Raw genomic sequence first — 70,792 nt, 5'->3', positions numbered from 1 at the left:
AGTATCTGATTTGCTGATACCCAAACAAAAAGTGAGAACTCTGTTATTCTCCGACATGGCCCTCAGGCCAAAAAGTTTGCCCGCCTCTGTTCTATACTGTAATCATCAGCAGGCCGGACTTTGACTCCTGCAACCTGAGTCCAAGTCCCAGTGAGTACACTGGATTTCCCCCCGCCCGATCTGCTTTCTCTCAAACAGAAGTTACGGGTTTCATGCGGGGATCGTGGTCCAAGAGTGGGTTATGGAGGAGCCAGCCTAGATTTCCGGACTGGTCTCATCTGGTCTGAAGACCTATGAATCTAGTAAATAACAGAGGTGAAGAAGCAACACATCAGACTTTGATTTTTTGCCTTCTCCCCCACCAGGCAGTCACACAGACGAAGGTATCTAGGGTTGGTGAAGGGGTAAAAATGATCATAAGGGAAAATGCAGCCGCGAGACATTTTTTTGACCAAAAACGTTTGTTCGGGGGGATGAAATGTGCAGTTTTGTCCCACTGAAATGTTTCATGAATTTGGGTTGATGTTGCCTAGTTGTTCGCTTTGGGGAGGGGACCCCCGCCCCCGGGGAGCTCCTCCCCAATGATTTATTTCAGCACTTTTGAAACGAAGTGTTTCGCTTTTTTCCTTTTACAACATTCCTTTGATCTTATTTCACTTTTTATGTTATTTCTTTTGCAAAACCTCAAACTGGTGGAAATGGAACAACCAAACGTCGCAAGTTTGTCAAGGCAAAACATTTTCTTTGAGTCAAAAATGAACTTCCCTCCCAGCACCAAAAATGTTCATTTTTGGTCTTGATGTGAAACCATTTTTTTTTTAATTGCCAGTGACCTGAAGAAATCTCTGTTGATCATGCTCTTCTCACAAGTGTGGATTGCCACGGGCACGCAGGGGCGAAAGAAAATGCAGGCCTGTTATTTACCAGGCTGCACGTGGCAATAGACTATATTGGTAAGGGATGCAAGGAGAGTATGGGTCACGATGCAAACTGCAGACACACACACACAACTAAAATGAATCAATTTAAAGTTTTATTGGGGATAATTACAAGGGGTAAGGGAGCAGCGTTTGATTAGCTAATAGAGTTAATGAAACTTAAAACACAATGACTAAAATATCTACTAACAATATTTATAAACAAAGATGCAGCATTTAGTAATAACTGATACTTACAAATACAAACCAACGCGTAACGCCCGGCAAACGTAGACACTCTGTTTGAAACACGGGAGCTGAGAGAGGCTTCGAGGTGATCAGGCTCGGTTACGGGTGTACACAGGATACACAGGATTCGTTTTTCTTTCTCCTCTCCCTGCCTGCACATGGCAGGCAGCCCATAAAGTACCAACTATAACATCATAGAAGTGTCATAGGGGACGGGGCCCAAAACCTGTTTGTGTTCGTTTCTGATTGGCACAAGCAAAGTTTACACCAAGTAGGGGAGCAGGTGCCTCAAAGTCTGGCTTCGCCCCCATAAGGTGAGGAAATGCATATTGCTTTAGAATGCGTGCAACACTGGATGACAAAAGAAGAGGCCAGGGCAATATGGGCAAGTTTTACAGGATGCAGACAGGAACTCATCTCAACAACAAGTTCTTCCGGGTGGACACTACTTTTCTGTTCTGGGTTTGTGCAATGGGGGCTGGCCCAAGACTGGACACGACAGACATTGCTACAATAAAAGCAAACGTTAGTGACTAGATGAGATAAACCCCTTCTCCGAAACCAGAGGTGGGCAAACTATGGCCTGCGGGCCACATCGGGCCCATGGGACCATTCTGCCTGGCCCCTGAGCTCCTGGTCCGGGAGGCTTGCCGCCGGCCCCTCCCCTGCCGGTGCAAAGCTCTGGGCAGCGAGCTCTTGCCAGGCAGTGCAGCCGCAGAGCTGTGGCCTGACCCAGTGCTCTGTGCTGCGCGGTGGTGGGGCTGGTTCCAGCCGGGAGGCACGGCTGCCTGTCCTGGCACTCTGGGCAGCGCGGCTGTAGGGCCGTCAGCCATCGGAGCTCCAGGCAGTGCGGTAAGGGGGCAGGGAGTGGGGGGGGGGGAAGGGTTGGATAGAGGGCAGGGGAGTTTGGAGTGGTGGACAGGGGGCAGGGGTGTGGATAGGGGTTGGGGTGGTCAGGTCAGAGGGTGGGGAACAGGGGGGGTTGGATGGGGTGGTGGGGGGCAGTCAGGGACATGGTTTCCGGGGGACAGGGGTCAGGTCAGGGGACAGGGAGAAGGGGGGGTGGATGGGGCAGGGGTCCCGGGGGGGCAGTCAGGAAGGAGAAGGGGGGTTGGATGGGGTGCTGGGGGGCAGTGGTAGGGGGCAATTAGGGGCAGGGGGCTTGGGGGCTGTCAGGGAGAAGAGGTGGTTGAATGGGGCAGGGGTCCCGGGGGGGCAGTCAGGAAGGAGAAGGGGGGTTGGATGGGGTGCTGGGGGGCAGTGGTAGGGGGCAATTAGGGGCAGGGGGCTTGGGGGCTGTCAGGGAGAAGAGGTGGTTGAATGGGGCAGGGGTCCTGGGGGGGCAGTCAGGAAGGAAGAGGGGGGTTGGATGGGGCAGCGGGAGGCAGTCAGGGGCAAGGGTTCTGGGGGTGGTCAGGCGACAGGGGGTGGTGGTGGATAGGGCAGGGGTCCCGGGGGCAGGGCCAGGGCTGGCTTTAGGAAGTGCGGGGCCCAATTCAAACATTTTCGGCGGTGCCCCGGCAGGGATGACTAAAAAAAAAAAAACGTGTAAAAAAAAGCCTTTCATTTCTTAGCAACCGGTTCCCTATAAAAAGTTCTGATATAAGGGATGTGCCACAGTATGTATTTTTTGTACCAAAAGGGTTACCATATGGCCAAAAAGAACCAAAAAGCCTGACATGTCCGGGAAAATACGGATGTATGTTAACCCTACCTAAAGTTTTTTTTTTAAAAAGATGGGCCTGAACTAGAAATGAGCTCTGTTTCACATGTGTGGGTCCCCGCCACTCCCTGGGGGTGTGCTAGGGTGACCAGATGTCCCGATTTTATAGGGACAGTCCCGATTTTAGGGTCTTCTTATATAAGATCCTATTACGCCCCCCACCCCCTGTCCCGATTTTTCACACTTGCTGTCTGGTCACCCTAGGGTGTGCACATGTGTGGGTCCCAGCTGCTCCCTGCCCCCCTCATTTAGCAGGTGTGCAGGGTTACTGCCCTGGGAACTGCAGGGCACTACTGGACATGGGGCTGGCTGGAGACAGGGCAGGGGCTGACTGGAGGTAGGGTCTGGCTGCAGGCAGGGCAAGGGGTGCGGGGCTGGCTGGAGACAGGGGTGTGTGGGGTGGTCTGGCTGGCTTCAGGCAGGGTCGCAGGGGTGTGTGGCAGGGGTTGGCAGGGCTGGAGAAGAGGAGTGCGGGACTGGCTGGCTTCAGGCAGGGGGGTGCGGCAGGGGTTGGCTGGAGACAGGGGAGGGAGTGTGGGGCTGGCTACAGGCAGGGCAGGGGGGGCAGGGCTGATGTGGGCAGGGCAGAGGGTGCAGGGCTGGTACAGGCAGGGGTGTGTGTGGGGCTGGCTGGCTTCGGGCAGGGCCGCAGGGGGGTGCGGCAGGGGTTGGCTGGAGACAGGGCAGGGGGTGCGTCAGGGGCTGGCTGTGGGCAGGGGGTGCGGGGCTGGCTGTGACGTTTGTGTCTGATTGTGTAAGCGAGTCGTTTTTAAGTAACCTGGGGCTACACGAGACAAATCAGACTCCTGAAAGGGGGACAGTCATCTAGAAAGGCTGAGAGCCAGTGATTTAACCTGACCTGCACACCGCAGGCTGCAAAACCTCACCTGCCCACTCCTGAAATAGACCCACAACCTCTAACTGAGTTACTGAAGGCTTCAGCTCCTGATTTAAAGACCTCAAGTTACAGAGAACCCACCATTTACTGTAGCTGAAGCCGGCAAGTGACCCATGGTCCCTGCTGAAGAGGAAGGCGAACTCCCCCCCCTCAGGGTCTCTGCCAATCTGACCCCGGGCGAAATTCCTTCCTGATTCCAAACATGACCATCAGTTGGAGGCATGCCAACAATTTTTCAGATTCACACCAGGCTTTGGACAATGTCAGCTGAAGCACCTCTAGGAATGTCCCACTTCCCACGACCCAGGCCAACCCGCCCTGAGCTCTCTGCATAGGTTGACAACTTGATGAAATAAACCAAACAGCATGAGTGATCAGTTATAATTTGGGGTGAGTTTCTGATCAGTGTGAGCAAGGAGAATCTTGGAAAGATTAAAATATTTCTCACCCAGATTGAGGCTGTAATGCCACTTGATTTACCAAGTCATTAGCTCAGGCTCTCTGCAAACTCAGGCAACGTCGCTGTGTCAATTACACTTGGGGCAGCTCCCCCGCCCACAGCGATGGGTTCAGGCTCTTGGCAGACCCAGGCAGCGCCACTGTGTCAGTTACCCTTGGGTCCCATTTGCAAGATTTCCTTTGCATCAGCAAAACCTAGAAACAGTCCTTTCACTTTTTAAACTGCCACCTGAAATTCCAGGCAAGAGTGATGGAGAAAAATACCCTGAGTGGAGCTGAAAGAGATAAGCTGGGAGAATTTACGATCTAACGGGGCGCAAGCCAATCTTGGGGTGTAGCAAAACATTTTGATCTCCAGTGAAGCACCTGCTCCCAATCTTTTTCAAGCTGAGATTAATTTACTGCATTCTAGTACAAGGTTCATTTTTCTCCTGCCCTGCTGGGCAACAGGTCACGTCTGCCCCATGCCTCAGTTTCCCCAGGTATGAAATAGGGATATTGCTACTGACCTCCTTTGTAACGTGCTTTGAGATCGGGCTGACGAAAAGCGCTAGATAAGATTATTAACATGAGAAGGAAGAATTGTTGTTGGGCCAGCTTGCCCTCCTATATTCCACCCCTGCCCCCCATCCGACCCAGAAAAAGTCCCAACTGGGTGCCAAAAATGAAGAGATTCCTCTACAAAGACAGAATAGGCCAGGAGCAAAATTTTCAAGGAGCCTAGGTGATTTAGTGGCCTAATTCTCGCTTTCAAAAGCCTAAACCCCGTGGGAAGCCCAAGGGCATGGGCATCCATGGCCTAGTGGTCAGAGCCAGCATCCAGGAACAAAGCCGGAGCCAGCATCCAGAGCCAAAGGTCAGGGCTGGAGTCAGATCCCAGGCCGAAGGCTTAAAGATTTTAAAACAAAATAAGATCCCACTGAGATTTGAACTCAGATCACTGGATTCAGAGTCCAGAGTGCTAACCATCACACCATGGAACCAGCTGTAGCCCTGTAAGCTCAACAAATGAGGGACAAGGGTAGGTTTAACTAACAAACCTAGCTACATCCTTTTGGCAAATAGATTTCCCATCGTGAGAGAGTGGGCCAAGACTTAAAGAAACAAAAAAGCTTCTCCCCACCTGAATGGGGAGGAGAAACCAACCTCTCAAAGTGGTTCACAAACAAACAAAAAGTCATCGTGGGGCAGGTGAAACGAAACCCTTTCCTGGAGGCGTTTCTGGAAGACGTTTGAGCCAAAGCCAAGCCAAGCCGTTGAGCTCAATACGCCGAGCTTTAGGTGTTGTACGTACACAAAACAAAAAAGATTTTCCCAGCCGCAAAATTCCAAAATTATTTAATAATAATAATAATAATAATAATACTTAATAATAAATGCACAATCAGCTGTTCCTCTCATTTTCTCTTTCCTTCTCCATCTTTATGTTCTCTGGTTCCCTTCCCCTGGCTAGTTTCTAATGACTGTTAATTAAAATTAAAGGTCCTACCCTTTATAATGCTTCCTTCAGAAATATGGAAAGTCCATTTTTGAATTTTCTTAATGGAAAAAATTTGCGCTTTGGGAATTCCCTCCCTGTTTGCATGGACTTGAAGAGCTGTGCAAATTCAGCAGGAGGAAAATGTAAGAAGTGCTCTGAGGAATCTACCAATTTTCCAGGTTTTTAAACCAAGAAGCACATGTAAGGTCCCACTGATATTCAAACTCAGATCACTGGATTCAGAGTCCAGAGTACTAACTATTGCACCATGGAACCAATGCCATGTCAAGCATTTCATCATGGTCAGTTTCCAAACCATGTGGTCACACCCTGCTTCCAATGTGCTTAGCTGGTATATGTAACCAACACAAGTTGGTTCACCTGGAGCAGGGTTTCTCAAACTTTTTTTGCTGGGATCGCCTTTGAAAATATTTCAGGCTGTGACGACCCCCCCCCCAAAAGTAACAACCCCCCCACATGAGGCAACCATTCTGTGCTGCTCCTGACAGCAGGACTGCTTTTCGATCCAGGTGCCTTGCCAGCAGCTGCCACTCGCACAACCCACCCCCTAGTAGTCTTGCAACCCCCTTTTGGGTCGGGACCCCCGGTTTGAGAAACGCTGATCTCGAGTCACGATCATGTGTGTTTGTGTGTCTCTTTCACTGCCTGATGATATTTTTGTAGCAAATTTCAATACAGTGGGGATTTTTCCTCCTGAACGTTTCGTACATTCCATTTTATCCCTCTAAGTTTATCTTAAACCCACCTCACCCGTCCCCAAAACCCAATGCAGTTATTTTTCCGAATGATTTAGAAATCCACAGAACCTGGAGGGAGAGTTGTGGATCCCAGGAATTGGGGGAGATGTTACCTGTACCCCCAAACATGGCTCACATAGAAGCCGCTCCGTGTGCAGAGCTGGTCGTTAGGGCTGGATGGAAATAAATAAATAAATAAACAATTCCCCTCCCCCCGCCTCTGCCCCCCCCCCAAAAAAGAAAAGAAAAAATGAAAACAAAACATTTTCAGTTCTTCTGTGGAAGCCCCCAAATCATCGCCAAAAAATATTCACCCCCCGCCCCAGTCCCTAAGTCCAGAACACGCAAAATGTTCATTAAAATCTTACACTCAAATTCTTGTTTTGTTGCTGGCGCTTTTTTTAGAATAAGCCCCTCCCTCTCCCTGCCCCCACCAACCAAATAAATAAATTAACAAATACAGTCTGGTTTTGTTAGCAGGAAAACCACTTTTTCGTTTTGGTTGTGGTGTCCAATAACAAAACAAAACAAAAATGCACATGCAAAAACCCACCAATGGACAGACCAAAAAAGCCCCCCTCCAAACCAAAAACCAGCTCCCCTCCCCCTGCTCTAAGCAATTTGGCGCTTGACCCGCCTGGCTGGTTTTTCTGCTCTCCTGCTCATTCCCACTTGAGAGACATAATTTGCCTTCCGCCCCCACCCTCTCTTGCTGTGCCAGTGGATTCCTGGAGGGTGGCGGCTGTTGGAAGGGGGTGGATGGAGGGCCTCAGGATGCAGTTGAGGGAGCCGCTGGGATCTGTGCCCCGCCCAGCACTTTTCATGGCCCTCCACAGCCCCTGCATTGCCAAATCTATTCCAGCTCTGGTACCAGACGCCTCTTTTTCGCTCAGTCGGGGGAAGGATGGGTGTGTCTTGTCTCCGCCGCACACGCATCTGTCCTCTTTCGCTCCCTTCCTTGGCGCATCCTTCAGGTTTCTCTGGCGCCGTTCTCAGCTACTTTGCCAGCCTCACAGTCATCTCCCCCACAGTTGAAATGCAGCTGCTTCTGGGGGTGGGGTATTGGGGTGGTTTATACAGGGACCTGTCACCCAGCGCTGAGATGCAGCCACCTCTGGGGTGGGGCGGCTGGTTATACAGGGACCCCTCACCCGGCGCTGAGATGCAGCCACCTCTGGGGCGGGGCAGCTGGTTATACAGGGGTTCCTCGCCCGGCGCTGAGATGCAGCCACCTCTGGGGCGGGGCAGCTGGTTATACAGGGGTTCCTCGCCCGGCGCTGAGATGCAGCCATCTCTGGGGCGGGGCGGCTGGTTATACAGGGGTCCCTTGCCCAGCACTGTGCAGCACCTGACACCATGGGGGTCCTGATGTCAGTTAGGGTCTGTGCAGCACCTGGCACAAGGAGGGTCCTCCAGCTGCTACCGTAACACAAATAATTTATACAAATATCTGACCCCTTCCCGCCCCCTCACCCATCGCTCAGGGCAGGATAAAGGCTTCACCGGTTGCTCTCTACCCAGGGGCGCTGGTCGCAAGTGCTCTCAGGTGGTAACTCCCCATGGAAATACACTGACCACCAGGGGTCCCTGCTGCTCCATGGGGGGGAAACCTTGTGAATTACCCAAACTGGCCACCAGGGGTCACTGCTGGGAGATTTCAGAGTAGCAGCCGTGTTAGTCTGTATCTGCAAAAACAACAGGAGTACTTGTGGCACCATAGGCTTGATCTACACTAAACCCCCAAATCGAACTAAGGTACGCAACTTCAGCTACGTGAATAACGTAGCTGAAGTTCGAAGTACCTTAGTTCGAACTTACCTCGGTCCACACGCGGCAGGCAGGCTCCCCCGTCGACTCAGCGGTACTCCTCTCGCCGAGCTGGAGTACCGCAGTCGACGGCGAGCACTTCCGGGTTCGACTTATCGCGTCCAGACAAGACGCGATAAGTCAAACCCAGAAGTTCGATTTCCAGCCGCCAAACTAGCGGCTGGGTATAGACGTACCCTTAGAGACTAACAAATTTATTAGAGCATAAGCTTTCGTGGACTACAGCCCACTTCTTCGGATGCATATAGAATGGAACATATATTGAGGAGATATATATACACACATACAGAGAGCATGAACAGGTGGGAGTTGTCTTACCAACTCTGAGAGGCCAATTAAGTAAGAGAAAAAAAAAAACTTTTGAAGTGATAATCAAGATAGCCCAGTACAGATACTTTGATAAGAAGTGTGAGAATACCTACAAGAGGAGATAGATTCAATGTTTGTAATGGCTCAGCTGGGGGATTGGAGAGAAAAATCCTTTCCTATAATTGGCTAAAATCTGCAGGGGATTGGGAGGCAAGGCTAAGGTTTCAGAGGGGCAGGAGGGCAGGGATGGGGGTCCCATGGCCTGGGGAGCAGGGATGGCGTGCAGGCAGATGGGGAGCAGGGATGGGTGTAATGGGGTGAAGGGATAGGAGGTTGGGGAGCAGGGATGGGGCACAGGGGGCTGGGGAGGAGGGATGGGGTACAGGGGAGCAGGGCTGGGGGGCTGGGGAGGAGGGATGGGGTGCAGGGGAGCAGGGCTGGGGCGCAGGGGGCTGGGGAGGAGGGATGGGGTGCAGGGGAGCAGGGATGGGGCGCAGGGGGCTGGGGAGGAGGGATGGGGTGCATGGGGAGCAGGGATGGCATGCAGGCAGATGGGGAGCAGGGATGGGTGTAATGGGGTGAAGGGATAGGAGGTTGGGGAGCAGGGATGGGGTTCAGGGGGTTAGGGACCAGCGATGGAGTTGCAGGGGGGTGGGGGAGCGGATACAGGGGAGCGGGGAGGGAGGTGCAGGGGGGTGGAGGAGGGGATATGGGGGAGCGGGGAGGGAGGCACAGTGGAGTTGGGAGCACGGATACTATTTGATTTGTCTAGCCAGGTGTTTATCCTGTGCTCACCACCGCAAACCTGAGCTGGTTCGAGCTGGGCCTGAAGCCGGGTGACTAACCCGTCATGCGGTGTTTGTTCTCTGCCCTTCTCCCTGGGGGGGTGACGCTCATGCAGCACAATGTCTTCTCTGGGTTTCTTGTTTTAATTATGACTCGCTGCCTGTACCTGTTGCGATGTCTTTATAGCACAGAGGGCAGAGCAAAGAAATGTGGCCTGGACTTGGAGTGGAAAGCCAGGGGGTGGGGGCAGTGGTTTGTGATGGTCAAATTCAAGGCAGGATAAAGACAGGACTAACTGAGGCTAGGTCTTCATTCGCCAAGCTGGGACAGAGTCTCCCAGCCAACTGGAGATGGCAGAAGGCCTTACTAGTTTGGCCACTGCAATATGAGAACATAAGAACGGCCAGACTGGGTCAGCCCAATGGTCCATCTAACCCAGTGTCCGGTCTCTGATTGTGGCTGGTGCCAGATGCTGCAGAGGGAATGAACAGAACAGGGTAATTATCGAGTGATCCACCCCCGTCGCCCCTTCTCAGCTTCTGGCAAACAGTGGCTAGGGACACCATCCCTGCCCATCCTGACTAATAGCCATTGATGGACCTGTCCTCCATGAATTTAGCTAGCTATTTTTTGAATGCTGTTATAGCTTTGGCCTTCACAACATCCTCTGGCAAGGAGTTCCACAGGTTGACTGGGTGTTGTGTGAAGAAATACGTCCTTTTGTTGCTGCCTATTCATTTCAGTGGGTGACCCCTGGTTCGTGTGTTAAGTGAAGGGGTCAATAGCACTCCCTTATTCACTTTCTCCACCGCATTCAGGATTTGATAGACCTCTGACATATCACATCACACAAGAGCCCAGAATCAGCGAGGAATCCGAGAGTGCTCCTGTAAGCTGCCGAACCAAACGTGGGTGGGGCACCTTTCAGCCCATGGAGGCCGCCCCGCCAGCATCCCCTCTGCCTTGCCTGGCTTCAGCATCAGCCACTCTTCATCCAGGAGCCAATCTCCTCCAAGCCATCTTGGTGGTGGCGGCATGGTGGTCGGCGGCGAAGGACAGCCAGAGCTGTGTGTGCTGGCATGCCGGTTGGCATTCGAGCTACTGGTCGGACCCATTTCCCCTACCGGCCACCTGTGGATGTCGGAAACAACCAGTGAGAGGATGGAGGTCACCCCATTACTACCGGTTGAAGGCATCCTCCCAGAAACCCCCACCCCATTTTAGCTCATTCCCCATGCCCCCGACCCCCCACCGCCTCTCTCATGGCCAACAGCGTCGGAGGTCCAGGCGAATGAGACCGGATGCCTGGCCGTGTGGTCCCGCGGCTGCCACCCCAGCGCCCCCTTGTGACCAGGGGATGCTCTGCAGTGACTGGCTCCTCTTGCCTCCCCCACTTTAAGGGCCCATGAGAAACTCACTCGGTTCAAACCAGCCCCATCGGGGTGCCATTTATTTACTTCACTGGGCCCCCAGCTCCAGCTCAGTGACTCCCTCTCTCCCTGGAGTTTGGGGATCAGGGATGTGGGAGCAGCAGGGATAGTGTTTGGGGAGCCAGGATGGGGTGACGGGGATGGGGTTTGGGGAGCAGGGATGGGGGGCAGCGGGGATGGAGTTTGGGGAGCAGGGATGGGGAGCAGAGCGGATGGGGACATCGGGGATGGGGTTTGGGGATCAGGGATGTGGGAGCAGCAGGGACAGTGTTTGGGGAGCCAGGATGGGGTGACGGGGATGGGGTTTGGGGAGCAGGGATGGGGGCAGCGGGGATGGAGTTTGGGGAGCAGGGATGGGGAGCAGAGGGGATGGGGACATCGGGGATGGGGTTTGGGGATCAGGGATGTGGGAGCAGTGGGGATGGGGTTTGGGGATCAGGGATGTGGGAGCAGCAGGGATAGTGTTTGGGGAGCCAGGATGGGGTGACAGGGATGGGGTTTGGGGATCAGGGATGGGGGGCAGCGGGGATGGAATTTGGGGAGCAGGGATGGGGAGCAGAGGGGATGGAGTTTGGGGAGCAGGGATGGGGGAGCAGACGGGATGTGGTTTGGAGAGCAGGGATGGGGCAGCGGGGATGGGGGTTGGGGAGCAGGGATGGGGGGTAGCGGGGATGGGGTTTGGGGAAGAGGGATGTGGCAGGGGATGGGGTTTGGGGAAGAGGGAGCGGGGATGGGGGTTGGGGATCAGGGATGGGGGCAGCGGGGATGGGGTTTGGGAGCAGGGATGGTGGAAGAGGGGATGGGGTTTGGGGAGCAGGGATGGTGGAAGAGGGGATGGGGTTTGGGGAGCAGGGATGGGGCAGCGGGGATGCGGTTTGGGGGACAGGGATGGGGTAGCGGGGATGGAATTTGGGGAACAGGGATGGGGGAGCAGCGGGGACAGGGATGGGGCATAGCGGGGATGGGGTTTGGGGAGCAGGGATGGGGGCAGCGGGGATGGAATTTGGGGAACAGGGATGTGGGAGCAGCGGGGACAGGGATGGGGCATAGCGGGGATGGGGTTTGGGGAGCAGGGATGGGGGCAGCGGGGATGGTGTTTGGGGAGCAGCGATGGTGGAAGAGGGGATGGGGACATCGGGAATGGGGTTTGGGGATCAGGGATGTGGGAGCAGCGGGGATGGGGTTTGGGGATCAGGGATGGGGGAGCATTGGGGATGGTGTTTGAGGATCAGGGATGTGGGAGCAGCAGAGATAGTGTTTGGGGAGCCAGGATGGTGTGACTGGGATGGGGTTTGGGGAGCAGGGATGGGGAGCGGGGATGGGGGTTTGGGGGACAGGGATGGGGCAGCGGGGATGGGGTTTGGGAGCAGGGATGGGGTTTGGAGAGCAGGGATGGGGGAAGTGGGGATGGGGTTTGGGGAGCAGGGATGGGGGCAGCGGGGATGGGGTTTGGGGAGCAGGAATGGGGAGGGGGGAGGGGGTTTGGGGAGCAGGGATGGGGAGCGGGGATGGGGTTTGGGGAGCAGGGATGGAGAGCGGGGATGGGGGTTTGGGGGACAGGGATGGGGCAGTGGGGATGGGGTTTGGGGAGCAGGGATGGGGGCAGCGGGGATGGGGGTTGGGAGCAGGAATGGGGAGGGGGGAGGGGGTTTGGGGAGCAGGGATGGGGAGCGGGGATGGGGTTTGGGGAGCAGGGATGGAGAGCGGGGATGGGGGTTTGGGGGACAGGGATGGGGCAGTGGGGATGGGGTTTGGGGAGCAGGGATGGGGGCAGCGGGGATGGGGGTTGGGAGCAGGAATGGGGAGGGGGGAGGGGGTTTGGGGAGCAGGGATGGGGAGCGGGGATGGGGTTTGGGGAGCAGGGATGGAGAGCGGGGATGGGGGTTTGGGGGACAGGGATGGGGCAGTGGGGATGGGGTTTGGGGAGCAGGGATGGGGAGCGGGGATGGGGGTTTGGCGGACAGGGATGGGGCAGTGGGGATGGGGTTTAGGGAGCAGGGATGGGGGCAGCGGGGATGGGGTTTAGGGAGCAGGGATGGGGGCAGCGGGGATGGGGTTTGTGGAGCAGGGATGGGGAGCGGGGATGGGGTTTGGGGAGCAGGGATGGAGAGCGGGGATGGGGGTTTGGGGGACAGGGATGGGGCAGTGGGGATGGGGTTTGGGGAGCAGGGATGGGGAGCGGGGATGGGGGTTTGGGGGACAGGGATGGGGCAGTGGGGATGGGGTTTGGGGAGCAGGGATGGGGAGCGGGGATGGGGGCTTGGGGGACAGGGATGGGGCAGTGGGGATGGGGTTTGGGGAGCAGGGATGGGGAGCGGGGATGGGGGCTTGGGGGACAGGGATGGGGCAGCGGGGATGGGGTTTGGGGAGCAGGGATGGGGCAGCGGGGATGGGGTTTGGGGAGCAGGGATGGGGAGCGGGGATGGGGGTTTGGGGGACAGGGATGGGGCAGTGGGGATGGGGTTTGGGAGAGGGGATGGGGGCAGCGGGGATGGGGTTTGGGAGAGGGGATGGGAGCAGCGGGGATGGGGGTTTGGGGGACAGGGATGGGGCAGCGGGGATGGGGTTTGGGAGCAGGGATGGGGGCAGCGGGGATGGGGGTTTGGGGGACAGGGATGGGGCAGCGGGGATGGGGTTTGGGAGAGGGGATGGGGGCAGCGGGGATGGGGTTTGGGGAGTAGGAATGGGGAGGGGGGATGGGGTTTGGGGGACAGGGATGGGGCAGTGGGGATGGGGTTTGGGGAGCAGGGATGGGGAGCGGGGATGGGGGTTTGGGGGACAGGGATGGGGCAGTGGGGATGGGGTTTGGGAGAGGGGATGGGCAGCGGGGATGGGGTTTGGGAGAGGGGATGGGAGCAGCGGGGATGGGGGTTTGGGGGACAGGGATGGGGCAGCGGGGATGGGGTTTGGGAGAGGGGATGGGGGCAGCGGGGATGGGGTTTGGGGAGTAGGAATGGGGAGGGGGGATGGGGTTTGGGGGACAGGGATGGGGCAGTGGGGATGGGGTTTGGGAGAGGGGATGGGGGCAGCGGGGATGGGGTTTGGGGAGTAGGAATGGGGAGGGGGGATGGGGTTTGGGGGACAGGGATGGGGCAGCGGGGATGGGGTTTGGGAGAGGGGATGGGGGCAGCGGGGATGGGGTTTGGGGAGTAGGAATGGGGAGGGGGGATGGGGTTTGGGGGACAGGGATGGGGAGCGGGGATGGGGTTTGGGGAGTAGGAATGGGGAGGGGGGATGGGGTTTGGGGGACAGGGATGGGGAGCGGGGATGGGGTTTGGGGAGCAGGGATGGGGAGCGGGGATGGGGTTTAGGGAGTAGGGATGGGGAGCGGGGATGGGGTTTAGGGAGTAGGAATGGGGAGGGGGGATGGGGTTTGGGGGACAGGGATGGGGAGCGGGGATGGGGGTTTGGGGGACAGGGATGGGGAGCGGGGATGGGGGTTTGGGGACAGGGATGGGGCAGTGGGGATGGGGTTTGGGGAGCGGGGACGGGGGCAGCGGGGATGGGGTTTGGGGAGTAGGAATGGGGAGGGGGGATGGGGTTTGGGGGACAGGGATGGGGGCAGCGGGGATGGGGGTTTGGGGAGCAGGGATGGGGAGCGGGGATGGAGGCTTGGGGGACAGGGATGGGGAGCGGGGATGGGGGTTTGGGGGACAGGGATGGGGCAGTGGGGATGGGGTTTGGGGAGCAGGGATGGGGCAGTGGGGATGGGGTTTGGGGAGTAGGAATGGGGAGGGGGGATGGGGGTTTGGGGGACAGGGATGGGGAGCGGGGATGGAGGCTTGGGGGACAGGGATGGGGAGCGGGGATGGGGGTTTGGGGGACAGGGATGGGGAGCGGGGATGGGGTTTGGGGGACAGGGATGGGGAGCAGGGATGGGAGTTTGGGGGACCGGGATGGGGAGCGGGATGGGGGTTTGGGGGAGCAGGGATGGGGAGCGGGGATGGAGGCTTGGGGGACAGGGATGGGGAGCGGGGATGGGGGTTTGGGGAGTAGGAATGGGGAGGGGGGATGGGCTTTGGGGAGTAGGAATGGGGAGGGGGGATGGGGTTTGGGGGACAGGGATGGGGAGCGGGGATGGGGGTTTGGGGGACAGGGATGGGGAGCGGGGATGGGGGTTTGGGGACAGGGATGGGGCAGTGGGGATGGGGTTTGGGGAGCGGGGACGGGGGCAGCGGGGATGGGGTTTGGGGAGTAGGAATGGGGAGGGGGGATGGGGTTTGGGGGACAGGGATGGGGGCAGCGGGGATGGGGGTTTGGGGAGCAGGGATGGGGAGCGGGGATGGAGGCTTGGGGGACAGGGATGGGGAGCGGGGATGGGGGTTTGGGGGACAGGGATGGGGCAGTGGGGATGGGGTTTGGGGAGCAGGGATGGGGCAGTGGGGATGGGGTTTGGGGAGTAGGAATGGGGAGGGGGGATGGGGGTTTGGGGGACAGGGATGGGGAGCGGGGATGGAGGCTTGGGGGACAGGGATGGGGAGCGGGGATGGGGGCTTGGGGGACAGGGATGGGGAGCGGGGATGGGGTTTGGGGAGTAGGAATGGGGAGGGGGATGGGGGTTTGGGGGACAGGGATGGGGAGCGGGGATGGGGGCTTGGGGGACAGGGATGGGGAGCGGGGATGGGGGTTTGGGGGACAGGGATGGGGCAGTGGGGATGGGGTTTGGGGAGCGGGGACGGGGGCAGCGGGGATGGGGAGTGCTGGCCGCCTGCTTTCTGTCTGCGTTGTAAGTCCCAGGGGAGGGGTGAAGGGAAAGGCCCCTAACAAAGAGCCATCGCCCGCTGCTCTCGCTCTCCCCCTGCTGAGTCAGGGCCCTGCAGGCGCCTTCTTGCTCCCGGCAGTGCATCTCCCGACCTTGCCGCAGTCTCTGGGGTCCCCCCCTTCACTGCAACGTCCTGGGATGTTCTTTTGAGCCTGGGACGACCTGGTCCTTGGCCTCTCCCCAGAGCCGGCTTCGCCCCAGGCGCTCCAGCCCCACCCTCTGGCCATGGACAGCCGCGTGGGTCCGCACTGGGAAATGAACCCGACCTCAGTCCCGCTGGTGCACGGCCGCCGGGGTGATTCCATCGCATTGGCACGGCCCCTTGGCTCGGCGGCAGACGTCCTCCCCTAGAAGCGCGTGTCCCTCTCATCCCGTTGGGGCAGGCGGGGGAGCTCCCGAAAGCCGGCGACAGTGGCCGTGGGAGATGCAGTGTCTACACCAGGGACACCAGAATGGGGGGGAGCAGGGGGCCATGGCACCCCCTCTTTTAAAAGTGGAAGATCTATACTGGGGGGAGGGATAGCTCAGTGGTTTCAGCATTGGCCTGCTAAACCCAGGGTTATGAGCTCAATTCTTGAGGGGGCCATTTAGGGAACTGGGGTAAAAAAATCTGTCTGGGGATTGGTCCTGCTTTGAGCAGGGGGTTGGACTAGATGATCTCCTGAGGTCCCTTCCAGCCCTGATATTCTATGATTCTCCCTCCTGTTACCAGCTGTAAGAGGAAGTGACGGGGGCAGGGCAGAGAGGAGCGAGTGGGGCCCAGGGTCTAGGAGGGAAGAGGTGGCACAGCATGGGGGCTCCAGGGGAAGGGGCAGCACAGGGGAGGGTGCTCAAGGGGTGGGACCCCAGGGGGAAGGGTCCATGGGGGAGTGGGACATGGGCAGAAGGGGTGGTGTGGGGGGCAGAGTCTCAGGGGGAAGAGGCAGCATGGAAGTGGGGTCTGTAGGGGTGGAGTCTTAGGGAGAAGGGGCAGGGCCTCATGAGAAAGAGGTGGTGCAGGGGTGAGGCTGGAAGGGGCAGCATGGGGGCAGGGCCAGGGTTCAGGCATCCCCACTGTTCCCCCATCCCTGCTCCCTAAACCCCGGCTGCCCCATCCCCGCTCTCCCCAACCCTTCTGGCCCCCATGCCCACTTTCCCCAACACAGTCTGTGGAAAAATACAGGCACTAAAATGGAGTCCAGTGTCACCTGATCTGGTCACATGCCCTTGCAGGCTTCCATGAGTCCTAGCAGCCATTGCTCAGACCCTGACTGGAGCATCCCCAGGAAAGCTCATCAGGGCAGGCGAAGCTTTGCCCATGGCCCAGTGTCTGCGCTGACGAGCCGTTACCTTGGATCGCCCCTGCACAATGTGCTGACCGGATGGAAACCAGCTTTGTGGGTTTTGCTCAGGAGCAAACACATTTGAAATACAGCTGCAGAGTCAAGATTCAGAATTCCAGCTACAAATCTGGTCCACGCACACGACTAGGATAATCACAGTCAGCAAACCAGCACTTTTCCATAGATGCCACCACGCAGGACGTGTTTTGTACAAGATGCATCATAATGATATTATAACCATATCAGATCATATCGCTAGGGTGAATATGGGGTGCAGAGTGTCACATCGACAGCCCCAATCCCTGCTCCCCAAACACCATCCCCAATGCTCCCCATCCCTGCTCCCCAAACCCCATCCCCGCTGCTCCCACATCCCTGATCCCCAAACACCATCCATGCAGCTCCCCATCCCGCCTCCCAAAACCCCAACTCTGCTGCCCAAACCCTGTTCCCCAACCTCCATCACCATTGCACCCCCATCCCTGCTCCACAGACCACATCCCCACTTCTCCCCATCCCTGGTCCCCAACCCCCTGCACCCCAACCCCCACCATCTCCTTCCTTCTCCCCTGCTCCCCCAACCCCCAGTACCTCCTTCCTTCCCCCTCCAAACCCATCCCTGCTCCCAAATCCCCTGCACCCCCCTTACTTCCCCCTCCAAACCCAGCCCTGCTCCACAACCCCCTGCACCCTCATCCCTGCTCTCCAAACCCCCTGCATCTCCTTCCTTCCCCCTCCAAACCTATCCCTGCTCCCCAAACCCCCTGCTCCCCGACCCTGCTCCCCAAACCCGCTCTTCCAGGCTATTTGTACACGTTTCTTCCACTCCCATCACAGTCCAGGGGAGCATTGAACAACAGGGGCCAGGCCTCTCACCCGCTGGCTGCTGGCTCGGCCGGCCCCTGTGCCCGGCCTTCTCTGAAATCAACACTGGGCAGCTGGTCTGTTATTACAACAAGAAAGAAGCGTCTGCCTCTGGGGAGAGGCCGGAACAACAAGCACCGCAAGACAGATGTGCAGCCACGTTGCACAACTGGAACGACCTGTCCTGCTCCGGTGATGAACAGAGAAAGGGGGTTGGGGAGCAGGGATGGGGACAGTGGGGATGAAGTTTAGGGAGAAGGGATGGGGAGCAGCAGGGTGGGGGTTGGGGAGCAAGGATTGGGGAGCAATGGGGATGCCCAGAACCCCCTGACCGATATCAGGGCCCCATCACACTGGCACTGCCCAGACCCTGTATAGGGTTGCCAGGTGTCCGGTTTTTGATTGGAAGACCCGGTCGAGAAGAGACCCTGGCGGGGCCGTTAAAAGTCCGGTCAGTGGCGGAGCGGGGCTAAGGCAGGTTTCTTGCCTGTCCTGGGACCGCGCTGCGTCCGGGGAGCAGCCAGGAGCTCCAGCTCCTAGGCGGGGGGGGCGGGGGCTCCGTGCACTGCCCCTGTCCCAAGCACCGGCTCCGCACTCCCATTGGCATGGAACCATGGCCAATGGGAGCTAGGGGGGCGGTGCCTGCGGGCGAGAGCAGCGTGCGGAGCCCCTAGGAGTCACTGCCCGCTGCTGGCTGCTCCCAGGGGGCAGCTCGGTGCCAGGACAGGCAGGGAATCTGCCTTAGCCCCGCTGCGCCGCTGACCAGGAGCCCAACCCCGAGCCCCAACCCCCTGGCCCAGCCCTGAGCCCCCCCCAACCCGAAGCCCCTTCCTGCACCCCAAACCCCTCATCTCCGGCCCCACCCCAGAGCCTGCACCCCCAGCCAGAGCCCTCACTCCCCCCCGCACCCCAACGCCCTGCCCCAGCTCAGTGACAGTGAGTGAGGGTGTGGGAGAGCGAGCCACCGAGGGAGGGGGAATGTAATGAGCGGGGGGCAGGGCCTCGGGAAGGGGCGGGGCCTCAGGAAGGGGCGGGGCGAGTGTGTTCAGTTTTGTGTGATTAGAAAGTTGGCCACCCTAACCCCCCAGACCAAGATTGGAGTCCTGGCGTGCCGGGTGCTGCCCATACCCCCTCCCCCAACCGAGATTGGGGCCCCTGTCGTGCCAGGTGCTGCCCATACCCCCCTGACCAAGATTGGGGCCCCCGGCATGCCAGGCACTGCCCAGACCCCAGCTGAGATCAGACCCCCCCTTGTGTGACTCTATTGATCCATCCCCACGCAAGCTCTCTGGGCGCTGATCTGTGCCAGCTGGCACCACCCGCCCTCTGTCCCCGGGGGAAGGGCCTCATCATGGGTGCGGCGAGGCGTGGGGTGGCGTGGAAGTGCCTGAGGGCCCTGCATTCCCCGCCTGCTCAACTCACGCTTGGCCTCCATCCCAAGCCAACCGGTAAATAAACACAGGTCACCCAGCCGGCTCCCTGCGAGGGAGAACTCACAGCGGCACCATCGAGACGGGCTTCCCAGACGATCCGCCCCTCGGAGCCAGAAGCCCCCTCCATGCCTGGGGACAGCCCGGCCCCCAGCCCATCCCTGATGGCCATCTACAAAGTTCAGGTGTCCACCGGCCAGGACTCACTGGCTGGCACTTTTGACACCATCTCCATCACCCTGGTGGGCAGCCACGGGGAAAGCCCCAAGCACGTGCTGGACCGATGTGGGTTTGACTTTCAGCCGGGATCAGTGAGTATTTTAGGGGGTTCCTTGTGTGTGTGTGTGTGTGGGGGGGGATCCCATCAGAACTGGCTCCATTCAGGAAGAGAGGAGCAATGGTTTGGGGGCTGGGCCGGGGCTCAGGACCCCTGGATTCTATTCGTGGCTCTGCCCCAGGGGCCAGCGCTCGTGCCTCAGTTTCCCCATGGGTACAATGGGGGAGAATAACCCCGCCTTTGGGTTTAGGCAGCGCTCGAGTCCTCAAATGCGACGTGCTGGATCTCCTGTCTCCGTCTGACACTGGGCCAGACCAAGATGACTCGCTCACATGCAGCAAAAGAGGATGGGGGTGGGAGGGGCAGCGGCCCTGGCCACAGGGGAGGCAGAGCTGGGGTACCCTCATGCCAGCTCGATGGGGGGGAGCCCCTGATGGAATCCCGGTGCTGTGGGCTGGCTGGGGAGCCCCAACCCTTCCCTGGACCCCTGCCCCGCAGTGGGGAGGGTGGGGGCTGCAGTCTGGATGCTGGGGATTTCCACGGGGCTGCCAGCTCCCCCTGTGGTCTTTGGGCTCCACCCTCACCTGGCACTGGGGGCCTAGGCTCAGAACAGTCTCTCTTTGTAGGTCTGGGCAGCGCCTGGCACAATTATTTACACCAGCTGAGGATCTGGTCAATAAACTCTGCAAATGATTGTGTCACTTGGATGAAATGGCAATGGGGGATGGGATTACAGTTCAGCAGGTCAAAGAGCTGGTCTCAATGGGGCCAGATCCCCAGCTGGTGTCTATGGGCATCTCTCCATTGGAGTCAATGGGCCCAGATCCCCAACTGGGTTAAATGGGGCTGAGGATCTGGCCCCGTTGATTGCAATGGAGACACTCCCATTGACACCAGCCGGGGATCCAGCAATGGCAAAGGAGCTGGACCCGCCGCTCTGCCTGTGCAACGCTCTCCATCCCAAGTGGCCGGGAACGCAGGCTCCGTGCTCGGAGCTCAAACCCTCCCCCCCCGTGCTCTGTCTCCCCCAGGTGCGGGAGTACAAGGTGCCCAGTGAGCGAGCCCTGGGGCCGATCGTGCTGATCCGACTCCACAAGGAGCCCTATTCCTTCTTCCCCGAGAACATGTGGTACTGCAACACGGTGCGGGTGACGTCCCCCGAGGGGGACACCTACCACTTCCCCTGCTACCGCTGGATTCAGGGCTACCGCACTGTGGAGCTGGCGGAAAGCACAGGTATGACCCACTGTGGGTGCGCCCGGACTCCTGGGTTCTCTTCTGCCCCTCGTGCATCTCGGTGACTCCTGGATCTCTACCAGGCCCTGGTGCGAGCTGTCCCTGCCAGGAGAAGCCCACTGCCCAGTATATCTGAGGCCTGGTGTACACCCAAGTCACGTGGGTGATTTTCAATCCAGTTTAGCTATGTCGGTGCATCTTTGTGTGTGGACACACTTCAACCGGCGTCACCTTGCCTTAGACAGGTTCAGCCCACGGGGGTCAATTTACAGCTGGCTGAAGCTTGGCATGAGAGGGGTCAGCGACCAAGCAGAGATAATTTCTTTGTTTTGATGAACGGTGGGGAGGGAGGAAAGGTACCATAGCGATTAGCTAGATTGCTAGATGGGTGTGGGGTGGGAGATGGATGGATAGACAGATATATAGATGGGTGTGTATGGGGAAAGAACATAAGAACGGCCATATGGGTCAGACCAAAGGTCCATCTAGCCCAATGTCCTGTCTTCCGACAGTGGCCAATGCCAGGTGCCCCAGAGGGAATGAACAGAACAGGGAATCATCAAGTGATCCATCCCTTAGATAGATAGATAGTTTGATTTAGTTGGGTATTGGTCCTGCTTTGAACAGGGGGTTGGACTAGATCAATGGTTCCCAAACTTTAACAACCTGTGAACCCCTTTCAATAAAATCTTAAGTCTCGCGAACCCCCTCCTAGAAATGAATATTTCCAGGGATTTTCTCCTTTACCTGAGTATAAATTATAAAAGCAGTGATCTTGGAAATATAAAATTTGTTTTTATGACATGCTTATTACACACTATTTATTAATTATTATCATTACAGTATTTTTATTACATTATGAAAATGGCAACACTCTTCCAAGATCTCACTTTCGTAGCTTGTATCACTTTGAATAAGCGTGTTATAAGAGAAGGCTCCTATGTTTCATCAGGGAGTATCAGATGTGAAACAGCGTGAAAGTATTTAAGAAGCCAACTCAAAGAGTTCCTCTTACACAAGCATTCAGGTCTTGAGCAGTCTAGGCAAACAGCACATGTTAAAACAAAGCTTAAGCTTGTTCTTCATCATAATTTTAAAAACAAGACTAGCTGCCTATTTAATTTTAAAAACCGCAAAAAATATCCACCTCCCTTTCCATTTTTATAGGAGTCTTGAAGTTTAAATCTCCTCAGTGTGATAGACATGCTTGCTTTGATCTGCTTAGCTCTTGAATGTTCAGGGGCTCTGGGATGTTGGCCCCGTGCTGCCCAGGGTCCCTAGGGACAGCTCTGTCCGCCATTAGGGAATTCTTTCCCGAGAACCCCCTGTAACATTTCGTGAACCCCCAGGGATTCAGGAACCCCAGTTTGGAAACCACTGGACTAGATGACCTCCTGAGGTCCCTTCCAACCCTGATATTCTATGATTCGATAGATAGATAGATAGATAGATAGATAGATAGAGGGGGTGGATGGGGATAGATAGATAGATAGATAGATAGATAGATAGATGGGGTGGATGGGGATAGATAGATAGATAGATAGATAGATAGAGGGGGTGGATGGGGATAGATAGATAGATAGATAGATAGATAGATAGAGGGGGTGGATGGGGATAGATAGATAGATAGATAGATAGATAGATAGATGGGGTGGATGGGGATAGATAGATAGATACACCTCTACCCCAATATAACGTGACCTGATATAACACGATTTCGGATATAATGCGGTAAAGCAGTGCTCCGTGGGGGCGGGGATGCGTGCTCCAGCGGATCAAAGCAAATTCGATATAATGCGATTTCACCTATAACATGGTAAGATTTTTTGGCTCCAGAGGACAGCGTTATGTCGGAGTAGAGGTGTAGATAGATAGATAGATAGATAGATAGATAGATAGATAGATAGATAGAGGGGGTGGATGGGGATAGATAGATAGATAGATAGATAGATAGATAGATAGAGGGGGTGGATGGGGATAGATAGATAGATAGATAGATAGATAGATGGGGTGGATGGGGTGGATGGGGAGAGAGAGAAGGCGGGTGTATGGGGATAGAGAGAGAGAGAGAAGGCGGGTGTATGGGGAGAGAGAGAGAGAAGGCGGGTGTATGGGGAGAGAGAGAGAGAGAGAGAAGGCGGGTGTATGGGGATAGAGAGAGAGAGAGAAGGCGGGTGTATGGGGAGAGAGAGAGAGAGAGAGAGAAGGCGGGTGTATGGGGAGAGAGAGAGAGAGAGAGAGAGAGAGAAGGCGGGTGTATGAGGTTAGACAGGTAGCTAGAAGACTGGCACCAAGGAGCCCTGCAGGCTTAGAGGGGTCTGGGACACATCTCTCACTCCAGGGTGTGGTCAGATTTCAGTCTCTCTCTTCTCTCTCCAGCCCAAACCCCTTGTGACAACTCCCACTACCTGCTCCAGAAGCACCGTCGTGAGGAGCTGGTGCTGCAACAGGAAAGATATAGGTGAGTTGAGGGGGGCATTTTGGAGTAATGGGTTCAGGCTCCCTGCAAACTTAGGCAGTGTCGCCGTGTCGGTTACAGCTGGGTCATGTTTTAAAGCCTTTCTGGGCATCCCCAAGAGCTAGAAACTAATGAACCTTTTTTTAGAAAACCCTCAGGCTGAGCTTCTGTTGCAATCGAATAAATCCAGGTGGCGGGACGGGTATGAGGCATGAGCCAGTAGGGCCGAGGGCTTACCCCACCCCTGCCTGCTCCTGGAGCCAATGGAGCGCTCAGTCCCTGCCGTCTTAGTTAAGGCCCAGGTGTGGTGCGGCCTAGTGGATAAAGCCCTGGAGTGGGGAGCCAGGATATCTGGGTTCTGCCACGGCTTGCTTCCCCTGTTCTGTGCCTCAGTTTCCCCACCTATACAATGGGGATAACGACGGCCTACTCTTTGCTAATGCGCTTTGAGATCGGCTGACGACCGGAGCCGGAAAGGCTTGTTATTAACCGCCCTCTTCCCCGGGACAGGTGGAAGGAGTACAGCCCTGGCGCCCCCTGGTGTGCCGACATTGACAGTGCCATGACTGCTGAGGTCAACCTCCAGTATTCGTACCCCAAGGCCTCTGCTTTCTTCGGGCGTGGCTCAGCGGCGTAAGTGGCGGGGCTGAAAATCCACTTCCCAGAGTGGTCGCCCAGCTTCCCGGAGGGATTGAGGTGCCTAAATCCCATTGGAATAAAGGGGAGTTAGGCGCCTATATCTCCTTCAGGAGCTGACCTTTTGTGTCTGTCGTTAGGAGTTCCAGTAATTATTTCATTAGCCGTAACTCTGCCCCACCCTCCAACCTGACTCTCTCTCTCTCTGTCTCCCCATCCACCCCCCCGCCCCATCCACCCCATCCACCCCATCTATCTATCTATCTATCTATCTATCTATCTATCTATCTATGTAGGTTCTGCAGGGATCAGTTGCACTCAGCATTGTCCTCAGAGATCGGAGTAGTCAATATAAAATTGCTGCTGCTCCGAGGGAGGTTGAGGCAGGGACTGGCGGGGCAGTAAGCAGCGCCGGAGAAAGGACAGCCCTACAGCGCCGGCTGGATCCCGGCCGGCTGGGCCCATGCCGACAAAATGCCTTTTAATGTCTCGGGGCAGGGGAGGCGGGGCAGCCCTGAAGAAGGGGGGCCGGTGCCCCGGAAAGTCGAGAACTAGAGGTCACCCAACGGGAGGTCCCGGCGGTGCTGGGGCTAAGGGATGTGGAACCGGGGAGGGATTTGCGCCATCTGTGGCATTGGCGATTGGGTACTGGCCCCCACATCCAGTGCTGGGGACCAGGTTGGCAAAAGGGCTGGACCCAGAGCTAGAGAGACAGATAAGTGGGGTGTGTGGGGCTGGAGAGACACGGGGTGTGTATGGGGAGAGACATAGGGTGTGACGGAGGCACAGACAAACAGAGGGGCACAGGAGGAGATGGATAGATAGAGGGGTGTGTATGGGGCCAGACAGAGAGATGTGTATGGGACCGACAGACAGAGGGGCAGGTATGGGGAGAGACAGACAGAGGGTATACATGAGGTCAGACACAGAGAGTGGGGTTTATGGGGACAGACAAAGGGGTCACATAGGGCCAGACAGATAGGTGTTTATGGATGGACAGAGGGTGTACATGGGAAGAGGCAGGCAGAGGGGTGTGAGGGGGGTGGACAGACAGAGGGTGTGTATGGGGTCAGGGGTGTGAAGGGAGACAGACATAGGGTGTGTATGGGGGCAGGCAGAGGGTGTGAATGTGGGCATAGAGGTGTGAAGGGGAGACAGACAGAGGGGTATGTATGGGGTCAGGGGTGTGAAGGGAGACAGACATAGGGTGTGTATGGGGGCAGGCAGAGGGTGTGAATGTGGGCATAGGGGTGTGAAGGGGAGACAGACAGAGGGGTATGTATGGGGTCAGAGGGGTGTGAAGGGGTGGAGAAACAGAGGGTGTGTATGGGGTCAGAGGGGTGTGGAGGGGGGACAGACAGAGGGTGTGTGTTGCATTAGAGGGGTGTGAAAGGGGAACAGAGAGGGTGTGTATTGGGTCAGAGGGGTGTGAAGGAGACAGACAGAGGATGTGTATGGGGTCAGAGGGGTGTGAGGGAGAAAGACAGAGGGTGTGTATGGAGTTAAAGGGGTGTGAAGAGGAGACAGACAGAGGATGTGTATGGGGTCAGAGGGGTGTGAAGGGGACAGACAGAGGGTGTGTATTGGGTCGGGGTGTAAAGAGGGAACAGACAGAGGATGTGAATGGAGTCAGAGGGGTGTGAGGCAGAAAGACAGAGGGTGTGCATGGAGTTAAAGGGGTGTGAAGAGGGGTCACAGACAGAGGATGTGAGTGGGGTCAGAGGGGTTTGAATGGGGGACAGACAGATGGGCGTGTATGGGTCTGAGGGGTGTGAGGGGGTGGACAGATAGATTGTGTGTATGGGGTCAAAGAAGTGTGAAGAAGGTGAACAGACAGAGGGTGCGTATGAGGTCAGAGAGGTGTGAAGGGGGACAGACAGAGGTTGTGTATGGGTCAAAGGGGTGTGAAGGGGCTGGACAGACAGAGGGTGTGTATGGGGTCAGATGAGTGTAAGGGAGAAAGACAGAGGGTGTGTATGGGGTCAGAGGGATGTGACGGGGACAGACAGAGGGGTGTGTATGGGGTCAGAGGGATGTGGAGGAGGGACAGACAGATGGTGTGTATTGCGTTAGATGGGTGTGAAAGGGGGACAGAGAGAGGGTGTGTATTGGCTCAGAGGGGTGTGAGGGAGACAGACAGAGAGTGTATATTGGGTCAGTGGGGTATGATGAGGACAGACAGAGGGTGTGTTTGGGGTCAGAGGGGTGTGAAAAGGGAACAGACAGAGGATGTGAGTGGGGTCAGAGGGGTGTGAAGGGGGGACCGATGGAGGGGTGTCTATGGGGTCAGAGGGGTGTTGGGGGACAGACAGATGGGTGTGTATGGGTGTGAGGGGGCACAGACTGAAGGATGTCTATGGGGTCAGAGGGGTGTGAGGGGCACAGGCAGAGGGTGTGTATGGGGATGGATAGAGACAGGGGTGTGAAGGGGGACAGACGGGTGCATATGGATCGAGGCAGAGGGCGCACACAGTGTGAGGGTCCCAGTCTCTGAGCCTGGCTACCTGTCCCCGCAGGCTGCTGGAGTGCAAGATTAAGGGGTTCCTGGACCGGCCATACTCCTGGGAGAAGTTAGCTGACATCCCCAAGGTTTTCTGGTTCTACCGCAACCCGGTCTCAGGTCCGTGCTGCCCCATGCACTGTGGGGAGGAGCAGGGGGCCAACGCCAGCACAGGGCTACCCCCTGGCTCCGGGACCCCCTTTGCCTTCCCTGCATTGCCTGTGGGTGCTGAGCCCACACACGGCCCCCCCAGGTCAACTAGTCCTGCCACCCTCAGCCCCCCACCAGGCCTCCCCTCAGGACTCCCAGTCCCCTGCTCTAACCATTAGACCCCACTCCGCTCCATGAGCTGGGGAGAGAACCTAGGAGTCCTGGCTCCCAGCCCCCCCTGCTCTAACCACTAGCCCCCATTTCTCTCCCAGAACTGGAGATACAGCCCAGGAGTCCTGGCTCCTAGCTGCACCCCCTGCTCTAACCACAAGGAGCAGGAGTCCTGGTTACCCTGCTCTAACCACGAGACCCCACTCCCCCCCTAGATGCAGGGAAATCATAGAATCATAGAATATCCGGGTTGGAAGAGACCTCAGGAGGTAATTAGTCCAACCCCCTGCTCAAAGCAGGACCAACCGCAACTAAATCATCCCAGCCAGGGCTTTGTCTAAGGATGGAGATTCCACCACCTCCCTAGGGAATCCATTCCAGTGCTTCACCACCCTCCTAGTGAAATAGTGTTTCCTAGTATCAGAGGGGTAGCCGTGTTAGTCTGAATCTGTAAAAAGCAACAGAGGGTCCTGTGGCACCTTTGAGACTAACAGAAGTACTGGGAGCATAAGCTTTCGTGGGTAAGAACCTCACTTCTTCAGATGCAAGTGTTTCCTAATATCCCACCTAGACCTCCCCCACTGCAACTTGAGACCATTGCTCCTTGTTCTGTCATCTGCCACCACTGAGAACAGTCTAGATCCATCCTCTTTGGAACCTCCTTCAGGTAGTTGAAAGCAGCTATCAAATCCCCCCTCATTCTTCTCTTCTGCAGACTAAATAATCCCAGTTCCCTCAGCCTCTCCTCATAAGTCATGTGCTCCAGCCCCCTAATCATTTTTGTTGCCCTCCGCTGGACTCTCTCCAATTTTTCCACAACTTTCTTGTAGTGGGGCGGGAGGGCCCAAAACTGGACACAGTACTCCAGATGAGGCCTCACCAATGTCGAATAGAGGAGAATGATCACGTCCCTCGATCTGCTGGCAATGCCCCTACTTATACAGTCTAAAATGCCGTTAGCCTTCTTGGCAACAAGGGCACACTGTCAACTCATATCCAGCTTCTCGTCCACTGTAACCCCTAGGTCCTTTTCTGCAGAACTGCTGCCTAGCCATCCGGTCCCTCGTCTGTAGCAGTGCATGGGATTCTTCCGTCCTAAGTGCAGGACTCTGCACTTGTCCTTGTTGAACCTCATCAGATTTCTTTTGGCCCAATCCTCTAATTTGTCTAGGTCCCTCTGTATCCTATCCCTACCCTCCAGTGTATCTACCACTCCTCCCAGTTTAGTGTCATCTGCAAACTTGCTGAGGGTGCAGTCCACGCCATCCTCCAGATCATTAAAGAAGATATTGAACAAAACCGGCCCCAGGACTGACCCTTGCGGCACTTCGCTTGAAAACTGGCTGCCAACTAGACATGGAGCCGTTGATCACTACTCGTTGAGCCCGACGATCTAGCCAGCTTTCTATCCACCTTACGGTCCATTCATCCAGCCCATACTTCTTTAACTTGCCGGCAAGAATACTGTGGGAGACCGTATCATAAAGCTTTGCTAAAGTCAAGGAATAACACGTCCACTGCTTTCCCCTCATCCACAGATCCCATCATAGAAGGCAGTTAGGTTAGTCAGGCATGACTTGCCCTTGGTGAATCCATGCTGACTGTTCCTGATCACTTTCTTCTCCTCTAAGCCTGGCTCCCAGTCCCTTACTCTAACCACCAGCCCCCACTCCCCTCCCAGACCTGGGGAGAGAACCCAGGAGTCTTGGCTTGCAGCCCCGCTCCCCTGCTCTAACCATCAGACCCCACTCCTCTCCCCAGGCAATGGGGTTTTATTTAAAGGGCCGGTGTGTGTATCCCCAGAGTATGTCTTTGAGCACTGGCAAGAAGATGCTTTCTTCGGGTACCAGTATCTGAATGGGTTCAACCCTGTTCTGATCCAGAAATGCACGGCGCTCCCGGAGAATTTCCCGGTGACACAGGAGATGGTGGCCGGCTTCCTGGGGGAATCCACCAGCCTCCAGGAGGAGCTACAGGTAACACCCTGTCTCCCCAAAATAATCAGGGCCTGGCTGATTCCCAGCCGTGCTGAGTCCATGCTGCCCTCCTTCTCCGTGAACTCCTGCTGGTGGGAGCACAGTGCTCTGTTCCCAAACTAAACTGTTTGTAGCATAGCTGGGTCTGGGTAAACAGCCGCCCCGCCCCAGAGGTGGCTGCATCTCAGCGCCGGGTGAGGGGTCCCTCAGTAATCAGCCGCCCCACCCCAGAGGTGGCTGCATCTCAGCCCCGGGTGAAGGGTCCCTGTATAACCAGCTACTCCACCCGGAGGTGGCTGCATTTTAACACTGGGTAAGTGATCCCTGCGCAGTGCTATGTGTGTTGCTTGCTGGGACACTGCTGAAGGAAGCTCGCAGCCCTGGGAGCGGGGCACTGACCCTCCTCTGCTCTGCATGACAGAGAGGGAGCATCTATATCGCAGATTACAAGCTCCTGGAAGACATTCCCACCACTAAAGTGAACGGGCACCAGCAGTACATCGCCGCGCCCCTGTGCCTGCTGCACCAGAAACCCAGCGGGGAGGTCGTCCCCTTGGCCATCCAGGTGAGAGGTTTCTCTGCTCACCGGTGCCCAAGCGGGGGGTTATCAGAGCCCCTCCTGAGCCACCTGGGCCCCCCTGCTGCTAGGGAGCAACTCGGCTCCACCATTGCTAAAGGCACAATTATTATTGTGGGCAGGGCCCGAGTGTGCCAGTGGACCCGCTGCTCTGATCCAGCGGGGATACAGGGGTGAATGGGTCCATTGGGGGATATGGGGCTGGATGGGCCCATTGCTCCCATCCAGGGGGGATACCAGGCTGGATGGGCCCATTGCTCATCCAGGGGGGATAGGGGCTGGATGGGCCCATTTCTCCGATTCAGGGGGGATAGGGGCTGGATGGGCCCATTGCGCCCATCCAGGGGGGATAGGGGCTGGATGGGCCCATTTCTCCGATTCAGGGGGGATAGGGGCTGGATGGGCCCATTGCGCCCATCCAGGGGGGATAGGGGCTGGATGGGCCCATTGCTCCCATCCAGGGTGGATAGGGGCTGGATGGGCCCATTGCTCCAATCCAGGGGGGATAGGGGCTGGATGGGCCCATTGCTCCCATCCAGGGGGGATAGGGGCTGGATGGGCCCATTGCACCCATCCAGGGGGGATAGGGGCTGGATGGGCCCATTTCTCCGATTCAGGGGGGATAGGGGCTGGATGGGCCCATTGCACCCATCCAGGGGGGATAGGGGCTGGATGGGCCCATTGCTCCCATCCAGGGGGGATACCAGGCTGGATGGGCCCATTGCTCTGATCTGGGGTCAGGGGGATACTGGGCTGGATGGGCCCATTGCTGTCACCTGGAGGGCGGGGGGCAGAGAAACTGGGCTGGATGGGCCCATTGCTCTTGCCTGGGACCGGGGGGGGGGGGGGGGATACTGGGCTGGATGGGCCCATTTCTCTGATCCAGGGGGGATAGGGGCTGGATGGGCTCATTTCTCTGATCCAGGGGGGATAGGGGCTGGATGGGCCCACTGCGCCTGTCCAGGGGGGATAGGAGCTGGATGGGCCCATTGCTCCGATCCAGGGGGGATACCAGGCTGGATTGGCCCATTGCACAGTTGTGGGGGGGGAATACCAGGCTGGATGGGCCCATTTCTCTGATCCAGGGGGGATAGGGGCTGAATGGGCCCATTTCTCTGATCCAGGCGGGATAGGGGCTGGATGGGCCCACTGTGCCTGTCCAGGGGGGATAGGGGCTGGATGGGCCCATTGCTCCGATCCAGGGGGGATACCAGGCTGGATTGGCCCATTGCTCTGACCCAGGGGGGATACCAGACCCATTGCTCTGACCCAGCTCCCCCACAGCTCAGCCAGCACCCAGGTCCTGAGAGCCCCATCTTCCTGCCCAGTGATTCCGAGTGGCTCTGGACTCTGGCCAAGACCTGGGTGCGCAACTCCGAGTTCCACCTGCACGAGGTCACCTCCCACCTGCTCCGCGCCCACCTGCTGGCCGAGGTCTTTGCCGTGGCCACCCAGCGCCAGCTGCCCATGTGCCACCCCCTGTACAAGGTGAGGGGGGCGGAGCTGCTGTGAGTGGGCGGGGCCACCGGTGGGCGGGGCCCCACTCTGCTTGGTGCGTCAGCCAATGGGACAGCGACGGGCATCCAGTGTCCACACCTGGCACCTTATGCACAGAGAAAACAGATGGCATCAAGGGGTGGGGCGAGTCCCATTCCTGGCTACCCACTTCTGCAGGTGGGGGGACATATTAAGGGAGTTGACCAAGGGCACCCAGTTCTTGCTGTGCCCTGTGTGTGTGCACACTTTGCCCAGTAGGACTTGTGGCACCTTAGAGACTAACAAATTTATTAGAGCATAAGCTTTCGTGGACTACAGCCCACTTCTTCGGATGCATATAGAATGGAACATATATTGAGGAGATATATATACACACATACAGAGAGCATAAACAGGTGGGAGTTGTCTTACCACCTCTGAGAGGCCAATTAATTAAGAGAAAAAAAACTTTTGAAGTGATAATCAAGCTAGCCCAGTACAGACAGTTAGATAACAAGTGTGAGAATACTTACAAGGGGAGATAGATTCAATGTCTGTAATGGCTCAACCATTCCCAGTCCTTATTCAAACCGGAGTTGATTGTATCTAGTTTGCATATCAATTCTAGCTCAGCAGTTTCTCGTTGGAGTCTGTTTTTGAAGTTTTTCAAAAACCAGTGGGAGAACACTTTAACCTGTCTGGTCATTCAGTGACAGACCTGCGGGTGGCTATATTACAACAGAAAAACTTCAAAAACAGACTCCAAGGAGAAACTGCTGAGCTAGAATTGATATGCAAACTAGACACAATCAACTCCGGTTTGAATAAGGACTGGGAATGGTTGAGCCATTACAGACATTGAATCTATCTCCCCTTGTAAGTATTCTCACACTTGTTATCTAACTGTCTGTACTGGGCTAGCTTGATTATCACTTCAAAAGTTTTTTTTCTCTTAATTAATTGGCCTCTCAGAGGTGGTAAGACAACTCCCACCTGTTTATGCTCTCTGTATGTGTGTATATATATCTCCTCAATATATGTTCCATTCTATATGCATCCGAAGAAGTGGGCTGTAGTCCACGAAAGCTTATGCTCTAATAAATTTGTTAGTCTCTAAGGTGCCACAAGTCCTCCTGTTCTTCTTTTTGCGGATACAGACTAACACGGCTGCTACTCTAAAACTTTGCCCAGTGTATGCCCCAGATGTGCCCGCCTGGTCACATTCCCCCCAGAGGTGCCCAGTGTGTGCCTTTGTGATGCTCAGACAGGCCCAATGGGATGTTTGTCCCTGGACATGCGAGTTTGAGAGGGGCCCAGCCTGGCGTGTATCCCCGGAGGTGTACAAGGGAGTCACCCGTATCACCGTATGTGTGTTCTAGAAGTGCCCCGCTGTGTGTGTTTGTGTGTTGCAGATATGTCTGGCCGTGTACGTGTGTGTGTGGTGAAGACATGTCTGGCCATGTACATGTGTGTATGATGGAGACATGCCCAGCCATGTACGGGTGTGTGCTGCAGACATGTCCGGCTGTGTACGTGTGTATGTGGTGCAGACATATCTGGCCGTGTACATGTGTGTGTAGTGCAGACTTGTCTGGCCATGTACTTGTGTTTGTGGTGCAGACATGCCCGGCCGTGTACGTGTATGTGTGTTGCAGACATGTCCTGCTGTGTACCCGTGTGTGTTGCAGACATGTGCGGCTGTGTGCGTGTGTGTGTTGCAGACATGCTCGGTTGTCTATGTGTGTGTATGTTGCAGACATGCCCAGCAGTGTATGAATGTTTGTGTTGGAGGTGTGTCCAGCTGCGTACCTGTATGTGCTCCAGAGGTGGCCAGCTGGGGCATGTGTTCCTGAGATGCCCGGCTGTGCACTGTGTGGGTGCAAATTCCAGAGGTGCCCAGCTGTTTGTGTGCTGACCCCAGCTCTTTGCTCAGTTCTCTGCTGCCTCCTGCACCAAACACTCCGCCCTAGTGCTCTGCAATCAGGGTGGATCAGAGAGAACAAAGCCATTTGCCTCTGCAACGTCTCTTCTCCACTCAGGAGGGACCGTGGCGGTGGGGGGCTGGCACCTCCTCCCCAGCTGCTTCAGGCCCTGTGCCTCTTCTCTTCCAGCTCCTGATCCCTCACATCCGGTTCTCCATCCACATTGATGTCCTGGCCCGGACCTTTCTCATCAGCCCCGGGGGCGTATTCGATCGGGTAAAGAGGGGATTGTCTCTTAATAACAATATAATCCCTTCCTTGAAGCTGGTGCTTTTCACCCCTAGATCTCAAAGCACTTTACAAAGGACATCAGGAGCATTAGCCTCATTTTACAGATGGGGAAACTGAGGCAGGGACTCATTTGCCTATGGTCACTCACCAAGCCTTTGGTAGAACCCGGGAGAGCTGGGTTCGAGCCCCGGGTGCTAGCCCCTAGGCCACACTGCCTCCCATAGCCTCCTCCGGTGTGTTCAAAAAAGAGGGAGAATGAGCAAACTGCCCATCAAATCAACTACAGCAGCAAACTGCTGACGGCCTGCTGTGACTGCCCCTCCCAAACTCCACCCACCCAGCTCTGCCTCCAGCCTGCTCAACCAATCAAGCGCAAGGCAGAAGCAGCTCCTCCTGGAGGTCGGTGCTCATTGGCCACCTCGCAACTGGGATCCAGTGAACATCTTTTTCCACACAAAGTCGGGCTCGTTGATAACTGAAATCAGATTTCAATCCGGTTTAGTGACAACCCTCCCATGTGGACGCTCTTAATTCACTTTCACTGAAAACACTTCAACGCGAGCCCAATTAGCCCTTTTGTGGGCGTGGTCCGCAACCCAATTTCCTGCCTTCTAATCAGGGTGAGGCAGGTCGAGGGAACATGTTTTTCACCGAAAAATGGCCAGTAGGTAAAAATAAAAGATTTGCACTTAAAATGGTCGGTTTTCCAAAAAAAAGTTCATGACATTTTTATGGCATTTTCCTTCATAATAGTCATTTTCTCTTCCTTGTTTCCTTTGGCTTGTTTTTCTCTCCTCTTTTCCCTTTTTTTTCTTATTTTTTCACTTCTTTTTCTTGTTTTTGTTTTTTTCTTGTTTTTCCCCATTATTCATCTTTCTTAGTTTTTCCGTGTTTCCTCCCGTTTTTCCTTCTTCTCTCCTTTTGTCCCCCGCTTCCCCATTTCCTTTTACTTTCATCAGTGAACATTTTTTTGGAGGGAAAATGAATTGAGTTGCCAAAGGATTTCGTAAGTTTGATTCCCAGCATTGTCCCAGACCTGGGGAATTAACGCAATTCCAGTGTCCTACCCTCTCCCCTGGCACCTGCAGCTCCGTGGCAGTAACCCCCAGTGGGCCCGGGCCGGGTCTATATTCCACAGGCCATAGCGACTGGGCGTCGAGGCCTCGCCGAGCTGCTCCGCAAGGCCCTGGAGAACCTAACCTACACCACGCTCTGCTTTCCCGATGACATCCAGGAACGCGGTGTTGCCTCGCTCCAGAACTACTACTACAGGGACGATGGGCTCAAGATCTGGGCAGCTATAGAGAGGTGAGGAGGGTGCTGGGCCAGGTGGGGTGTTGTGTAGGGAGGAGAGATGAAGGCAAGTGCAGCGGAAGGGGTTAGACCTAGTGAAATCACAGGGGGAAAAGCGGTGGGGCTCTGAGTGTGGAGGGGGTCAGGGCAGAGCCCCCTGGGAATCCAGGTCTTGTATGGGAGGGAGCCCTGCATACTGGGTTTGTTCTGCTGGGATCCAGCAAACATCCTTTCCCACACAAAGTTGGACCCCTTGATAACCGAAATCAGATTTCAATCCAGTTTAGTGACAACCCCTCTCCCATGTGGACGCTCTTAATTCATTTTCACGGAAACCACTTCGACGCAAGCCCAGTCGAAGAACAGTCAAAATGAGACCATCAGCCCCAGGATCTGCTGCCGGTTCATAGAATCATAGAAGATCAGGGTTGGAAGGGACCTCAGGAGGTATCTAGTCCAACCCCCTGCTCAAAACAGGACCCACCCCAACTAAATCATCCCAGCCAGGGCTTTGTCAAGCTGGGCCTTAAAAAACTGTACGTTCAATGAATTTTAAATTCACTTCTGTGCTTAACCTGAATCTCCATTTAGAGGGCAACGTTTTCCAAAGTGCCCACACGGTCAAAGGAGTAAGGGTTTTTTTGTTGGCTTGGCAATCTTGAAAAGTATAAATAAATAAATAAAATAAAATAAAACAGTTTTAGGTTGGCCCCAAAACTGTCAATTTTCAAAAATTTCAGCCCCTTGAGAAATCACACCCAAAAAATAAAATTCCTTTCAGGTGAAACGAAACATTTTGTTTTGTGTCAATTGACCTGGTTTGTTTCCATTTGGAGGATTTTGACACATTTTTGACTTTTTTTTAAAAATTCATTTTCAGGACTTTTTGAACAACAAAAAATGAAAATTTTCGGGGAGGTTTCCAATTTTTTGGATGGTTTGTTTTTCAGCACAAAATTTGGCAAAACCAAATTCATTTGTGAACTCGTTCAGGGTCACCGCGACTCCATTTTGTACCCCCCAAAAGTTTCAGCCCAAACCAGTAGTGCCGGAAACTCCCTAGAAGTAGGGGGGCCACCGGAGCTTGTGCCGTGGCCCCGCCCCCACTGAATCCCTTCCCCCCGAGGCTCCGCCCTCACTCCGCCTCTTCCCCGAGGCTCTGCTCCTGCTTGCTCCTCTCTGCCCCCTCCCCCCATCGCTTCCCCTTAAGGCCGGTAAAAAGCGATGGGGTTGTGGTCCCCTGGCTTCCCCTGTTCCGGTCACTACGTGCAAACATTTCATCCCGCTCGACTTAGGAACCTAAATGCTGACGTCAATGGGATTTAGGAACCGAACCCGCTCGGGCATTTTGTAAATTGCTCTGGGCACCCAGCTGCCATTGTAAATTTAACCCATAATGCACCTAAGTCCCTTTTGAGAATGGCAGGCAGGCTCCTAAACCACATAGGGGCTTGGAAACATTTGGCCCCAATCTCCTGCACTTAGGAAGGAAGAATCCCATGCACTGCTACAGACTAGGGAACGAATGGCTAACAGGGCTGGCTCCAGGCACCAGCCCAGCGAAGGACCAGCCGCTGAATTGCCGCCGAAGACTGAAGGGGCGGCGGTAGAGCTGCCGCAGAAATGCCGCAGATCATGATCGCGGCTTTTTTTTTGGTCTTTCTTCTTTTTGCTGCTTGGGGCAGCAAAAACCCTGGAACCGGCCCTGATGGCTAGGCAGCAGTTCTGCAGAAAAGGACCTAGGGGTCACAGTGGACGAGAAGCTGGATATGAGTCAACAATGTGCTCGTGTTGCCAAGAAGGTTAACGGCATTTGGGGCTGTATAAGTAGGGGCATTGCCAGCAGATCGAGGGACGTGATCATTCCCCTCTATTCGACATTGGTGAGGACTCATCTGGAGTACTATGTCCAGTTTTGAGCCCCACACTACAAGAAAGTTGTGGAAAAATTGGAGAGAGTCCAGCAGAGGGCAAAAAAAATGATTAGGGGGCTGGAGCACATGACTTATGAGGCGAGGCTGAGGGAACTGGGATTGTTTAGTCTGCAGAAGAGAAGAGTGAGGGGGGATTTGATAGCTGCTTTCAACTACCTGAAGGAGGTTCCAAAGAGGATGGATCTAGACTGTTCTCAGTGGTAGCAGATGACAGAACAAGGAGAAATGGTCTCAAGTTGCAGTGGGGGAGGTGTAGGTTGGATATTAGGAAACACTATTTCACTAGGAGGGTGGTGAAGCACTGGAATGGGTTCCCTAGGGAGGTGCTGGAAGCTCCATCCTTAGAGGTTTTTAAGGTCAGGCTTGACAGAGCCCTGGCTGGGATGATTTAGTTGTGGTTGGTCCTGCTTTGAGCAGGAAGTTGGGCTAGATACCTCCTGAGGTCACTTCCAACCCTGATATTCTATGATTCTAAAACCAAATCTCCTAGGTGGCTGGTGACCAGGCATGGGGGATGGAGGGGAATCTGGACCACCTAAGAAGTGATGCTGAAGGGTAGCAGGCCTAGCACTGTATAGACTGGAGGGAGGGGGCTCCCCTAGCTTGTCCTAGGGGGGAGAGCATATCACCATGGACCCCGGCGTCCGGGCTGACCCGATTCCCCTTTAACTCTCTCAGCTTTGTCTCCGGCATTGTGACGATCTACTACCAGACCAGCCTCTCGGTGCAGAGTGACCACGAGCTGCAGGCGTGGGTGGGCGAGATATTCGCCAAGGGATTCCTTGGCCGACAGGCATCGGGTGAGAACCCAGAGGTGGCTAGCCCGGGGTCACAGACATCGCTGAGGAGTCCTCCCTCCACCCCCCAAGAATCAGCCCCCATTAAGGTGTCTCCAAAACCCAAGGCACTCGTGAAAACGTCAGCCATGGCCACTGCGTGACGCCTGCCGTATGTCACCCAAATGCCTCCACGTGGCTTTTAGCTCATGCGGTAGAGACTCATGTGCTACGCTCTGGAGGCCCCCGGTTCGATCCCGCCCGCCCAGGACCAGGGTCTGTCGGTGTTACACATGCACAGAAATTAGTGATGCTGGTATTGCACTGACCCAGCATCACCGCTGGCAGGGGGAGGGGAGAGGGGACATTCCCAGCCAGGGACAGGGGAGAGGGGGCTCTGTCCCATGCTCACCAGTCCATCCCTCTCTGGCAGGCATCCCCTCGGCTCTGGGCACCATGGCCGAGCTGACCAAGTACCTGACCATGGTGATCTTCACCTGCTCTGCCTATCACGCTGCCGTCAACGCCGGGCAGGTGGGTGAGGGCCTCCCACCCTGTCCCCCTCTTGGACGGGTGTCTCTTTCCTTCCCCCCTTTCCTCTCCTTACACCAGTGTCTCCTCCCTTGGGCCCCAGCCTGTCCCCTCCTGCCCTTTGGGCCCCACTGGGTACGCCCCATACTCTGGGGTCTGAGCTGGATCCTGGACGTGGTGGCTCACGCCCAGGAGTTACTGTGGCTTAAAGTCCAGTCTAGCCCAGACAGAGTTGCTGGGAGTCAGGACTCCTGAGTTCTCTCCCCAGCTCTGGGAGGGGAGTGGTGTCTAGTGGTTAGAGCAGGGAGGGAGCCAGGACTCCTGGGTTCTTTTCCTGGCTTTATCAAGCATCTTCCATCAAGTTCCTTCCCTTTCCTCTGACAATTTTTTTTAGAACATTTCCTTTTTAATTTTTCCATTTTTCAACAAAATGAATCAAAATGAAAATCTGTGGCAGAGATTGGGGCCCAGTCCTGCCGGGCGCTGCATAGACCCCAGCTGAGATCAGGGTCCCCCTTTGTGCCAGGCACTGCCCAGACCCCCCTGACCGAGATCAGGTCCCCGCTTGTGCCGGGCACTTCCCAGTCACATAGTGAGAGATGGTCCCTGACCCAAAGAGCTCACCCTCTAAGTAGACAAAACCGACAACGGGAAGACTGATCACCTTCCTTGTACAGATGGGGAAATTGAGGCACGGAGTGATTTGGTGCCTTGCCCGGTGGCACAGAGGGAGATCATGGAGTCGCTAGGACTGGAACGCAGGTCAGAGTCCCAGCCACATATCCACACTGCCTCTGCGGCTGACTGAATGAGGCCTGGGTTGGGCTGGGTGATGGGCAGGGGCCGTGGACCCCTGGGGCAGCTGGTCCTGCGGCTCCTGCTCTGGACTCCTGGGTCCTCTCATGACCTTGCCAGCCAAGCTCCCGGGTGGGATCTAACCTCTGGCTTCCCTTTCCCGGCCCCAGTTCGAGCTGGCAGCCTTCATGCCCAATTACCCGTCGTCCATGCGGAAGCCACCGCCCCGGAACAAGGCCAAGGTGACCCTGAAGCAGTTCCTGGACACCATCCCCGAGATGAACACCACCAGCCTGATCCTCTCCGTCCTCTGGGTGCTGCGTAATGAGGATCGGGACATGGTGAGAGCAGGGCTGGTGGGACTGGTGGAGGAAGGACCCTGGATGGGGGGGGCGTGTCTTTTGGGAGAGGAGCCTGCACTCTGAATCCTTCAGTATTGGATTAGGGATGTGTGTCCTCCACTACCTGCGAAACACCTACAGAGGAGCCAGATCCCAGCCAGTGTCAAAGGGTGTCTCTCCATTGGAGTCAATGGGGCCAGATCCTCAGCTGGTGTCAATGAGCAGGAGGTCCATTGGAACTGCTGCTGATTTGAGGACATGGACCCAGACTTTTCAGCCCCTTTTCTGTTACCCTCTCGGCAGGCAGTGGGGCATGGTGGGTGTTGGCAGCCACTGTGCGGGCAGAGAGGAAATGTCCTCAAAATGACATGCATGTGATTATTGTTTAGAGGCCTGGTGCCTTTCAGAAGAGGTGGGGAGAGGTCTTTCCCTGCAGACACTGATTCGACCACTATTCAGGCATAAAGTACTCTCCAGTTCCCTCCATAGACCCAGATCACCCTGAGTATTTTTAACCATTTCTGACCCAAGCAGTTTAACCAAAATTTTGGACCCTGCAGTTAGAATCATAGAAGGGTAAGACTGGAAGGGACCTCGAGAGGTCACCTAGTCCAGTCCCCGGTACTCATGGCAGGGCTAATCCCTAGACCATCCCTGGCAGGTGTCTGATCAACCTGCTCTTAAAAATCTCCAGTGACAGAGATGGGTGAATCAGTGACTTTTTTGGTTTGTTAGAGAGACTAGGTGAGTGAAGGAATATTTCTTATTAGACCAACTTCTGTCGGTGACAGAGACAAACTTTCGAGCTCTTTCACCAAGGAAAGTTGGTCCAATAAAAGATATTACCTCCTCCACCTTGTCTCTCTAATATCCTGGGACCAACATGTCTACAACAACACTGCCTACAATTTTTGGTTTGTCAGTGATTTTGAAAAGTTGAAAATAAGTTGTTTAGGAGGTTAAACAAACCCTTTTGTTCAACATTTCCTCTCGATTCTGAGCAGTTTTCTTGGACATTTTGGAACATTCGACACAAAAAGTCATTTGGAAAGGAAAACTCGAAATGGGTTGAATTTTTTTTTTTTAGTTTTATTTTTAAATTAACTCTTTGGCAAAAGGGATAATTCAGAAAATATTTTGGTGTCACCAAATGTGCATTTTTTCTCAAAGAAAAGAGAAAAGTTGGGGTGGAAAATATTTACTCATCTGCTGGTGTGGATTGTTTCCATCAGGAGGAGAAATTGGTGATGGATCCAGGTGTTTCTTTGATGGAATTGTGTTTATTTGCAAAGTCTGGAGGACTCAAAGAACAGGAGGCGATTTCCTTGGTCACAGTTCCAAGCCTCCTTCCAACTAGCACTCAGCCCAAAAACTTTCTCTCTCTTTTGGCTTTGTCCAGGAGCCACACCCCCAAAGCTTCTTCTGGCTGTCTCCTTGGCTCTGTGCTGCTTCAGTGTCTGTTTCTCTTGCATGCAAAGCTCCACCAGTCAGTGCCCCAGTGCCTTTGCTATCTCAATCCCCAGGGAAAACCTCTCTTCTCTACTCCTGCCTTGGAGTAATAAGAATGCAGCCCTGGAGTTGATCCCAGGGGTTTCAGTGATTTTGATGCCTCCGTATTCACCACTCTCCCTATTCCCTTCCAGAGACCCCTGGGGACATACCCTGAGGAGCACTTTACCGAACACGGGCCAAAGCAGCTCATGGCTGCCTTCCAGGATCGCCTAGCAGAGATCTCCCGGGAAATCAAGGAGAGGAACCGGTCGCTGAGTCTGAGCTACAACTATATGTATCCTCCTAACATAGAGAACAGTACAGCAATATAACACCCAGAGGTGCCACCCCTCCAACTGCCCCACGATGAAGAACCCCTCACCCAGACACCCACCACTGAATACCCCTGCAGTAATCGGCAACAGCATCTCCACAGCACACTGCCAAATGCTTGCTGGCATCCTGAGAACATTCACCCAGCCTGATGGAGCAATGGTGAATCACACACACTGGGGATCTGGCCCCATTGACTCCAATGAAGAGATGCCCATTGACACCGGCTGGGGATCTGGCCCCATTAAGTCCAATGAAGAGACGCCCATTGACACCAGCTGGGATCTGCTCAGGGCCTCCATAAACCTCCAGTTCAGGGATTTCCCTACACCCCCCCTACACCCTCCTAAATTTCCCCAACACCCCCCCCCCCAGTTTTGTGAATTAAGTGCATGCAGTGTTGCCAATTTAGTGATTATTTGGGAATTTGAATTGAAATATTAATACACACTTTAAAAGCATATAAAGTGGATGATAAAATACGTGTATCTGAAAAAGTATCATAGATTTGTTAAGTATGAACATAGACTAGCTCCCTTCTACAGCTGTTGTTTTTATGACAATGTCAGTGCATTCATTCCGGTGATGTCGGCCAAATTACGATTTGTTAGCAAAGTCTAAATGAGCTCTCCCTGACAGCTAGTGATGAGCTGGGGCTGGGGGGAAAAGCTTCAGGACCAGATTGTGTTTACAGTCGCACCTAATCTCCCTAGGTATCCAGCAAACAGAGCTGTGTTGCCCAAGTGATAGATTTTGGCTGGGGTTGGGTTACAAATCACTTGAATGCGGGGGGTGGGGGGGATGAAATGTTGTTATTTTCATTGTATGAGTAAAGGGGAGTAGAACTGTACTTAGCCTGTGCCGATTGAGGGCATCAAGAGCTAGGGTGGGGACAGGTGTTTTGCTTGATGGTCTGCCTGAGTCACAAGTACTATTCGACCTGCCCCTCTCCACTGTTTAAAGACAGAGCTGATTAGGCTCCGTAGATAGTCTTTTGTTTTGTTAAGTGACCACTGCAGCTGAAATCACTGATAATTGGTCTAAGTGGAAGAGAGGGCCCAGTCTGCACTAGCAGCAAGGTTCCCCCACTGAGAGCTCCGCTGAAATCATTGTGAGCTGTGTGGAACCTCAAGAGACATGCGAACAAACATGGGTGTGTCATCATACTTTCTATTTAAGCAAAAGATACCACACACTACAAACTGGAGGCCAATGTTAAGTGCATTGTCACTTGTTCATCCTGAAGTTGAACACTGGTTCCGAACAAGACCAGCAAATGCTCACTATCTTTCTGCAAGAAACTCAACTGACTGGCTAGAAGCATGCGGTGCAACAGTGAAAGACTCAACAGTTGAAAAAGTGAAGACCTCTCTCATCACATTCAAAAAATTTGCATACATGGCCGATGAATGCACAGATGCAAACGGGCAAGTATTAAGTCATTGTGCACATTATCTTGATGTCAGTGGTAGGCCAGTAGATGCATTTCTAGATGTTCAAGTTATAGAAGACACATTGGCTGCATCTGTGACAACCCACATCTTAGAAGAGTCAAATGCTTGTCAATTAGACTGCAAACAGATGGTTGCTTGTGCATTTGATGGAGCTGCAAACTTCTCTGGAAGACATGGTGGAGTACAAGCTTTGCTCAGAGAGAAGTATAACCCTAATCTCTCCTATACACACTGCAGAGGCCATCTACTCCAACTAGCGTTAGTACAAGCTGCAGACTCTTCAAAAGACATTTAAAAAGCTATAAATTTAATGTCTTCATTATATTCTTTGTTCAGCAAGAGTGCAAAAAGACTGAATATCTTGGAAAATATAGAAAATACACTGGGACTGAAGTTCAAATTAGTCCAACCTGGGAAAACCCGCTGGCTTTCTCATGAGCGATCCTTGGCTGTTGTCTTAAAATTACTCCAGCAATTATTACTGACTTTGGAAAGTATCTACCAAGATGGGATGGATCTAAGTAGTGAGGCTGGTGGATTACTTTTGCTACTACATTCAGAGAAGATTATTGCCATTCTCTCTCTTGTAAGTCTACTGTTGAAACCACTTGGGTCATTAAACAATGCCATCCAGGCATCTGCTACAACAGTAGTAGATCTTTGTCCAGCAATAGAAGCTACATTTGGATCAGAGAGCTATCCATTGAAAAAGTACTGGAAGAAGCAAAGACTTCAGTCCAGAAATCGACTAATGAAGACATTTATATTGAATCCTTAAGTGAAGAAGACAAGAAGTGTTTGTTAAGAGAACTGAAAAAGTACAGACTTGATTCTTAAAAATCTACAACAGCAACTTCTAGATTCTACTCAACCTCTACATAGCTGTTACAGATCCCTGTCCTATAAAACACCGACAGTTGAGTGGAATGAGGCACTACCAGCAATGGGGCTGCCATGTGATCAGGACAGAATAGAAAATTTGAACACAGAGTGGAATATCATACGACGAATGAATGAAGATTTGACTTCAACTTCTTTTTTATCATCACTAGTGGCTCGACCCAATCTTTGTGCTCTGTTTCCTGGGATGAAAGAAGTAGGAATTCATCTCTTGCTACTTCCAGTCACAACAGCTACAGTTGAGCGTTCTTTTTCATCATTGAATAGAACTTTGTGTTCTGAAAGAAGTCGCCTTCTGCCTGATCATGTGAATGAACTAATGAGCATATCAATTGAAGGAATGGAAGTACCGGACACATGAGAAGCCACCAAAGATGAACGCATTGCATTCAAGAAGTTCATTAACAGAGTTGTGCAAAATTATAACAAGAAACCAAGAAGGATGTAGACATCGTGCTTCGTAGAAGGCTTGAGTAGCCAACTTTAATTTGTGTGATGATTTCAAAACATGAGTTTAAATCTAATAAAATGGTCATGAAACAGTTTTCGGTTTTTACTATGGTGCCATAAAGCCCACCTCAACTTGGGTATCCTGGTCTCAATTCTTTGCTCCTCGTTGAGCATGAGAATGTCTTGGGGACGAGTCTGTCTTGTTCGTCAGCTGTCTGAGCAGTGCCCCACGGTGGCTTGTTGTCTTGGTGGGCAACTTGAGGTGCTACCGGTGTACAATTCATGAGCAGAGCAGGTTGGTCTTGGTAGACACCGACTAAACATGAGACCCCATTGAGATGCTGTAGCTAAGAGCGTGAACGTGATGAATAAGCAGGGGAAACTAATAAACCAGAGAGGGCTTGTGTGATGGAGTGGGCATTTTCTGTGATATTTTGTCTGAATACCATCTGTGTGTCAGTTCCCCCTATGTGCTGCATAGTTAACTTGGTGGTGGGAAAAGGTTGTTGACTTTCTGCAGAGTAAACCCTGTAAGGTGTGATGGACACCTGCCTGCCTGGAGAGTCTGAGAAGACAATAGCCACTACAAATGCCTGGTACCTAGCAACTAACAACTACAGATGATCCACTGCTCCACAGGAAGCCATCCGGGTTTGCCGGAGAACAAGAACAAAGGGCTGAAAAGGGGCCAGGTGAGGAGTTGTTAAGTGTGGGTTGCTGGAATTTGGAGATTCTCCTGAACTGGGACAAAAAAAAGAGGGCTCTGGGCTGACCAAGATGGACCAGGCTGTAACTTGCTGCTGGCTTCTCACTACCGAAGTGAGCTGGGTTCCAGACATCTAATAAACCCGACCGCTTTCACAACGCTGCCTGAGAGTTGCTTCACATGCTGGAGGTGGCAGGGTCCAGTGCTCCCTTTGGGGGTAGATGTCTCTCTCAGGTCTCCAGCTCAGGTGGATTCGCTGAAGGAAGCTTGTAACACCCCCGGATTTGACATTCCTGCGGGTAACCCCAGAACTTGGCAGGACTGCAGTCAGCCATCTTGTGTGTCCAGCCACTATTGGCTGAAAACCAAATGCCACATACATAGGAATAATCTTAGGCCCCGAGAGGCAAGGCCATACAACTGCATGTTTGCACTTTTTCTAATCGGACTGGGAGGCTGGGCAGGGTGTTAATGAATCATGAGAATAGAAGTAATGTTTGGACAGCCGACTTAAGTTTAAGTGCCTCTGAAATATTGCTATGACTAAAAATGCTTTGGTGATAAGAGACAACGAGTCATTTGCTGAAATTAGAATTGGTGACCCACCAGGTTTACTATGGCAACCCACTAGGAATCCCTATGAGGTCTGTGCTTCGTTTAAGTTAGGTGTAAAAGACGAGGCAAAAGAACATGCTTTGGAGCAGTCCGAGGAAGCTTTTCTTTGGGCAAGGATTGGGCATCTAAACTCCCCAGCAACTGGACGGAAGGAGGGTCCCCAGAAAGCTGGTTGCCGATTCCTCAAAACCATTTCAGACTTTGGGTAAATAAAAATGTTGGGAATGCTTCACCCTACTGCTACAGCATACGTGTGTGTGTGTGTGCCCTTGAGACCTAATAAAAAATAGTTTTAGGTAAAAGCACTCTTGCTTGTACCAATCATTTATCAGACGGAGGAGCTGTGTCCCCATTGATTTGGTCCTGACACTGCCTGGAGAGAAACTGATAAGTTACCACTGCTTTGGTGTCTGAAAACCCTGGGTAACAAGCTCACGGTGTGAAGCAGGCATGCTGGAGGCTCCGAGGTTCAGTCCATGGAGGTGATGAAGCCAAGTGGCTTACCCTAGTGACAGAGTGAGCCCCTATGTGTGTGTGTGGGGGGTCTGACACACTGAATCATAGAATCATAGAATATCAGAGTTGGAAGGGACCTCAAGAGGTCATCTAGTCCAACCCCCTGCTCAAAGCAGGACCAATTCCCAGCTAAATCATCCCAGCCAGGGCTTTGTCAAGCCAGGCCTTAAAAACCTCCAAGGAAGGAGACTCCACCACCTCCCTAGGTAACGCATTCCAGTGTTTCACCACCCTCCTAGTGAAATAGTTTTTCCTGATATCCAACCTGGACCTCCCCCAAAGGTCCTCCCAGGGACTGTTCCAGAGCACCAGACCTGCGGATCCACGACAGCTTGGAAAACAGCTGCAAGGACAATTCGAAGTCTAGAAAGTCTGCCTTGAGGTGCGAGACTTCAGCCGCTTTAACAACGAGACAGTTAAGAGGCAACTTGTTTATGGACAGAGATTTATGTTTATGAGAAGAGATCTCTGACAGCAGATGGCTCTTTAATGCAGCCGTCGCAGGCAGGAAGGGAAGCTGAAGCTAGACAACTTCCAACTAGAAATAAGGCACGAATGGTGAAAGTGGGTGGGTGATTAGCCAGTGGGATAACTTACCAAGGGATGTGTTGAATCTCTGTCAGGTGAAGTCTTGACATCAGCTGTGGAGGTCTTCCCAAAAGGAAGCCATGGGCTCGGTGCAGAAATGACCAGGTGAGGGTCTATGGCTGGCCTGTGTTACACTTTCTCCTTTCCGCCCTTAAACTCTATGAATCTATGAACAGTACAAGCGTGACTAGAGCTACACAAATAAATCCATACATTAGAAGGGGCCAATTGAAGGCTGTAGTCAGAAAGCTTCCTAGAAGTGGAGGGGACACCAGCACCTGAACCGTGGCCCCGCCTCCATGCCATCCCTTCCCCAGAGGCTCCAGCCTCACTCCGTCTCTTCCCCCGAGGTCCCGCCCCCGCTCTGCCTCTTCCTTCCCCCCCATGTCTTACATACGACACTCCCATTAATACACCCTAGAACAGTGGCTCTCAGCTTTTCCAGACTACTGTCCCCCTGTCAGTAGTCTGATATCTCTTGCATACCCGCAAGTTTCACTTCACTTAAAAACGACTTGCTTACAAAAGCAGACATAAAAATACAAAAGTGTCACAGCCACTAGTACTGAAAAGTTGCTTCCTTTCTCATTCTTACCATATAATTATAAAATAAATCACTTGGGATATAAATATTGGACTTACATTTCAGTGTATAGTCTATAGAGCAGTCTAAACAAGTCATTGTATGAATTTTTAGTTTGTACTGACTTCATTAGTGCTTTTTATGTAGCCTGTGGTAAAACTAGGCAAATCTCTAGATGATGTACCCCCTGGAATACCTCTGCGTATCCCCACTGGTGGAGAACCAGTGCCCATTAATGATATTAGCCTTTTTCACAATGGCTTCACGGTGTTGACTCATATTTAATTTGTGATCTGGTATAACTCCCAGATCCTTTTTTTCAGCAGTGCTGCCACCTAGCCAGTTATTCCCCATTATGTATTTGTTTGTTAAGAACAGGGGACCCTTTGCCAAAGAGGGACAAAGAGGGCCCTTTGCTCTGTGGGCCAAAGAATCATAGAATCATAGAAGATTAGGGTTGGAAGAGACCTCAGGAGGTCATCTAGTCCAACCCCCTGCTCAAAGCAGGATCAATCCCAACTAAATCATCCCAGCCAGGGCTGTGTCAAGCCTGATCTTAAAAACCTCTAAGGATGGAGATTCCACCACCTACCTATGTAACCCATTCACGCTCCTAGTGAAATAGTGTTTCCTAATATTCAACCTAGACCTCACCCACTGCAACTTGAGACCATTGCTTCTTGTTCTGTCATCTGCCACCACTGAGAACAGCCGAGCTCCATCCTCTTTGGAACCCCCCTTCAGGTAGTTGAAGGCTGCTATCAAATCTCCCCTTACTCTTCCCTTCTGCAGACTAAATAAGACCAGATCCCTCAACCTCTCCTCATAAGTCATGTCCCCCAGCCCCCTAATCATTTTTGTTGCCCTCTGCTGGGCTCTCTCCAATTTGTCCACATCCCTTCTGTAATGGGGGGGCCCAAAACTGGATGCAATACTCCAGATGTGGCCTCACCAGTGCCAAAAAGAAGGGAATAATCACTTCCCTTGATCTGCTGGCAATGCTCCTACTAATGCAGCCCAATATGCCATTGGCCTTCTTGGCAACAAGGGCACACTGTTGACTCATATCCAGCTTCTTATCGACTGTAATCCCCAGGTCTTTTTCCGCAGAACTGCCGCTTAGCCAGTCAGTCCCCAGCCTATAGCGGTGCCTGGGATTCTTCTGTCCTAAGTGCAGGACTCTGCGCTTGTCCTTGTTGAACCTCCTCAGATATCTTTTGGCCCAATCCTTCAATTTGTCTAGGTCACTCTGGACCCTATCCCTGCCCTCCAGTGTATCTACCGCTCCCCCCAGCTTAGTGTCATCTGTGAACTTGCTGAGGGTGCAATCCATCCCATCATCCAGATCATTAATAAAGATGTTGAACAAAACTGTCCCCAGGACTGACCCTTGGGGCACTTTGCTTGATACCGGCTGCCATATAGACATCGAGCCATTGATCACTACCAACCGAACCTGACAATCTAGCCAGCTTCCTATCCACCTTATAGTCCATTCATCCAATCCATACTTTTTTACCTTGCTGGCAAGAATACTGTGGGAGATTGTTTCAAAAGCTTTGCTAAAGTCAAGATATATCATGTCCACCACTTTCCCCATATCCATAGAGCCAGTTATCTCATCATAGAAGGCAATCGGGTCAGTCAGGCATGACTTGCCCTTGGTGAATCCACGTTGACTGTTCCTGATCACCTTCCTCTCCTTCAAGTGCTTCAAAATGGATTCCTTGAGGTCCTGCTCCATGATTTTTCCAGGGACTGAAGTGAGGCTGACCAGTCTGTAGTTCCCAAGATTCTCCTTCTTCCCTTTTTAAAGATGGGCACTACATTAGCCTTTTTCCAATCATCTGGGACCTCCCCCGATCGCCACAGTTTTCAAAGATAATGGCCAATGGCTCTGCAATCACATCAGCCAACTCCCTCACTACCCTTGGATGCATTAGATCTGGACCCATGGGCTCGTGCATGTCCAGCTTTTCTAAATAGTCCTTAATTTGTTCTTTCACCACTGAGGGCTGCTCACCTCCTCCCCATACTGTGTTGCCCAGTGCAGCAGTCTGGGACCTGCCCTTGTCTGTGAAGACCGAGGCAAAAAAAGCATTGAGTACTTCAGCTTTTTTCACATAATCTGTCACTAGGTTGCCTCCCACTTCAGGGCTGGCCTTACCATGAGGCAAACTGAGGCAGCCACCTCAGGTGCCAGACAGTGGGGGGGGGGCACCACTAGGACCCAGAGTGTAGAAAATTGTGTCTGCTGCTGGTGCATATGTATTCTCTCTGCTCTAGATGCACAGAGATGGTGGAGTGCTGGGCTGGAGGAAGGAGGGCACAAGAGACATAACAGGCAGGCAGGAGAACAGGTGAGAGGGAATAACAGAAAGCAGCAGGAGCTGCAGGGAGAGAGATGAGGAGGAGCCTCTTATGTACCTCTCCAGCACCCCTAGGCACCTGGACTGATTCACACCAGCTTCTCAGAGAGCTTCCTGTTTCCTGCTGCTTCCCTGAACCCACTTGAGGAGAACAGGCAGTCAACTGAAGTAGTAGGAGCCAATTAAGCCCTTAAGATGCTGATATCTTCCCTCACTCAGGCCCTGCTACCAGCCTACTTATTTGTTCCCTTCAATTGAGTGTTGAGAGCCACTATAGCTGGGACAGAACATCAGTCATGAGTGAAAGAAGAAAACGCCCCTCTGGGGCAGCATTCAGAAAAAGAAAGAAAGCAAAGGAAGCTTTTCTATCTAAGCAGGAAGGAGCTCTCCTGAGATACATAGACACAAATGTTCACGGTGAGCCTTCCGGCCCCAGTGAGGATGTGAGTGGTGAGGAGATGCCTGATCTTCCAGTTAGTCAGAGTGCAGGTGACCTGGCAGCTACTGCAGCATCCATATCTCCATCTCAAATGGATGTAACCAGGCACATTCCTGAAGAAAAATGTAGATCAGAGAAGAGTGTGGTGGAGGCACAAGAAACAGCTGCTGCTGAGTTTAGTTCCTTAAGTCTATAAGATCCAGGACTGTGGACCCTCTTGATCAGTAGCCTGAGGGACTTCCTTGTACTGCATGGGCCACAGCAAATGTAAAACTTCATGTTCCCCAAAGACAATGAAAATAGAAGTTTCCATCCAACACATTACTGGCGTGAAATCCCCAATGGCGACAAAGTGGAGAGGCCATGGCTTATATACTCAAAAACCCAGAATGCTGCATACTGTTTTTGTTGCAAACTCTCCCAGTCTAATGTTCCAGCCACATTGGGTTCTACAGGAACAAAGGACTGGAAAAATCTGGCTAGAAATCTGGCATGCCATGAGAAGGCAGCAAATCACCAGAGAGCATTCCATAGGTGGAAAGAGCTTGAGATGAGACTAAGGTTAAAGGCCACCATAGATGATCAGCATCAAGAGAAGATTGCATCAGAGTCTCTTTACTGGCAAAATGTTCTGAAAAGGCTCATTACCATTGTGAGAATGCTTGCTACCCAGAACCTAGCACTGCGTGGCACTTCAGATCAGCTGTATGTGCCAAACAATGGAAACTTCCTTAAAATTGTGGAGCTGATGGCTGAGTTTGATGCTGTACTCCAGGAGCATCTAAGAAAAGTCACCACCCAAGAAATGTTCACACACCACTACCTTGGAAAAACAATTCAAAATGAGATCATACAGTTACTGGCAACAAAAGTCAAACAGAAGATTGTGGTAGATCTGAAGTCAGCAAGATATTATTCTGTTATTCTGGACTGCACAGCTGACATCAGCCATATGGAACAAATGACTTTAATGGTGCGTTTTGTAACAACAACAGAACCTAGTGAAAATGTCCCTGCAACGGTGACTGTCAGAGAGCATTTTCTAGAATTTATTGACATTGATGATATTACAGGAGCTGGTATGACAAATGTGATTCTTAAAAGATACGGGAATTGCGATAGCTGACATGAGAGGTCAGGACTACGATAATGGTGCCAACATGAGAGGAAAGAACAGAGGAATGTAGACACGGATCCGAGAGTTAAACCCTGGAGCTTTTTTTGTCCCATGCAGTTCTCATTCATTGAACTTGGTGATCAGTGATGCAACATCAGCTTCTAGTGAGGCTGCTGAATTTTTTAATGTAATTCAAAGCATCTCTGTATTTTTCTCTGCATCAACTCATTGATGGCAAATTTTGAAGCAAGATCTGGGAACATCCTCTCTGACACTGAAACCACTGAGTGCCACATGATTGGAAAGTCGAGTGGAGGCAATAAAGCCTATCAAACACCAAATTGGGAATATAGATGATGCCATAGTTGCCATTATGGAGGATAATGCTATGACAGGAACTGTTTGTGGGAGAACAGTGGCAGGGGGAAATGGAATCACCAGAAACATACATAACTTCAAATTTCTGTGTGGCGTAGTGTTGTGGCAAGACATACTGTTTGAAATAAATGTTGTAAGCAAGAGACTTCAAGGTGTTGACCTTGATATAAATAAATTAATGGAGATATCCTATCTTCTAGAACTGGAAGGAACCTTGAAAGGTCATCAAGTCCAGCCCCCTGCCTTCACTAGCAGGACCAAGTACTGATTTTGCCCCAGATCCCTAAGTGGTCCCCTCAAGGACTGAGCTCACAACCCTGGGTTTAGCAGGCCAGTGCTCAAACCACTGAGCTATCCCTTCCATTGCTGCAGATAGGGAGTTGTTCCATTGCTCCCTATCTGGAGCAATGGAACAGCTGGACAAAGCGATTGTGCAATACAATCAGTTGAAGAACGTTTCATGCAGCTTAAGGAACACAGCAGTATATTTGGGATGTTATATGATATTCCCAAACTCCTCACTATACCTGAAGAAGACCTACACCAGCAATGCAGGGCACTAGAGACAGTGCTGACACATGATGACATGCGCAATATTGATGCGAATGATTTAGATGATGAACTGAAAGCCCTTTCAAGACACATTTCAGCAGGATCAACTCCAAAGGCTGTTCTGGAATATATGCGCACAAATAAGATGACCACCCTCTTTCCAAATGCTTTTGTTGCTCTGCGCATACTTCTAACACTTCCTGTAACAGTTGCCAGTGGAGAACGCAGCTTCTCCAAGCTGAAGTTAATAAAAACACATCTATGCTCCACAATGACACAGGAGCGGCTGATCAGCCTTGCAACCATCTCAATAGAGCATGAGCTGGCCCAGACTATGGACCTTCAGCAGGAAGCAGTTCAAATCTTTGCAACCAAGAAGGCACGGAAAGCACCACTTTGATTATTCAAACAGATAAAAATGCCAGTGTTTCTTATGCAGAAAGGAAAAGTTACATTTGCTGTTCAGGTGTTTGAAAGTTAAGTGTTACTTCAAATTTTTGAGCAAGGCATTTTAAGTTGTTAGTTCTCCTTTATTGGGGTAGGTAGAAGAGCAGTACCATGAGAGGAGTAGAACAGGAAGAAGGCAGAATTGAGACCTTTCAAAGTTTTGGCCCAAGCGAGGGGGCATGGGGCGTCATTTGAGCTCCCCGCCTCAGGTGCCAAAATGTTGTGGGCCGGCCCTGCCCAGGTCTCATACTTCTGTACACAATAGGTCACAGGCCTACTACTAGCAACACAGGTTTCTGTCCCAGGCATGGACTGGCTACCAAGCTGTTGGTAAAGAGAGAGAGATAGCAGAGATGTGTCCCTTCAACAACTGTTAAACTCAGGGACGGTATGTTATACACATACCACTTAGCGGCTGTAATCTAGGTTCATGCAGTGTTGTTGTAGCTGAGTTGGTCCCAGGATATTAGAGAGAGACGGTGGGGGAGTTGGTCCAATGAAAGATATCACCTCTCCTACCTTGTCTCTGTAATATAGTTTAGCAGTCCCTTACAGCAGGTGTTGTAGTGGCCGCACGAAAGGCAGGGTATAAAACAAACCTTAATTAAGCAACTGCCAAACTGTTTATCTGCGTCACCTTTCTTTGGGTTCTGTTAATTTTGATTCCTTGGCAAAAGGAAAGGACTAAAGTGTTGTCAAGTTTTATTAAAAGTCCTTAGTGGCAATTCATAGTGTCCATAAAAGAAGAGAAATTAATATGATCTGGCCAACGTCAACTAGAAAATCAGTCAATCTGACCTTTCAGGTTTTCAGAATCTAATCACCCAAAACCACGACAGCAAGTCACACTTATACTCTATCCAGGGCTATCTCTGGAAGGTGACTTTGTTTAGATTTTTGACTCTGAATCCCCCAGGATATGGCCACATTTGTGCCCGTTTGGTTCTCAACGCCGGCGCTGCTAACGCAATGGAGGGAAAACTATTCAGATCCAGATCCAGATCATGAGACAATCTGGTCAATGACTTGCATGCCGGTTCCCCAAGGTCTCCTTCCCAAGGGATGTGTTGGCCATGCTTGTCACTGATTTCCAAATGAACGATATTAGCCCCGGCCACAACATTATCTAACAACAACTCTGACATTTATGACAGACGGAGCGCAGCTTAAAAAATGTGCAGGCTTGGTATCATTTTATGTCCACACATACCTAGAACATGAAAGGCCGCGTGAAATCATTCACCACAGTGGATACATGTCCAGTGTCTAACAATCTTCATCTGCGACAGTACTTGGTTCAATTTTAAAGCTACTTTATGGCAACCTTGACTGGAACCCGTTACCGAACAAAGACACACGTCGTAGCTTTGACGTACACACACTGGCACTACCTAGGTCTCCGTTTCAGGAAGGGGTCAACAGACCGATTTGGGTCATGACCTGAGAGAACATTCAGGCGTTACTTATCCGCACCTCTTTGCTCAGTTGTCTGCTCAGTCGCTGTTCCCAGAAGGAATTGACACTGCCAGGGAGAGTAAAAGATGGACGTGACCAACGTCCTTTCCTAGTGGGCAACCCAAATTGCTGGAAAATAGAGACAGGTAATGGGGTAACCCTATGGGCTAGTGGCTAGGGACCCAGGTGTCTGGTTTTAGAATCATAGAAGATTAGGGTTGGAAGAGACCTCAGGAGGTATCTAGTCCAACCCCCTGCTCAAACAGGACCAACCCCAACTAAATCATCCCAGCCAGGGCTTTGTCAAGCCAGGCCCTAAAAACCTCTAAGGATGGAGATTCCACCACCACCTCCCTAGGGAACCCATTCCAGTGCTTCACCACCTTCCTAGTGAAATAGTTTTTCCTAATATCCAACCTAGACCTTCCCGCACTGTAACATTTCCCCATCAACACGCCGCTAGCTGCTGAAACATCCAGTCCCTGTAATGCCTACAAAATCCCGCCATATTCTTTGATGGTCTTTAAACCTGTGGAACTCCTTGCCAGGGGATGTTGTGAAGGCCAAGACTATAACAGGGTTCAAAAAAGAACTAGATAAATTCATGGAGGATTGATGGCTATTAGCCAGGATGGGCAGGGACGGTGTCCCTAGCCTCTGTTTGCCAGAGGCTGGGAGTGGGCAGCAGGGGATGGATCACTTGGCAATTGCCTGTTCTGTTCATTCCCTCTGGCACACCTGGCATTGGCCACTGTCGGAGGACATTAATGATCTGGATGATGGGATGGATTGCACCCTTAGCAAATTTGCAGATGACACTAAACCGGGAAGAGTGGTAGATATGTTGGAGGGTAGGGATAGGATACGGAGGGACCTAGACAAATCAGAAGATTGGGCCAAAAGAAATCTGAAGAAGTTCAACAAGGACAAGTGCAGAGTCCTGCACTTAGGACAGAAGAATCCCATGCATTTCTACAGACTAGGGACTGAGTGGCTAGGCAGCAGTTCTGCAGAAAAGAACCTAGGAAAAGGGACGAGAAGCTGGATATGAGTCAACAGTGTGCCCTTGTTGCCAAGAAGGCTAACAGCATTTTGGGCGGTATAAGCAAGAGCATTGCGAGCAGATCGAGGGACGTGATCATTCCCCTCTATTCGACATTGGTGAGGCCTCATCTGGAGTACTGCATCCAGTTTTGAGCCCCACACTACAAGAAGGATGTGGAAAAATTGGAAAGAGTCTAGAGGAGGGCAACAAAAATGATTAGGGGGCTGGAGCACATGACTTACGATGAGAGGCTGAGGGAACTGGGATTATTTAGTCTGCAGAAGAGAAGAATGAGGGGGGATTTGATAGCTGCTTTCTACTACCTGAAAGGAGGTTCCAAAGAGGATGGATCTAGACTGTTCTCAGTGGTACCAGATGACAGAACAAGGAGTAATGGTCTCAAGTTGCATATTAGGAAAAACTTTTTCACTAGGAGGGTGGTGAAGCACTGGAATGGGTTCCCTAGGGAGGTGGTGGAATCTCCCTAGGGAACCCATTTTAAGGTCAGGCTTGACAAAGCCCTGCCTGGGATGATTTAGTTGGGGATTGGTCCTGCTTTGAGCAGGGGGTTGGACTAGATACCTCCTGAGGTCCCTTCCAACCCAGATATTCTATGATTTATGAAGACAGGTCACTGGGCTAAATGGATCTTTGGTCTGACCCAGTCTGGCCGTTCTTATGACAGTACATCACGTCACGCCATGCAAGGTCACTTGAAGACCTGTTGGCCTCCAGCAGTCGAAACCCTTCCGTTTCTGTTCTCCCTGTTACAAGACCTTGGTACGTAGGGCTGAGCTGCATCTGTACTTTCCATTTTGGATGCTTCCACTCTGCGGTCGAGCGTCCTGATATTCACACTGTTTGGTGTCATGTCCTTTTATACGCCTTTTAATTATAATATCCAATTCCATCAGGTTCCCTCTTCGACGATGGTATCCGGGATATCGCATTACATCTATGTTTGATGTTCATTTCATGGGCTTTTGAATTCACGTACATGTTCGCAGCCAGGGAAAAAGCAGAAATCTCTTGAGCTGCACTAAAAGGTAGCAGCGGCTTTGAGGTAGATGGAAGAAATCTAGCTGTTAGACCGGGGTGGAATAGGGGTTTATTCTCCTAGCCCTCTGTTCTGGCTTTCTCAAAGGCCTTGGGGCCGGGGCAGTTCTTCAATATTAATAGCTCATAATTCCAAGGCCTTAATTAAAGCCACAGCTGTCCTTTAACCACTTCCTGTCCAGTGCAGGTTTTGGACACATAGGTATTTTGCTACCCATAGAGACATGGCTTGGTGTTGGCTGGATGATTTCACTTGAGACTCGTGCCTCCCTGCTCTAACTTCTGTACACAATGACTGGAAGATAGCTAATGTAACGCCAATATTTAGAAAGGGCTCTAGAGGTGATCCCGGCAATTACAGACTGGTCAGTACCGGGCAAATTAGTTGAAACAATAGTAAAGAATAAAATTGTCAGACACATAGAAGAACATATATTGTTGGGCAAGAGTCAACATGGTTTCTGTAAAGGGAAATCACGTCTTACTAATCTATTAGAGTCTTTTGAAGGAGTCAACACATATGTGGACAAGGGGGATCCAGTGGACATATTGTACTTAGATTTCCAGAAAGCCTTTGACAAGGTCCCTCACCAAAGGCTCTTACGTAAATTAAGTTGTCATAGAATCATAGAATATCAGGGTTGGAAGGGACCTCAGGAGGTCATCTAGTCCAACCCCCTCCTCAAAGCAGGACCAATTCCCAACTAAATCATACCAGCCAAGGCTTTGTCAAGGCTGACCTTAAAAACCTCTAAGGAAGGAGATTCCACCACTTTCCTAGGTAACCCATTCCAGTTCTTCACCACACTCCTAGTGAAAAAGTTTTTCCTAATATCCAACCTAAACCTCCCCCACTGCAACTTGAGACCATTACTCCTTGTTCTGTCATCTGGTACCACTGAGAACAATATAGATCCAGAGGGTGAAGATGGATGGCAGGAGAGAGATCACTTATGTTCTAGCTCTCGGGTTAAGCTAGGCTAAGCTCAGGAAGGCTAGGATGATGGAAAGTGAGCTCCAAAAGAAACTAGAATTAGCCAGATTGGAAGCTGAAGAGAGACAGAAAAGAACATGAAAGACAGATGGCCTTAAAGCGCTTGGAGTTGGAAGCGGAGGACAGGAAACAGGCAAAAGGCTTGGAGACAGAAATGGAGGTGAAACACTTGGAGGCAGAGGTGAAATGCTTGGATATGGAGTTAGAGTTAGAGTTAGAGCTGAAGCGCTTAGATCTGGAAAGGGCTAAGCTGGGTCTACCAGATAACCCTAACAATCCTTCTCTAGGTACTGCTCCCCATTCCAAAAAATTCCCCACCTACAAGGTAGGTGATGATACAGATGCCTTCTTAGAAAATTTTGAAAGGGCCTTCCTTGGGTACAGCATCTCTACAGACCAGTATATGGTGGAGCTGAGACCGCAGCTCAGTGGACCCTTAGCAGAGGTGGCAGCTAAAATGCCTAAGGAACACATGAACAGCTACAAACTTTTTTTTTAAAAGGCCAAAATTAGAATGGGGCTAACACCTGAGCATGCCCGTCGGCAGTTCAGAGCCCTAAGGTGGAAACCAGACATGGGATTTTCTCAATACGCCTACCACATTGTAAAAAATTGGGATGCCTGGAATCGAGGTGGGGGAGATTGGAACCAAATGGGTGGAAATGACAGAAAAGAAAAAAGCTAGTAGTAGTTGGAGCGGATATCAGAAGGGGCAACCCGAAACAACACCCTACCACCGGGGGCAGCCCAAGGCCCCACCTACATCCCAAGGAAAACCCCAAACACCTTATCGTCCCACCACACCAGTCTCCAGCAACCCACCTCGCCCCAGTGACCAGTCAGCTGGATGATGTTTTAAATGTAATGAGCTGGGGCATGTGAAGGCCAACTGCCCCAAGAACCCAAACAGATTGCAGTTCATTACACCAGAATCACACCAAAGGTCCCCAGGCCCAGATGCCTCCCAGATACCCTCAGAGTGAAGGGAAACTGTGAGTGTGGGCAGGAAGAAGGTTACCGCGTGGAGGGACACTGGAGCACAAGTGTCAGCTATCCACCAATCCTTAGTGGACCCCAAATTCATCAACCCAGAGGCGCAAGTGACAATTCAACCCTTCATGTCCAACTCTTTAAACTTGCCTACAGCCAAGTTGCCTGTCCAGGGTTGGTCAGGAACGTGGACTTTTGCAGTCTATGATGATTATCCCATTCCCATGCTGCTGCGGGAAGACTTGGCCAACCATGTGAAGCTAGTCAAGAGGGTGGGAATGGTCACCCACAGCCAGGCCAAGCAAGCCTTCACACCTAGCTCCGTTCCTGAGCCTTCTACAAGGACCCAGTCTGTGTTATCAGAGCCCCAAACTGAGGTGGTAAAACTGGATACCCTGCAAACGACTGCAACAGCCGTAGTGGATTCTGTGCCAGAGACCCAACCAGAAGCAGTCCCAGAACCAGAATGGGCGGAGCAACCAGCACCAGAACCATTGCCAGCACTGAATCCAGTGCTTGCAACCCTGACTACAACTCCAACGCCAGAGGGCATCAGCGAGCCTGCACTGGCAGCAGTAGATAAACCTACACAGGAGGCTCAGCCGGAGCTGAAATACAACGTAGTGCACCAGTGGAGAGCAGTTCACAGTCAACGGAAACAGCCGCATCACCTACATCGCTTCCAGAGGGACCAAACCCAAGTCCACAATCCAGTGAGGAACTGATGTCTCCAGCATCAAGGGAACAGTTCCAGGCCAAGCAGGAAGCAGATGACAGCATCCTGGGAGCTTGGGCAGCGGCACAGAGCAACCCACCACCTCTCAGCTCTTCTAATTGATTCCGGTTTGTTACAGAAAGAGGACTTCTATACAAGGAAACTTTTTCTGGTGGGCACCAGGAAGACTGGCATCCTCAAAGACAGTTGGCAGTTCCAACTAAATACCGGGTAAAGCTCTTGAGCTTAGCCCATGATCATCCCAGTGGCCATGCTGGAGTGAACAGGACCAAAGACCGTTTGGGGAAGTCATTCCACTGGGAGGGAATGGGCAAGGACATTTCTACTTATGTCCGGTGTTGTGAGGTGTGCAAAAGAGTGGGAAAACCCCAAGACCAGGTCAAAGCCCCTCTCCAGCCACTCCCCATAACTGAGGTTCCATTTCAGCAAGTAGCTATGGATATTCTGGGTCCTTTCCCGAAAGACACCCAGAGGAAAGCAGTAAATACTGACTTTCATGGATTTTGTCACCCGAAGGCCGGAAGCAGTAGCTCTAAGCAACTAAAAAGTGTGTGCCAGGCATTAACAGACATTTTTGCCAGGGTAGGTTGGCCCTCCGACATCCTTACAGATCTGGGAACTAATTTCCTGGCAGGGACCATGAAAAGCCTTTGGGAAGCTCATGGGGTGAATCACTTGGTTGCCACCCTTACCACCATTAAACCAATGGCCTGGTGGAGAGGTTTAATGGAACTTTGGGGCCATGATACGTAAATTCGTAAATGAGCACTCCAAGATTGGGACCTAGTGTTGCAGCAGTTGCCCTTTGCCTACAGGGCTGTACCACATTCCAGTTTAGGGTTTTCACCATTTGAACTTGTGTATGGCCTCAAGGTTAAGGGGCCATTACAGTTGGTGAAGCAGCAATGAGAGGTGTTTACCCCTTCTCCAGGAACTAACATTCTTTGTAACCAACCTACAAAACACCCTCCGAAACTCTTTAGCCCTTGCTAGAGAAAACCTAAAAAATGCTAAGAAAGAGCAAAAGGCCTGGTATGATAAACATGCCAGAGAACGGTCCTTCAAAGTAGGGGACCAGGTCATGGTCTTGAAGGCACTCCAGGCCCATAAGATGGAAGCATTGTGGGACAGGCCATTTACGGTCCCAGAGCACCTGGGAGCTCATAGACTCATAGACTCATAGACTTTAAGGTCAGAAGGGACCATTATGATCATCTGGTCTGACCCCCTGCATGCCGCAGGCCACAAAACCCTTCCCTGGACTCTGCCGTTGAAGTCCCCAATCCTGTGTTTCAGTGACTTCACTGTTAACTATCTCATAGCATCCCCCACCTCAGACCTAAAGCCTAAGGTGTACCATGTTAATTCTCTAAAGCCCTTTTATTCCAGATAATTAAAGGTTTGTCCGGTTACAGCCCAGGGAGGAGATGACGCAGAGTGGCCTGAAGGTGTCTACTATGAAGGAAAAAGTGACAGTGGCGTGGAAGCCCCACCCCAGAGCCAGACCCCCGAACCAGAGCCCTCACCCACACCCCAACCCCGATTTTGTGAGCATTCATGGACCTCTATTTTCTATTCCCAGATGTGGCTATCATGCCAAAAAGTTCCCTCACCCCTGCACTAGGGGTGAATATGGGGTGCAGAGTGTCACAGTATTTTCTGACCCATCCCCCCCAAAAAAGTTCTGTTGATAATTCCTGACTAGCTCTACCCAAAACATTTCCTCCCACAGCTGCTGTAGGAGAAAGAGAGCCTGAGCCATGAGGCCTTGTATAAGGGGTCCAGTATGAGGCCGAGGCCTGGACTAAAGTGGTAGTCAGACCCTGCTGATATAAAGCAAAGTGAGCAAAAGTCTGGCTGTGAGGAGAAGTCAGGCCAGTATAAAACATGCCCGCTGGCAAGCTCACAGAACTTGGCAAGACAAGGGCTGGTATTGCAAAAACACACATGTTCCTGAGACGTACGAGGCACGGGACATAAACGCAGTCCAGAAGGATGGTATGAGAACACCCTGGTACCAAGTAGGGTAAAAACACTCTCCCCAAAGAAAACAAGGACATGTTGGCTTCTCCTAAAGATAAGGTCAGATGAGAGCATGCTGGATAGAGATGTTTTGATTGAATCAACATGTACAAGGTAAAGGGTGGTAACTAACATAAAAACATAAGAACATAAGAACGGCCATACTGGGTCAGACCACTCCGTCTAGCCCAGTATCTTGTCTTCCGACTGTGGCCAGCACCAGGTGCCCCAGAGGGAATGAACAGAACAGGTAATCATCAGGTGATCCATCCCCTGTCACCTATTCCCAGCTTCTGGCCATCCGAGTCTAGGCACACCATCCCTGCCCACTCTGGCTAATAGCCCTTGTTGGACCTGCCCTCCATGAAGCTATCTAGTTCTTTTTTGAACTGTGTTATAGTCTTGGCCTTCACAACATACTCTGGCAAGGAGTTCCCCAGGTTGACTGTGTGTTGTGTGAAAAAAATACTTCCTTTTGTGTGGTTTAAACCTGCTGCCTATTTATTTCATTGGGAGACCCCTCCTAGTTCTTGTGTTGTGAGAAACAGTAAATAATGCTTCCTTATCCACTTTTCCGTGACAGAAGGGCAATTAGGGTGGGCCCAGAGTCACCAGGAATTGAAGATTGATCTATAATTAAAGACAATGTCATGATGAAATCTCCAGGAATACATCCACCCAAGACTGGCAGGCCTGTGGACAACGCGTCACTTGTTTCTATTGGGGTATAAAGAGGGGTCGTGGAGTGGGTGCCTTTCTCCGGCCGAGAGGGGAACAGAAAGTTCCGCCGCTCACTGAGCTGATGGCATTGTCCCGGGCATTCATGTGGTAGTGCCCCTGTGACCACTGAGCCAGGGCATTAGCACCCTGCACCAGGGGTGCCACAATAGGGCGGGGGCCAGGGGGTCATGGCCCATCCACTTTTTGCCATGGGCCCTGCCCTCTGCTCTGTGTCTTCCCCCTGAGGCCCCGCCCCAGCCAGGCTGGATGGTGGAGCCCGGCTGGGGAGCCCGAGCAGTTGTGCGGCGCCATGGACCCTCGACCTGCCCAGGCCCCGAGAGCAGCCCCCGGCCCATGTCCCTGCCCCCCAAGACCCTCACCCAGGGCAGATGGAGGGTCCACAGCTCCCCACAGCTGCCCGGGCGGCTCTGACCATGGCCCGGCTGCGCCTCCGAGGCCCCATCCCCCGGCCAGAGTCGAGTCGGAGTAAGCGCCGCGCAGGCTGCTGTGGGAGCCATGGGCCAGGGGCTGCTCTCAGTCCCACCCACCCTGGGCAGGTTGAGGGTCCGCAGCTCCTGGCCCCACTCCAGCTTCCGACTTGGCCGGGGCCGGACCTGGGGGTAAAGAGAAGGGGCAGGGCTGGGGCCACGGAGGGGGCAGGGGCCCCTGCCCTGCTCTGTCGGCAATACCCCTGGCCAGGCGCCTTCGCTGCTAGCTGCGTCTGGTGGCCTCATGGGGGTTCGATCGAGGTCTGCTGGCCCGGCTCTCTGCGCAGGGCCAGGATGGCAAACACCGCCAATGCACCCACGCAGCCAACAACTCATGAGAGCAGCAATCCGCTGCCTGCTGGGACTGTTCCCCGGATCCTGGCAGGGCACTGTGAACTATGAAGCTTTTTGCCTTGAAATAACTCCAGTCCCTTTGTCTCCACCTGTTCCCAGCAATTCGAGGTAACCAGGTGCATCTGGGAGCCCCAGCCTCTGCCTAGCAGGGGCTGTTTTGCAATGGAGAGGCCGGACAAGAAACGTGCCGCCCTGGGATAGTGCCGGGTTTACAATGGCACCCTGGAGCTGGGCCCATGCTCAGAAGGGGCCCCGGCCTGCTCTGCTTGTGCTGCACCCCAAGACCCAGCCAGCCTGCTGGCTCTTCCCTCAGACCCCCCCCCCACCTCTTGCTCCTCTCGGCCAGCCTGCCGGTCAGCTGATGGCTCCTCTCCACCCCGTGGCCTCACCTGCCGGCTTCTCTCTGCTCCCTGGCTGGACCCCAGTGCACCTCCGGCTTCGGGCAGTCTCTGCTTCCCACCACCTGGGGGGCCCCACCTGTCTCCCCAGAGCTGAGCCACCTGGGACTGGTGCAGAAGCCTGGCCAGTCTCAGACAGTTGCGGTGGGGGCACAGTGTGGGGGGCTTGGCTGGGCCCCTCCAGGCAAGTGGGTCCTGAGGGAGCCCAGGCAGGGCAGGCCCTGACCTGGCTGATCTCACCACTCCTGAGGGCCCAGAGTGATTCCCTGCCCCGGGATCAGCCCTGGCTGCACTCGCAGCTCAGTCTGGCAGACAGTCACATTCCAGCAGGGCCGGTGAGTGGGGCGGGAAGCAGGGCGTGGGGGAGTGGGTCTCTGGAGGGCATGCAGGGGGTGCTGGGCTGTGAGGGGGCAGGGAAGATCTCTGTGTGTTGGGGCACTTGAGAGTGGGGATTCTGTGTGGGGTGCTGGGCAGTTGTGGTGTTGTGCAGGGCGCTGTGTATTTGTGGCTGGGTCTGGTGGGGTTCTGGCCATAGGGAATCGGTGGGGTGTTGTGGTGTAGGGTGGGGGGCTGTGTGGCATGACATGGGTCCACCCCTGAGGGGAAGGGGCACGCTGGCAGCACAGAGCTGAGCGGGCCATTGTGCTTCTGGCAACTGCCAGTTTGTAAATAGTGCCCTCGCACTGGGCTGGGCGGAGCAGGGCCACACCTGCCTTGCCCCATTGCCCCTGGCTGGCCCCTTACTCCGGGGACCGACCCCTCCTGTGCCATGCTCCATTGCCCCCATGGGGGGCCCACAAATATGTTTGGCTCTGGGCACACAAAAGGTTAATCTGGCCCTGCTTATCTCTGGCCTCACCCTGGAGCCAGCCCCCCCAACCAGAGCCCTCACCCCCTCCCACACCCCAACAATGATTTTTTGAGCATTCATGGCCCGCCATACAATTTCTATTCCCAGATGTGGCCCTTGGGCTAAAAAGTTTTCCCACCCCTGCACTAGGGTGAATATGGGGTGCAGAGTGTCACAGTATTTTCTGACACCCCCTCCAAATAAAGTTCTGTTGATAATTCCTGACTAGCTCTACCCAAAACATTTCCTCCCACAGCTGCTGTAGGAGAAAGAGAGCCTGAGCCATGAGGCCTTGTATAAGGGGTCCAGTATGAGGCCGAGGCCTGGACTAAAGTGGTAGTCAGACCCTGCTGATATAAAGCAAAGTGAGCAAAAGTCTGGCTGTGAGGAGAAATCAGGCCAGTATAAAACATGCCCGCTGGCAAGCTCACAGAACTTGGCAAGACAAGGGCTGGTATTGCAAAAACACACATGTTCCTGAGACGTACGAGACATGGGACATAAACGCAGTCCAGAAGGGTGGTACGAGAACACCCTGGTACCAAGTAGGGTAAAAACACTCTCCCCAAAGAAAACAAGGACACATTGGCCTCTCCTAAAGATAAGGTCAGATGAGAGCATGCTGGATAGAGATGTTTTGATTGAATCAACATGTACAAGGTAAGGGGTGGTAATATATAAAAACATTAGAATGGCCATACTGGGTCAGACCATTCCGTCTAGCCCAGTATCCTGTCTTCCAACAGTAGCCAATGCCAGGTGCCCCAGAGGGAATGAACAGAACAGGTGATCATCAAGTGATCCATCCCCTGTCACTCATTCCCAGCTTCTGGCAAAAATTAGGGTGGGCCTGGAGTTGCCAGGAATTAAAGATTAATCTTTAATTAAAGATTATGTCATGATGAAATCTCCAGGAATACATCCACCCAAGACAGGCAGCCCTGCGGGCAATGCATCACTTGTTTGTATCCGGGTATAAAGAGGGGTCGTGGAGTGGGTGTCTTTGTCCAGCAAGAGCGGAACAGAAAGTCCTGCCGCTCACTGAGCTGACTGCATTGTCCTGGGCATTCATGTGGTAGTTCCCCTGTGACCACTGAGCCAGGGCATTAGCACCCTGCTCCAGGGGTGCCACAATAGGGAGGGGAGCCAGGGGGCTATGGACCATCCACTTTTTCCATGGGCTGTCCCGCCTCTTCCCCCTGAGGCTCCACCCCAGCCAGGCCAGAAGGTGGAGCCCAGCGAGGGAGCTCAAGCAGCTGTGTGGAGCCGCTTACTCTCAACCTGCCCAGGGTGGAGGCCCCGAGAGCAGCCCCTGGCCCATGTCCCTGCCCTATTCCTTCTTCTTCCCAGACAGCTGGCTCTGCAACTGCGTCCAGGTGATGTCACCCGAGGGGGATACCTACTGCTTCCCCTGCTACCAATGGATCGAGGGGTACCATACCGTGGAGCTGCGGGAATGGGCAGGTAGGTTCCCAAAGCCAATTCCCACACTTCACACAAGGGGTCACAGGCCCTGCCTGCCCTCTGCTCCTTCCTCTCTGCGCCCGCTAACCCGAGCGCCTCCCGCCCACCCAACAGCTGGTCAGCAGTGAGCCCTGGGGCCCCCCCAAACATGGTGATTCCGAGGGGGGGAAATTTCCCTGTTGACTTGATTGGCAGGATGTCGCCATGTCTTCCATGAATGTTCATGGATCCTCACATGGATCACTAACTGGTTAACAGCTAGACAACAGAGTAACTAGCTCTGTGACGGTCTGCTCTGATGTTGTCTGGACTGGTGATCTGCTAGGCCTCTCCAATCCTTGACTCTGGGAGCCAGCCTTACCCTGCTCTGCTGTGAGAACCCCCACTCCTGGGCTGTTCATGCACAACATCTAGCATGTAAGCTGCTCTCCGCTACTTGCAAGTGACTGACACTAGCCGATATCTCCGGTCCCAGACACAACCCTAAGAATTTCCGTCTTGCAGTGTCACGTCATGCCTGCTGGATGCTGGAAGCTTATATAAATATTTCAATTTTACAAAGAAATTGATATGTACCAGGCTTGTTATCCCAAGGGGAGTCCCTGACACACTTCAAACCAGACGCACTGCTTCAGGTAGAATAAACAAACAGATTCATTAACTATAAAGATAGAGCTTAAGTGATGATAAGTCAAACCATAACAAGTTGGTGTGGCTACCAAAAGAAAAGAAAATCGAAGCACAGTCTAAACTCTCAACCCTATTTGACTGGGCAGCAACTAGATGAAGCAGTTTTTCTCACCCCACTGGATATTGCAGTCCTTAATATACAGGTTTGTTCCTTAAACCTGGGCTAATCTCCTGTGTTGGAGTCTTGTCTTCTTCTCAGGGTCTTGGTTGCTTGCAGCAGAGGTGAGGGCAGCAGAAGGGCCCAGTATGTGTCCACTCTGTCTGTCTTATACCCTCAGCCCACGTGCCTGTAGAACACAAGTCCAGGCATGTCTGTGGGCAATGCTGAGTCTTTCCAAGCAAGGCTGAGCAATTCCCCTGGGGTGGCCTCATGCAGCTGAGTCATTGCATTGTAGCTCCCTTGCTGGACAATGGCTGCTCATGGGCTGTTTCACACCCCACCTGGGTGTTGGTTACTTTCCTTGCTGTTGCCTCTGGGGAGCTAATCTCTGGCTGATTCCCCCAACTTACAGCATGTTTTAGGGGGGGAGAGATAGCTCAGCGGTTTGAGCATTGGCCTGCTAAACCCAGGGTTGTGAGTTCAATGCTTGAGGGGGCCTTTAGGGATCTGGGGAAAAAATATATCTGGGGATTGGTCCTGCTTTGAGCAGGGGGCTGGACTAGATGACCTCCTGAGGTCCCTCCCAACCTGATAGTCTATGATTCTATAACTTCATATGCATTAATGATACACATATATGGATAGAGAAATGACTTTAAGTGGACAATAACCTTTCCCCTGATCACAAAATCTCAGGGAAGAGACCTGAGGAGGTCATCTAGTCCAGTCCCCTGCTCAAAGCAGAACCAATCCCAGCCCGGGCTTTGTCAAGTCGGGCCTTAAAAACCTCTAAGGATGGTTTAAAAACCACCACCTCTCTAGGGAACCCATTCCAGTGCTTCACCACCCTCCTAGTGAAATAATGTTTCCTAATATCCAACCTAGACCTCCCCCACTGCAACTTGAGACCCTTGTTCTGTCATCTGCCAACACTGAGAACAGCCAAGCTCCATCCTCTTTGAACCCCCCTTCAGGTAGTTGAAGGCTGCTATCAAATCCCCCCTGACTCTTCTCTTCTGCAGACTAAATAACCCCAGTTCCCTCAGCCTCTCCTTGTAAGTCATCTGCCCCAGCCTTCTGATTATTTTCATTGCCCTCCGCTGGACTCTTTCCAATTTGTCCACATCCCTTCTGTAGTGGGGGGACCAAAACTGGACACAATACTCCAGGTGTGGCCTCACCAGTGCCGAAAAGAGGGGAATAATCACATCACTTGATCTGCTGGCAATGCTCCTACTAATACAGCCCAATATGCTGTTAGCCATCTTGGCAACAAGGCACACCGCTGACTTTTAACCTGCTTCTCATCAACTGTAACCCGTAGGTCCTTTTCTGCAGAACTGCTGCTTAGCCAGTCGGTCCCCAGCCTGTAGCAGTGCATGGGATTCTTCCAACCTAAGTGCAGGACTCTGCACTTGGCCTTGTTGAACCTCATCAGATTTCTTTTGGCTCAATCATCCAATTTGTCTAGGTCACTCTGGACCCAATCCCTACCCTCCAGTGTATCTACCTCTTCCCCCAGCTTAGTGTCATCTGCGAACTTGCTGAGGGTGCAATTAATCCCATCATCCAGATCATTAATAAAGATACAAAGAGTCCTGTGGCACCTTATAGACTAACAGATGTATTGGAGCATAAGCTTTTGTGCGTCTGACGAAGTGGGTATTCACCCATGAAAGCTTATGCTCCAATACATCTGTTAGTCTATAAGGTGCTACAGGACTCTTTGTTGCTTTTTACAGATCCAGACTAACACGAGTAGTATATCTTCGATAGCATTCATCACCATGTATTTTTGACAGGTTTCCACGCCCCATTTGGGGCTTTTGTCCCTCCCATTTCCATTGGTGCCGAAGTTTGGTGCCGTCAGCCATTTTGAAAAGAAATGGTGTGTGTTTTAATAGGGGAAGTGTTGTGTGTGTTTGTGCTTGGATACATTGAGAGAAAAAGGTTGAAAGACTAGAGTGAGAGAGTTTAAATATACAAAAGGAATTTTGGGTAAGGTTTAGAGAAAAAAAGGAAAGAAAGGTTATTGGATGTGGTTGAGTAAGGAGAGCTGTTGGTAAAGAGCAGTTATTCAAGAAAAGAGTGTTTGTGTTACTGAACATATGCAGAGAGAAACATCCTATCCTGCCACTGCCAGTAGTGAAATGATAGCTGGTTTGTTCCACGTTTCTGGGAAGCTAGCCCTGACTTTTGCTGGACCAATCAGAGGCTGTTTTACAGCTAGGTCACAGAATGCTCTTGTTGAACCAATCCTGTAGTCCCGAGATTTTAAACAAGAGCCTTTTAGAAATGGAATATCGTGGGGTGGGTTATTTGAAAAACTCTAACCAATGAGCATTTGGCCATGTGTATAAAGCCACGTATTTTTGCGAGTGGAGTTTTAGAACCGGGAGCCTAGACACAAAGACATGTGCATGTACAAGATACCTACACACACCAAAAAGCTGGAACTATCCCTGGGTGCACCAGAGCGTGTTCAGAAGAGAAGACCCCTTTACGCTTATTTTGCTAATGAGGCAGGACCTTTGCCCAACTCCGTATTTCATCCTGAAATTGAACCAAAGAAACAGGAAGACTTTATGGAGCCACAGCCCTTGGTAAAAGAAAAAAAGGATAAAGCGCAAAAAATTTTGTTGCCGGATTTGGAGGAAGCAGATTCGAAGGCAGAGGTAAGACCCTTTTTATAAAAAAATTAATGAAAAATTACAAATGTTTTATAAATATTGATGGTTAAATATTTTTGTTTATAATAGATAGGAATGGAAGAAGAACCTGTATATGAGTACATGGCAACCGAGGGACCGTCGGTGGATAGTGATGTTGAGAACCAACTGATAGACCCCGAGTCCTGGAAAGATGGCAACATTGTTACTGGCAAAGCAACAGAAGCGCATGATGAGGTAAAAGCCATTTAAATTATTTGAAAGACAAGAAAATAGCTCTATGTAAGCCACTGGTTAAGCGGCACTATACGTTTGTGCTTAATAATAGGTCGCTGAAACGATGACCGATGGAGCCCCTGCCTGTGGTGATTCAGGATCAAATGACAGTCTGGGGGTGCAGCGAGCGATTGTCAAGTGTAGACCCAAAAGAACATGATGAGGTAAAAGCTACTTAGAGAATCTTGAAAGAAATATAAATATAAGCATATATATAAGGGAGTTAAACATGGCTATATGTTTGTGTTTAATAACAGGAAGGTGCCATGGGGACCGACAGTGCGTTTGTCGGGGATGATGATTCAAAATCAGATGAGGGTACGATTGAGGTAGCATAAGTAAACAGTAGGCCTTTTTTATTTTTAAGTGATTGCAACAAAGAATTTAAATTATGTTTTTCTCTGTTTTTGACAGACCTCTTCAGAGGATGAAGAGAATAAAGAGAGGCGTCCTTTGAGAAGAATAACCATGATATGCACCTGTTGGTTTTGCATGAAGCAAGATTTTTTTTAAAAAGTCTGTAAAAAGTAAGAAGGGTGACCAGCAGAGCTGCGAAGATGATGTTATGGCCGAGATTATTAGGGCCGTGGTCGTAAAAACCATTTACCACTGCTTGAAAAAACAACTTTTGGAAAACTGTGCAGCCTGCGCGGCAAACGAACCCAACCCATTTAGTCACCCCTGTATTTTTGGGGGTTGCTCAGAAGTATTTCACCAGATTAGACGTATTTCTTCTAAACTGAACATGACCCCACTTCTAAATATAATTATAGTAGAAGGCTACAAACTGAAAAAGCTTAACATGACCACTGAAACTGTAACTGATGTTATTAAAATGATCAGGGAGGTTGAAGAGACATCTGACCCAGTGGCCTTGCGGGTAAGCCTGTCAAATGAGGTGGCAGCCAAAATTGGCTGATCAGTGTGTAGCAAGGTTCATAAAATGGATTATAAAACTTTTTACATGCCAGCTCCTTACCCTAAAGGGTAAAAAAAATGACAATAAAGCTGTATTGTAAAATAAAAAAGTCTGTATAACCGTTTTCTATATTATTTTGCTTATGCCTTAAATAAATGTGTATATTACTTTGCTGTTGCATTAAAGGCTTGTTTATTTTAAAAAAAAAGTAAGATGTGTACGCTTGCTTCTGTATTAAATAAAAACAAAAGCAAAAACTGGATTTTGTGTATACATGTGTTTTAAAGTAAGATGGGTTAGACATGGCGAGGTTGCTAAAGAAAATGTATTACTCTCCCAGAGAAGTTGGGAGTTTTGGGGGTGTAACACCCTTATTTCAGGCCACTAAAAGACGCCGTAAAAGTTTGAGAGAAAGCAGGTTGCTCCTTGGCTTGCGGATCAAGAGGCTTATACTTTACATAAACCGGCAAGACTTAAATTTAAAAGAAATTAAAAGGTTGTGTCTGATGTGGACGCACAATGGCAGGTGGATTTGGTTGACATGGCCTCCTATTTTAAACACAATGACGGCCGTAAATATATTTTAACAGTGATAGATATTTTGTCTAAATACACATGGGCGGTAACCCTAAAGAATAAGACAGGGGAAGAGGTGGCAAAGGTATTTAAAGCTATTTTTACACAAGGCCACGTGCCTCAAAAATTACAAACAGATCGAGGAAAAGAGCTTTAAAGACTTTGTTTAAGCAACATGGGGTACACCATTTTGTTACCAATAATGAAGTCAAGGCTGGGGACATGGAGAGGTTTAACAGAACTTTAAAATCAAAGATGTGGAGGTATTTTACCGCCCGTAGAACCTTTTGCTACATCGTTGTGCTGCAGGCCTTCATAGATGGTTACAACAGAAATTATCACTGAACTATTAGAGGACGCCCAATCAACATGACATATGCTAACGCGCTGAGCGTTTGGAAAACTGTCTACGGGGATAGTTTTAAAATAAAGGCGCCACGTTTAATTTTTAAGAAAGGGGATCATGTAAGGGTATCTAAAACGAAGGGCACTTTTGAAAAGGGATATCAGCAAACCTTTACCGATGAAATATTTATTGTGCCAGGAGTTTTATTACGAGGACAAAGGCCTGTGTACGCATTACAAGATTAAGGAGAGGAGGAAGTTGTGGGCTCTTTTTACCCCGAAGAATTACAAAAAGTAAACCCTAACCAGGACCACGTTGACAGAGTAGAAAAGATTTTAGCGAAAAAAGGCAGGGGAAGGAACTAGTATTTTTTTGTGAAATGGAAAGGACGGCCTATTAAATTTAACAGTTGGGTTAAAGCGTCTCAAGTGCAAGACCTTTAATAAAGGGGGGGAGGAAAAATGCCTGAATGGAGTTTTTACATTACCTTACCAAGCAACGCCTCTGCGGGAGCTTTTCTTCAAAATACTAGTTCCAATTTTACAATACAACTAGACAAGGAGGAGAGGGCCTGATCCCATGGGTCTTCTTATGCCATCAGATCCCCAGCTGGCTTCAATGGGCGTCTCTCCATTAGTGTCAATGGGGCCAGATCCCAGCTGGTGTCAATGGGCGTCTCTCCATTGGAGTCAATGGGGCCAGATCCCAGCTGGTGTAAATCAGCATTGTTCTATTGGCGGCAGTGCGGGCCTGACATCTTCATCAGGACACCCAGAACTGTGAGATACCCTGTTACCCCCTCAGCCTCAGCAAGGACTTCCACCAGGGTGAGATTTTGATGTCTGGGCTGGGCAGGTGTCAGTATAGGTGACCAGAGTGGGGTTAACTTCCAGGAATCACTGAAATCACATCAGTGCTATTAGAATCATAGAATCATAGAATCTCAGAGTTGGAAGGGACCTCAAGAGGTCATCTAGTCCAACCCCCTGCTCAAAGCAGGACCAATTCCCAGCTAAATCATCCCAGCCAGGGCTTTGTCAAGCCGGGCCTTAAAAACCTCCAAGGAAGGAGACTCCACCACCTCCCTAGGTAACGCATTCCAGTGTTTCACCACCCTCCTAGTGAAATAGTTTTTCCTGATATCCAACCTGG

The 70,792-nt window shown here is 52.2% G+C and overlaps 1 protein-coding gene and 1 non-coding gene across 2 annotated transcripts; one reads left to right on the top strand and one right to left on the bottom strand.

Annotated features, from left to right (window-relative positions):
• Positions 1–5,157: 5,157 nt before the first annotated feature.
• On the bottom strand, positions 5,158–5,229 carry TRNAQ-CUG (transfer RNA glutamine (anticodon CUG)). Its single transcript has one exon. It is a non-coding gene; the product is annotated as a tRNA-Gln (tRNA).
• A 13,975-nt stretch (positions 5,230–19,204) lies between these two features.
• On the top strand, positions 19,205–43,274 carry LOC101943453 (hydroperoxide isomerase ALOXE3-like). The gene is made up of 14 exons (XM_065570192.1): positions 19,205–19,525; positions 20,523–20,727; positions 23,107–23,188; positions 23,696–23,818; positions 26,338–26,441; positions 28,446–28,618; positions 29,040–29,183; positions 30,480–30,683; positions 32,783–32,869; positions 34,023–34,192; positions 36,790–36,911; positions 37,321–37,421; positions 38,384–38,554; positions 40,198–43,274. Exons 1-14 carry the CDS (start codon positions 19,343–19,345, stop codon positions 40,375–40,377), a joined length of 2,049 nt encoding a protein of 682 aa, XP_065426264.1. The 5' UTR covers positions 19,205–19,342; the 3' UTR covers positions 40,378–43,274.
• The last annotated feature ends 27,518 nt before the right edge of the window (positions 43,275–70,792 follow it).

Source organism: Chrysemys picta, chromosome 16 (assembly GCF_011386835.1).
Source record: "Chrysemys picta bellii isolate R12L10 chromosome 16, ASM1138683v2, whole genome shotgun sequence".
In the NCBI taxonomy this organism is placed as follows: domain Eukaryota; kingdom Metazoa; phylum Chordata; order Testudines; family Emydidae; genus Chrysemys; species Chrysemys picta.
Note: the sequence above shows the minus strand (reverse complement) of the source record. Positions and strands in the feature narration are given on the sequence as shown.

Excerpts from the sequence above, each read along its gene's own strand:
- LOC101943453 (XM_065570192.1), top strand. The coding sequence starts at position 19,343 with ATGCCTGGGGACAGCCCGGCCCCCAGCCCATCCCTGATGGCCATCTAC. Across the intron at positions 28,619-29,039 it reads GCCTCCAGGAGGAGCTACAG|AGAGGGAGCATCTATATCGC; the intron begins GTAACACCCTGT and ends TCTGCATGACAG. Across the intron at positions 37,422-38,383 it reads CTGCCGTCAACGCCGGGCAG|TTCGAGCTGGCAGCCTTCAT; the intron begins GTGGGTGAGGGC and ends TCCCGGCCCCAG.